Raw genomic sequence first — 61,673 nt, forward strand, 5'->3', positions numbered from 1 at the left:
TCTAATGAACTTATTTTCTGCAGCAGAGGTAACTCTGGGTCTTCCTTTCCTGTGGCGGTCCTCATGAGAGCCAGTTTCATCATATCGCTTGATGGTTTTTGCGACTGCACTTGTAGAAACTTTCAAAGTTCTTGAAATGTTCCGCATTGACTGACCTTCATATCTTGAAGTAATGATGAACTGTCATTTCTCTTTCCTTATTTGAGCTGTTCTTGCCATAATATGGACTTGTTCTTTTACCAAATAGGCCTATCTTCTGTATACCAACCATACCTTGTCACAACATAACTGATTGGCTCGAACGCAATAAGAAGGAAAGAAATTCCACAAATTAACTTTTAACAAGGCACACCTGTTAATTGAAATGCATTCCAGGTGAATACTTCATGAAGCTGGTTGAGAGAATGCCAAGAGTGTGCAAAGCTGTCATCAAGGCAAAGGATGGCTACTTTGAAGAATCTCAAATATAAAATATATTTTGATACGTTTAACACTTTTTTGGTTACTACATGATTCCATATGTGTTATTTCATAGTTTTGATGTCTTCACTATTATTCTACAATGTAGAAAATAGTAAAAATAAAGAAAAAACCTTGAATGAATAGGTGTCCAAACTTTTGACAGGTACTGAATATCACGGCTCTCGCTTTTAGAACCAGTATCACATTTCTCAGTTACAGAACCTGTATCACTGTCCTTACAGAACCTGTATCACTGTCCTTACAGAACCTGCATCACTGTCCTTACAGAACCTGCATCACTGTCCTTACAGAACCTGTATTCGGGTTCTCAGTTATAGAACCTGTATCACTGTCCTTACAGAACCTGCATCACTGTCCTTACAGAACCTGCATCACTGTCCTTACAGAACCTGCATCACTGTCCTTACAGAACCTGTATCACTGTCCTTACAGAACCTGTATTCGGGTTCTCAGTTATAGAACCTGTATCACTGTCCTTACAGAACCTGTATCACTGTCCTTACAGAAACTGCATCACTGTCCTTACAGAACCTGCATCACTGTCCTTACAGAACCTGCATCACTGTCCTTACAGAACCTGCATCACTGTCCTTACAGAACCTGCATCACTGTCCTTACAGAACCTGTATTCGGGTTTTCAGTTATAGAACCTGTAAGGTTCCAGAGTTAGTTTCCACTGTATAGCATGATGTGATGACTTTTCAATTAAGAGAAATCAAATTAGAATTTCTATTTACATCCTGAATTGACTGAAGGATGATGGCAGTGAGCAAATCCGTTATGTAAGAATCAACATCACCCTGGAGTTTCCTTTCCATTCCTAAACCCCCACAATCGCTCTCCATCAAGAGACGCTGCACTGCTGCTGACCCTGTGTGTGTGTGTGTGTGTGTGTGTGTGTGTGTGTGTGTGTGTGTGTGTGTGTTGAGGAAGACAGAAGACGTTTCTATTCTATTCAGCATGTGTCATGCAGTCATTGTTTTATTAAACAGTAGCTATGGACATGTGTGTGACAGAGTGTGAAGTGCTATACCTTCTTCCCCTCCACTGAGGTGATAAATAAATAAAGTGCTTCCTGTCTTACCAGGTGTCGTGACAACCGCTCCCATAGGAAAGCCATTAGCGATGCCCTTTGCCATGGTGACCATGTCTGGTATGACATCATGACCTTGGAACCCCCAGAAGTGACTTCCTGTGCGGCCAAACCCTGTCTGGACCTGATGCAGAGAAGACCAGGTACAAACAGGAAACATGGTTGACATACAGATTTATGTGGGCGTAACCATTTTGACATCCATGTAGCATGATGACTTGCTTATTCATGATTTCTGAAGCGTCTATATAGTTGTTGTTTGTTATATGTAATTAATGATATATAAACAAATAGGAATATTGAAAATATACATACAAGGATGGAATATAGAAAACGTAGCTAACCTCATCTGCAATGCAGACCCCACCTCTCTCCCTCACAAGTTTGTAGGTATCCTTCAGGAAGTTCTTGGGGTACTGGACAGCTCCTCCAACTCCCTGTAGAAATACACAAAGCAATATAAGATAACAATTAAACAATATATGAAACCACAACTATCCTGTGACAATTGTTTATTTTCAGCAGTAAACACTCAAATACATGACAAATCTGTAATGCAACATCTCCACAACGAGTCACGTTTATATTGGACCTAGAAGATAAATAATTACATGTACATTTAATTGTCTGTACTTGTCAGATTATATGGAGCTAGAAATAACCATTTATTTAACTAAGCAAGTCTTTTAACTATTTACAATGACGGCCTAGCCCGGCCAAACCCTAACCCGGATGATGCTGGGCCAATTGTGCGCCGCCCTATGGGACTCCCAATCATGGCCGGTTGTGAAACTGGAATTGAACCAGGGTCTGTAGTGACGCCTCTAGCACTGAGATGCAGTGCCTTAGACCGCTGCACCACTCAGGAGCAACAATGCTAAAGCATGACCACTAGAACCAGTAGTCAATAGCTTATGTAGAGATAAATATACTTCAGCCCGTCTCTCCTATGAAGATAATTAGCCTTTGTTAGCTGAGCTGGAATGATAGCCAATTAAGAGTTGGCTTCTTCAGCTTGTGATTGTTCCCCATAGCAATCTGCTACATTGTTCTTACTTTATGTGTTTTTAGTCACAGCTTCTTGTTTAAAGCCATATAATTTGCCTTATCCCTACTTTTTGTAGCGATGGAGATGTTGCAATGATAACTGAACCATAAGAACTGTACCATAATAGGTTCAGCGAAGAAAGCTGCGATACGACTGGGAACACTGGTGGCAAAGACCTCGTTCAGCTGCCCAATGTATTTGTCATTCGCCGTACATGATCCTGTAATTGAAGAACGACAGTAAATTAAAGGAAAATTCCAACATAAAATTCTCTTTTTGGTATTTGTTTCATTAGTCCATTGTCGATATAGTCCCCCCATAAAAATGTTTTGCGTGTCAGCAATCAAGGGTAATAATGTGTTTCACTACCAACAAACAAACAGCATTAATGCTGTTACACATTATTACCCTTAATTAAACTTCCTCTATCAAGGTGGTGTAAACACTGGATCTGCATCTTGTTTGACAGATTTCCAGGTGCAGTAGTGTTACTAGCTGACAGACAGCTAACGTAAGATAAAGTGAATGGGTTGAAGAATTTTCATGGAAACGGTAAATGTTTGATAAAAATAGGACTTTTGAACTGGACTGTACAAAAAGTATTCTTGGCTTTAGACTGACTTTCAGGTTTGCTTCATAATCCTCACCCTTATTCAACTGAGCGGAATAACATACTACTGGAGTTTTACAACCAGATACAGGTTTTGATTGAATATGACTAAAATTCCCTCTCTGTCTATAGTCTGCGACATACTTTAGCACAGACAAAACAGGATTTAGCACATAACAGCATTAACAGTCGATGTTGGAAAATACATTGACTTTCTATAGATAAAATATCACTGTAGCGTTATGTATTATAATGCACAAAATAGGCAGTGTAATAATAGGCTTGGTCACATGATATAATAAAGCCCGGGCTACAGATGTAGAATGTTAGCCTAATTTGATCACTGTTTTGTTGCTGAGAAATGTTCCTGCACAGCACAAAATGTTAACTTGTGTACTTAAGGTTTAAAAAGGCTTCTAAAAAGTTTATCATTTCCACTTAAAAAAATAATAATGTAATGTCACACTTGATTTGCCCTCACAAAAAATGTATCAACCTCAACAAAAATGTTTAATCCAAATAGTAATTCATATTTCCTGTTGCTGCAGGATTATTTTCCTGCTGTAGCAAACTGGCTCAAATTCTCATCCTAGATCAGTATGACCTATGTAAACACTCCTAATGATATAAATCCCATCTCACCCTGTGCTCAGTGTGTTCAAGGATATATCCGTCTCTAACTAAGCTGCAGTGGGTTGAAGGTTGAACCAACCAGAAGGCAGGATACAGTCTAAGCCTAATGCTGAGTTTCAGTGTTTGGGTGGGTGGGTGGGGTTGTGTCTGTGTTTGCGCACGTGTGTGTAATTTGGAGACTCATAAGACCTCCCTGGTGGTTCATAGATGACTACACTCGGTGTGAGTGTGTGTGTGTGTGTGTGTGTGTGTGTGTGTGTGTGTGTTTTACTGTACCTTGAGGACAGCTACAGTCCCTAATGGTCTGGACTGGGGAGTCTCTACAGTTGCTTCCTCCCCATGGGCCAGCAAATACATCAGGACACATGGTCTGGGAGGAGAAGAGCCAAATTCAGGTTAAACCTGTCTCATACTCACTGTGGCATAGCTTCAAATAAATCTCAGAGGTTTTAAAACCCAGATTGCTGTAATAGATCGGCCATTGTAGTTTAGAATGTAAGAATGTAAGATATAAAGTGTCATGGGTGGAAAATGACTATTCTGTCATTCATCAAACTCAGGTCCTGGGACCTAAAACTTCATTAATACATAGTAACAGACAGGGCTGGTCCTGGCCGTTCTGCTGCCCTAGGCAAGACCACACAATTGCCACCCCTACTGGAATAGTCCCAGTAAGCAAAATTATGTTGAAAAGACGTCTAATATATGTATTTTATATATGTATCTTTCCAGACATTGAAGCATTGAAGTGTCCGTCTCATTACATTGTCATCCATTTTATCTCCAGCCTGTAGGCTACAGAAAAGGCCACATACTCTTTCTACCATATCCTGTATCTGCTACATGATTTATGCCAGATAATGTTTTTGGACAGAACGCTGGTGGAGCGCTGCAGAGATGCATCTCTCCAACAGCACCCTAGAGAGGCATGCTGGGAATGGACAAGATAAATATTTTGCATCCTTGTCTTTGACAAAGTGGGCACTGCTTATCACAGGGCGGCGTCAGCGCTCACCTAAAAAGCCCACATGCCACTGGTTGAGAGAAAGTGTCATTGTTTTGGAGCAGAATTATGTGAGGTTTTATGTGTTGTTGGAGGTGCGTCCTGGTCAGTTTAGCTCAGAAAAAGCTGCCCTCATAGGCGGCAGCCTAATAAGCGGGCCGGCCCTGGTAACAGACAGTAGTGATCGTCATCTCATACTTACATTGTGGCAGCCTAACCCAGAGGCAACAGGATACTTATAGGCTGCATTGGAGGTGAGACCCATAGTATGTGGACTGCCACCATGGTAGGACCCCCTGCAACAGACAGGCGACCAGGCGAGTTAATTCACAGTTTAGTTTATGATCAGACTGTTCTCCCTGTTTTGAGTGAGGAAGCAGGTCAGACTTCTCCTGTGAGGTAACACGAGAGTAGAAGGTACTACCACCATACACTGTTTTCCATCAGTCTGTTAACACACTGCGTAGAAAAGAGACTAAACAACCACTTATTATCACAGTTGAACATTCATTCAGTAAACCAATAAAAACCAAACCGTAGCCAGGGTTACCTCAGTGTGATGACGTCAAAGTTTCCTGTGTGTAGCCTAGCCATGAGCATAGCCATGTCGTTGGCCTCAGAGCCACTGTTTGTCAGGTAGATAACCTAGCAGGAAACACAGGTACAGACAGGATATTCATGTTTGCAATTATGGCGCTTTGTCTCAATAGAAATCCATACAATGGATGCCCATGGGTTTGGTCATTTGGTAATCCGGAACATGTGGAACTGCGGAAACGGACCAACATCGCAGATAAAGTTCTGTGTGTGTGGTGGTGAAACGTCACAGTAATCATACATAGAAATAAACAGAACAAACAAGCGAAGATATGGTACTGTACCTTCAGCGGGTCTGGCAGGGTGGCAGCGAGCTTCTCAGTGTACTCATGCAGAGGGGAATACACGTAGATGTTAGTTGTGTGCCACAGCTTTCGCAGTTGCTTCTCTGCCGCCTCTGTCACCTTTCTACAGAGACACAACATCAGAAACAACTTAGAAATGTTCAGAGGATCTTTGGAACTTCATTTAAATACAGTAGCCTGGTCCCAGATGTGTTTGTGCTCTTTCCAACCCCATTGTTCATTGTCAAGCTAAATACTGTAGACAGGTACTCAGGCTAGGTGGATGGTGATGGGTATATGAAAGGTTTTTACGGGTGGCAGTGCCCCACGCTGACAGTGGCAACGCCAGCGAACAGGTCTAGGTAGCGCCTCCCGTCCACGTCCCACAGCCACTGCATGTGTCCCTGGTGGATGTACACTGGCTTCTTGTAGTAGGTCACTTTCATGGTCATTGGGTTGCAGTACTGTCTCCGAATCTCCATCATACGCTCTTTGGACATGTCCTAGAATAAAGATCCCATGTTCAATATGAATGTCCTGGGTAGATTATATTATAAAAGGCAAGAAATTATACATACTATACTAAGATGAATACACTGTTACTGAAACTTCGCAACAGGGTTGGGGGTCAATTTAGTCAATTCAGGAAGTAAAGTGAAATTCTAAATTTCCGCATTATAATTTTCTGCTCAGGAATTTAGAATTTTAGTTTACTTCCTGAATTGACTGTATTAAAATGGAATTGACTCAAACCCAGCACTGTTCTAAGTTTGACACTCCAACTTTGTTAATGTAAACCCTGCCTTCTTACTGTACCTTGTATACTTCTGGAGTAAAGCTACATGGGGGCATCTCAGGGAGGTCAGGGGCTGTGTGTTTAACTGCAGACTTTTTAAGTAATGCACCTGGAAGAGGAGAGGATTGGAAAGAAGATTAAGGGCTATAGCACTGAATTTCAGCGATACGGATTGAATCCAGCTCTATGTCTGCATCCAAAATTCCACCCTATTCCCTATACAGTGCACTAGTTTCAACCAGAGCCCTGTGAACTCTGGTCAAAAGTATTTCTCCACAAAGGGAATAGGGTGCGATTTCAGACATAGCCTTGGTCAGAAATAGATGTGTTGACGGTTGCCTGCTGCAATGCAGTGAGACGTGCGAGAGATTTCATGAGCATGTTACTATTATTAACACCAAAGCCCTGTGGTGATACCGAGTTCCCTCCAGACCTGTTACTGTAAACCAGCCAGATAGTTACCTCCAGACCTGTTACTGTAAACCAGCCAGATAGTTACCTCCAGACCTGTTACTGTACTGTAAACCAGCCAGATAGTTACCTCCAGACCTGTTACTGTACTGTAAACCAGCCAGGTAGTTACCTCCAGACCTGTTACTGTACTGTAAACCAGCCAGGTAGTTACCTCCAGACCTGTTACTGTACTGTAAACCAGCCAGGTAGTTACCTCCAGACCTGTTACTGTAAACCAGCCAGGTAGTTACCTCCAGACCTGTTACTGTACACCAGCCAGATAGTTACCTCCAGACCTGTTACTGTAAACCAGCCAGATAGTTACCTCCAGACCTGTTACTTTAAACCAGCCAGATAGTTACCTCCAGACCTGTTACTGTAAACCAGCCAGATAGTTACCTCCAGACCTGTTACTGTAAACCAGCCAGATAGTTACCTCCAGACCTGTTACTGTACACCAGCCAGATAGTTACCTCCAGACCTGTTACTGTACTGTACACCAGCCAGATAGTTACCTCCAGACCTGTTACTGTACTGTACACCAGCCAGGTAGTTACCTCCAGACCTGTTACTGTACACCAGCCAGGTAGTTACCTCCAGACCTATTACTGTACTGTACACCAGCCAGATAGTTACCTCCAGACCTGTTACTGTACTGTACACCAGCCAGATAGTTACCTCCAGACCTGTTACTGTAAACCAGCCAGATAGTTACCTCCAGACCTGTTACTGTACTGTACACCAGCCAGATAGTTAACTGTAAACCAGCCAGATAGTTACCTCTAGACCCGTTACTGTACACCAGCCAGGTAGCCACAGGGAAAATACTTATATTGCGTCCGAAATGGCACCCTATTCAGTGCACTACATTTGAACAGGGCTCATGTCAAAAGTAGTGCACAATATAGTGAACAGGTTGCCATTTCAGGCTTAGCCTTAGTATTTAGAGACTGTAAGCAGAGGCAGAATTAGTCCATGACCCTTTGGCCCTTGGTCAAGGTACTGTACTGTGACAGGTACAGTTAAAATGTACTTAGGCCTTCTTACATGTACTTAGGCTTTCCTGCACTGTAATTAAGTTAGCCGAGACAGGCTTTCTGAACCCCCTGGCCCTAGGTCAAAAAGGCAAGGTGTGCTAGTGTGTCCAACTTGAGCAGTCTAGTTGTCCTATTTAAAATGGTACAATCAATTATCCTTAATTTAGAGGGGGGGGGTGACAGTTTGATATGTATATTTGCACTATATAATGTAATGTACAGGTCATCTCAGGATACAATGATTTACAACTATGGATGGGAGACCAGAGACCTTTGTTGTTGTTTTGTTTGTTTGTATTTATTAAGGATCCCATTAGTTCCTGCCAAGGCTGCAGCTACTCTTCCTGGGGTTTATTATAGCTCCCCATTAGTTCCTGCCAAGGCTGCAGCTACTCTTCCTGGGGTTTATTATAGCTCCCCATTAGTTCCTGCCAAGGCTGCAGCTACTCTTCCTGGGGTTTATTATAGCTCCCCATTAGTTCCTGCCAAGGCAGCAGCTACTCTTCCTGGGGTTTATTATAGCTCCCCATTAGTTCCTGCCAAGGCAGCAGCTACTCTTCCTGGGGTTTATTATAGCTCCCCATTAGTTCCTGCCAAGGCTGCAGCTACTCTTCCTGGGGTTTATTATAGCTCCCCATTAGTTCCTGCCAAGGCAGCAGCTACTCTTCCTGGGGTTTATTATAGCTCCCCATTAGTTCCTGTCAAGGCAGCAGCTACTCTTCCTGGGGTTTATTATAGATCCCCATTAGTTCCTGCCAAGGCTGCAGCTACTCTTCCTGGGGTTTATTATAGATCCCCATTAGTTCCTGCCAAGGCAGCAGCTACTCTTCCTGGGGTTTATTATAGATCCCCATTAGTTCCTGCCAAGGCTGCAGCTACTCTTCCTGGGGTTTATTATAGATCCCCATTAGTTCCTGCCAAGGCAGCAGCTACTCTTCCTGGGGTTTATTATAGATCCCCATTAGTTCCTGCCAAGCAGCAGCTACTCTTCCTGGGGTTTATTATAGATCCCCATTAGTTCCTGCCAAGGCTGCAGCTACTCTTCCTGGGGTTTATTATAGATCCCCATTAGTTCCTGCCAAGCAGCAGCTACTCTTCCTGGGGTTTATTATAGCTCCCCATTAGTTCCTGCCAAGGCTGCAGCTACTCTTCCTGGGGTTTATTATAGATCCCCATTAGTTCCTGCCAAGGCTGCAGCTACTCTTCCTGGGGTTTATTATAGCTCCCCATTAGTTCCTGCCAAGGCGCGCTACTCTTCCTGGGGTTTATTATAGATCCCCGTTAGTTCCTGCCAAGCAGCAGCTACTCTTCCTGGGGTTTATTATAGATCCCCATTAGTTCCTGCCAAGGCTGCAGCTACTCTTCCTGGGGTTTATTATAGCTGCCCCATTAGTTCCTGCCAAGGCAGCAGCTACTCTTCCTGGGGTTTATTATAGATCCCCATTAGTTCCTGCCAAGCAGCAGCTACTCTTCCTGCACGGACCCAGTTTATTATAGCTCCCCATTAGTTCCTGCCAAGGCTGCAGCTACTCTTCCTGGGGTTTATTATAGATCCCCATTAGTTCCTGCCAAGGCTGCAGCTACTCTTCCTGGGGTTTATTATAGATCCCAATTAGTTCCTGCCAAGGCTGCAGCTACTCTTCCTGGGGTTTATTATAGATCCCCATTAGTTCCTGCCAAGGCTGCAGCTACTCTTCCTGGGGTTTATTATAGATCCCAATTAGTTCCTGCCAAGGCTGCAGCTACTCTTCCTGGGGTTTATTATAGATCCCCATTAGTTCCTGCCAAGGCTGTTTGGACCTCTTCTTGGGGTCCAAACAAGTTAAGGCAAAAACAAGAACAAAATGGTACATATAACATTATTTCACCACTACATATCTAAAATACAACATGTATACTGCTCAAAAAAATAAAGGGAACACTTAAACAACACAATGTAACTCCAAGTCAATCACACTTCTGTGAAATCAAACTGTCCACTTAGGAAGCAACACTGATTGACAATAAATTTCACATGCTGTTGTTCAAATGGAATAGACAACAGGTGGAAATTATAGGCAGTTAGCAAAACACCCCCAATAAAAGGAGTGGTTCTGCAGGTGGTGACCACAGACCACTTCACAGTTCCTATGCTTCCTGGCTGATGTTTTGGTCACTTTTGAATGCTGGCGGTGCTTTCACTCTAGTGGTAGCATGAGACGGAGTCTACAACCCACACAAGTGGCTCAGGTAGTGCAGCTCATCCAGGATGGCACATCAATGCGAGCTGTGGCAAGAAGGTTTGCTGTGTCTGTTAGCGTAGTGTCCAGAGCATGGAGGCGCTACCAGGAGACAGGCCAGTACATCAGGAGACGTGGAGGAGGCCGTAGGAGGGCAACAACCCAGCAGCAGGACCGCTACCTCAGCCTTTGTGCAAGGAGGAGCAGGAGGAGCACTGCCAGAGCCCTGCAAAATGACCTCCAGCAGGCCACAAATGTGCATGTGTCTGCTCAAACGGTCAGAAACGGACTCCATGAGGGTGGTATGAGGGCCCGACGTCCACAGGTGGGGGTTGTGCTTACAGCCCAACACCGTGCAGGACGTTTGGCATTTGCCAGAGAACACCAAGGTTGGCAAATTCGCCACTGGCGCCCTGTGCTCTTCACAGATGAAAGCAGGTTCACACTGAGCACGTGACAGACGTGACAGAGTCTGGAGACGCCGTGGAGAACGTTCTGCTGCCTGCAACATCCTCCAGCATGACCGGTTTGGCGGTGGGTCAGTCATGGTGTGGGGTGGCATTTCTTTGGGGGGCCGCACATCCCTCCATGTGCTCACCAGAGGTAGCCTGACTGCCATTAGGTACCGAGATGAGATCCTCAGACCCCTTGTGAGACCATATGCTGGTGCAGTTGGCCCTGGGTTCCTCCTAATGCAAGACAATGCTAGACCTCATGTGGCTGGAGTGTGTCAGCAGTTCCTGCAAGAGGAAGGCATTGATGCTATGGACTGGCCCGCCCGTTCCCCAGAACTGAATCCAATTGAGCACATCTGGGATATCATGTCTCGCTCCATCCACCAACGCCACGTTGCACCACAGACTGTCCAGGAGTTGGTGGATGCTTTAGTCCAGGTCTGGGAGGAGATCCCTCAGGAGACCATCCGCCACCTCATCAGGAGCATGCCCAGGCATTGTAGGGAGGTCATACAGGCACGTGGAGGCCACACACACTACTGAGCCTCATTTTCACTTCTTTTAAGGACATTACAGCAAAGTTGGATCAGCCTGTAGTGTGGTTTTCCACTTTAATTTTGAGTGTAACTCCAAATCCAGACCTACATGGGTTGATAAATTGGATTTCCATTGATTATTTTTGTGTGATTTTGTTGTCAGCACATTCAACTATGTAAAGAAAAAAGTATTTAATAAGATTATTTCATTCATTCAGATCTAGGATGTGTTATTTTAGTGTTCTCTTTATTTTTTGGAGCAGTGTATAATAGCACAATACATACATGTGTGTAGAGTGCTCTGCTGGCGTGTGTGCGTATGCATGCGTGCGCTTGTGTATGTGTCTCTTCACCGTCCACATTGTTCCATAAGGTGTAGTTTAATCTGTGTTTTAAATCTGACTTTACTGATTGCATGATGTGGAATAGAGTTCCTGTACATGTAGTCATGGCTGTGCGTTTTCCAGAGTACGTTCTGGACTACGAATAGACCCCTGGTGGCATCAATCAATCAAATGTATTTATAAAGCCCTTCTTACATCAGCTGATGTCACAAAGTGCTGTACAGAAACCCAGCCTAAAACCCCAAACAGCAAGCAATGCAGATGTAGAAGCACAGTGGCTAGGAAAAACTCCCTAGGAAGACCAGAACCTAGGAAGAAACCTAGAGAGGAACCAGGCTATGAGGGGTGGCCAGTCCTCTTCTGGCTGTGCCAGGTGGAGATTATAACAGAACATGGCCAAGATGTTTATAGATGACCAGCAGGGTTAAATAATAATAATGACAGTAGTTGTCGAGGGTGCAACAGGTCAGCACCTCAGGAGTAAATGTCAGTTGGCTTTTCATAGCCAATCATTGAGAATATCTCTACCGCTCCTGCTGTCTCTAGAGAGTTGAAAACAGCAGGTCTGGGACAGGTAGCACGTCCGGTGAACAGGTCAGGGTTCTTGTGGAGTATGCATGGTTGTCATGCACAAAATGATACAAATTGGTTATAATAAAACAATAATATGATCATATCAAATAAGCAATAAACAAATGGGACACCTAATTAATGTGCTCAAACATTTACAATGACTTGGCTTGTATCCAAACAGCATGCTCATTGCTCAGTCCTCTATAATAGACTTAACAAATGTATAGGTTGTTGATTATCAATAAGGCTTTTAGGTGAATAAATAGATCAGTGAACTGAACTTCAACCACAAAATTATCTTTACAAACAAGTTGCACATACTGAAAATAAAGAATAAAGCCCCATGTCATTGTTTCTGTATGCACTGTTTGTGCGTGAAAAACAATCCAAGTAATATAATATTACACTGTCAAAGCTCAAGTTTTACCTAGGCCTAATATAAAGATTACACAAGGTTATTAATGGAATCGTTGCGCTCAACAAGCGTTACTCTACTGCAGGTTGAATCGTTGCGCTCAACAAGCGTTACTCTACTGCAGGTTGAATCGTTGCGCTCAACAAGCGTTACTCTACTGCAGGTTGAATCGTTGCGCTCAACAAGCGTTACTCTACTGCAGGTTGAATCGTTGGGCTCAACAAGCGTTACTCTACTGCAGGTTGAATCGTTGCGCTCAACAAGCGTTACTCTACTGCAGGTTGAATCGTTGCGCTCAACAAGCGTTACTCTACTGCAAGACGAAGTGCAAAGTTCTAATGACCACAACTATATTTAGCCAACTAAAAGGTCCACAAAAGCAATCAAACTAGACCGCAAAACCAAAAAACGCAGACAGACATTCCGATACATATTATCCAAACAAGAAGTTAAGTCTTGTGTGGTCGGTCTCTGTTTAAAAGTCGACATCACCAAGGTAACTTACCACTAGGCCGATGGAATTTTGCCAAGCCAGTAAAGGCATTGTAGGAGTATTTTACCCGATCCAAACATGGGCCATTGAATCGGGAGAAAACCTTATGCATGATGTCTACAGCAGGTAAGATGCCGTCCTGTAGGTCGTTCTCGGGAACTGTTACAGTAATGAAATCGACAAATGCAGAAATTACAGGTTTTTCCCTGAAAAGTTGCTGAAAAGGGTGGAGAGCAAATTCAGCCAATGAGCGGCCGAGCCCCGACTCTTAAGTAGTAATCATGTCTTGGTGGTGCAATCTGTGACAAGCTGGTACTATTATGGGATCAATATCATGCCAAATGTATTGTGAACACACAGCATGCATTTTGTATTCGTGTATTACGATCTGTACAAATAAGTACCAATCCACAAATGTAAATCACCAATCCACCAACAAACACCTTTTGATTTGTAAGTCAATATATTGCATTAGAGTTACAGTTCATATAAGCTAAGGAAATCAGTCAATTGAAAAAAATCCATTAGGCTCTAATCTATAGATTTCACATGACTGGGAATACAGATATGCATCTGTTGGTCAAAGATACAGTACCTTAAAAAAAAAATGGCCGATTAGACATACTGCCAAATTCTCTAAAACGACGTTGGTGACGGCTTATGGTAGAGAAAATAACATAAAAATTCTCGGGCAACTGCACTAGTGGACATTCCTGCTGTCAGCATGCCAATTGCATGCTCCCTCAAAACTTGACATCTGTGGCATTGTGTTGTGTGACAAAACTGCACAGTTTAGAGGGGCCTTTTATTGTCTCTAGCACAAGGTGCACCTGTGTAATGATCATGCTGTTTAATTAGCTTCACCTGTCAGGTAGATTGATTATCTTGGCAAAGGAGAAATTCTCACTAACAGGGATGTAAACAAATTTGAGCACAAGATTTGAGAGAAATAAGCTTTTTGTGCATATGGAACATTTCTGGGATCTTTTATTTCAGCTCATTAAACATGGGTCCAATGCTTTACATGTTGCATTTATATTTTGGTTCACTGTAGTTGACATCAGTAAGTTTTTTCTGTCTTCTTTCCCGGAACAAAGATGTTTAGGGACCGGGGGAGAAAATACAACAACTAGAAAAAAAAACGGGAAAGATTTTCTGTGCAAGATTTCCAAATAAGATCAATTGGACTGGTTGTAAGGAAATAGAATGCTGTGAAAACAACCTAACATGTTTCTGAAAAGATTTCAGTTCGTCTTGGATGCATATTTTATGATGCTGATAAAGAAAGCACCTCTAGAGAAGGTATCTGAGTGTTCACGTTCTCTCAAGACGCTGAAAGAAATCCTATTTCTCCACGCCTGTTCTCCATTCAACATTTTGCCTATATTTGGTTTGGTGTATCATTTTTCTGCAAGAAATCCTTAATTCTGCAGGAGTTAATATTAAGGCTATGTGAGAGGTTATAGACCCATAGTCAGTGTCCAGATTTACATTTATATTTAACCCATCTGAACAGTAGCCTACAGTTCCCTTGAATTTCCCCATTTGAAGTCCCCTTCTTCTTAGAGTCGAATTTGTATAGTGCCTCACAATCATCACAGATATCATAGACGGCACTGCTATCATCAATCCTCTTATACTCCTTCACCAAATCTTTTCCAAACATACATTTTCTGTCCCTACCTTCTCTTTATTTTCAACTCTATTTCGCAGTATTCTCTTATTCAATTAAACTCCGACATTTACCCTTTTTGCCTCCATGGATTGACATGAACTTTTTCTGCCTGTTCCCAAAAGCATTTCGCATTTCACGGCCTACAGATAGGCTCTAAAATTTAGGCTGATCCACTAATGCCAGATAGCCTAAAATAATGAAAGAAAAACCTCAATGTAGCATATAGATATTAATTGCACAAAAATTATACAAGGTATTGTTTTATCTTTATTACACATGCGCGCCACCCACCTGTCCTTCATCCACACAATATTACATTTTATATTTTATTTAATTTCACCTTTATTTAACCAGGGAGGCTAGTTGAGAACAAGTTCTCATTTACAACTACGACCTGGCCAAGATAAAGCAAAGCAGTGCGACACAAACAACAACAGAGTTACACATGGAATAAACAAACATACAGTCAATAACACAGTAGAAAAGGTCTATATACAGTGTGTGCAAATGAGGTAGGATAAGGGAAGTAAGGCAATAAATAGGCCATAGTGGCGAAATAATTACAATATAGCAATTAAACACTGGAGTGATAGATGTGCAGAAGATGAATGTGCAAGTAGAGATACTGGGGTGCAAAGGACCAAGAAAAATAAAATAAATACAGTATGGGGATGAGGTAGTTAGATGGGCTATTTACAGATGGGCTATGTACAGGTGCAGTGATCTGTGAGTTGCTCTGACAGCTGGTGCTTAAAGCTAGTGAGGGAGATATGGGTCTCCAGCTTCAGTGATTTTTGCAGTTCGTTCCAGTCATTGGCAGCAGAGATCTGGAAGGAAAGGCGGCCAAAGGAGGAATTGGCTTTGGGGGTGACCAGAGAGATATACCTGCTGAAGCGCATGCTACTATTGGGTGCTGCTATGGTGACCAGTGAGCTGAGATAAGGCGGGGCTTTACCTAGCAAAGACTTATAGATGATCTGGAGCCAGTGGGTTTGGCGACGAATATGAAGCGAGGGCCAGCCAACGAGAGCATACAGGTCGCAGTGGTGGGTAGTATATGGGTCTTTGGTGACAAAACGGATGGCACTGTGATAGACTGCATCCAATTTGCTGAGTAGAGTGTTGGAGGCTATTTTGTAAATGACATCGCCAAAGTCAAGGATCGGTCAGTTTTACGAGGGTATGTTTGGCAGCATGAGTGAAGGATGCTTTGTTGCGATATAGGAAGCCGATTCTAGATTTAATTTTGGATTGGAGATGCTTAATGTGAGTCTGGAAGGAGAGTTTACAGTCTAACCAGACACCTAGGTATTTGTAGTTGTCCACATATTCAAGTCAGAATTACAAATACCTAAAAAAATGCAAAAACTTCAATTTTTCAAACATATGACTATTTTACACAATTTTCTAGACGTTCCGCTAGCGGAACACCTGCTCCAATATCCAATGATCGGCGTGGCACGAAATACAAATTCCTCTAAAATCCGAAAACTTCCATTTTTCAAACATATGACTATTTTACAGCATTTTAAAGACAAGACTCTCGTTAATCTAACCACACTGTCCGATTTCAAAAAGGCTTTACAGCGAAAGCAAAACATTAGATTATGTCAGCAGAGTACCCAGCCAGAAATAATCAGACACCCATTTTTCAAGCTAGCATATATGTCACAAAAACCAAAACCACAGCTAAATGCAGCACTAACCTTTGATGATCTTCATCAGATGACACTCCTAGGACATTATGTTATACAATACATGCATGTTTTGTTCAATCAAGTTCATATTTATATCAAAAAACAGCTTTTTACATTAGCATGTTTTGTTCAGAACTAGCATACCCACCGAAAACTTACGGTGAATTTACTAAATTACTCACGATAAACGTTGACAAAAAACATAACAATTATTTTAAAATTATAGATACAGAACTCCTTTATGCAATCGCGGTGTCTGATTTTAAAATAGCTTTTCAGTTAAAGCACATTTTGCAATATTCTGAGTAGATAGCCCGGCAATCATGGCTAGCTATTTTGACACCCACCAAGTTTGGCACTCACCAAACTCAGATTTACTATAAGAAAAATTGGATTACCTTTGCTGTTCTTCGTCAGAATGCACTCCCAGGACTTCTACTTCAACACCCAATGTTGTTTTGGTTCCAAATAATCCATAGTTATATCCATATAGCTCCGTTTTGTTTGTGCGTTCAAGACACTATCCGAAGGGTGACGCGCAGGTGCATTTCGTGACAAAAAAATTCAAAATATTCCATTACCGTACTTCGAAGCATGTGAAATGCTGTTTAAAATCAATTTTTATGTGATTTTTCTCGTAAAATAGCGATAATATTCCAACCGGGAGATGTTGTATCCGTTCAAACACTGAAAGAAGAAAATGGTGTTGTCACATGCACGCGCGCACCAGTGCCATTGTTCTCAGAAGTACCACTCTCCAAAACCCCTACTGTTTTTCGCCCAGAGACTGCCGTTATCATTCCACGTTCTGGCGCCTTCTGAGAGCCAATGAAAGCCTTAGAAAATGTCACATTACAGCAGAGATCCTGTATTTTCGATAAAGAGGCTACAGAAGGCCAAGAAATGGTCAGACAGGGCACTTCCCATATAGAATCTTCTCAGGTTTTGGCCTGCCATATGAGTTCTGTTATACTCACAGACACCATTCAAACAGTGTTAGAAACTTTAGGGTGTTTTCTATCCAAATCTACTAATTATATGCATATTCTAGTTTCTGGGCAGGAGTAATAACCAGATTAAATCGGTACGTTTTTTATCCGGCCGTGAAAATACTGCCCCCTATCCCAAGCAGGTTAACATAGCGTCCAAAGAAGGGCCAGAAATATACAGAATGGTGTCGTCTGCGTAGAGGTGGATCAGAGAATCACCAGCAGCAAGAACGACATCATTGATGTATACAGAGAAAAGAGTCGGCCCAAGGATTGAACCTTGTGGCACCCCATAGAGGCCATAGAGGACCATAATGACCCTAACTAAACCTGTCCTCAACTGTGGGTTATGAGTTAACCCTTGCATCACTAGTTCACGCGCATCAGGTCTTGAACGTATCTCACCCCGTATAATATACAGTCCCAGTCAAAAGTTTGGACACACCTACTAATTGCAGGTTTTTTCTTTATTTGTACAATTTTCTACATTGTAGAATAATAGTGAAGACATGGAATCATGTAGTAACCAGAAAAGTGTTAAACAAATCCAAATATATATTATTTTTGAGATTCTTCAAAGTAGCCACCCTTTGCCTTGATGACAGCTTTGCACACTGTTAGCATTCTCTCAACCAGCTTCATGAGGTAGTCACCTGGAATGCAGTCTTATGGCTTGGGGGTAGAAGCTGTTAAGGAGTCTTTTGGTCCTAGACTTGGCGCTCCGGTACTGCTTGCCGTGTGGTAGCAGAGAAAGTCTATGGGTGACTGGAGTTACTGACAATTTTATGGGCTTTCCTCTGACACCGCCTATTATATAGGTCCTGGATGGCAGGAAGCTTGGCCCCACTGATGTACTGGAACGAATTGCAAAAATCGCTGAAGTTGGTGACTTTTATTTCCCTCACCAACTTTAAACATCAGCTACCTGAGCTGCTAACCGATCGCTGCAGCTGTACATAGTCCATCTGTAAATTGCCCACCCAATCTACCTACCTCATCCCCATACTGTTTTTATTTTATTTACTTTTCTGCTCTTTTGCACACCAGTATTTCTACTTGCACATCATCATATGCTCATTTATCACTCCAGTGTTAATCTGCTAAAGTTTAATTATTCACTCCTATGGCCTATTTATTGCCTACCTCCTCATGCCTTTTGCACACTGTATATAGACTTTATTTTTTCTACTGTGTCATTGACTTGTTTATTGTGTTATTGGCTTGTTTATTGTTTACTCCATGTGTAACTCTGTGTTGTTGTCTGTGTCACACTGCTTTGCGTTTATCTTGGCCAGGTCGCAGTTGTAAATGAGAACTTGTTCTCAACTAGCCTACCTGGTTAAATAAAGGTGAAATTATAAAAATAAAAATAAAATACTGGGCCGTACGCATTACCCTCTGTAGTGCCTTATGGTCAGATGCCGAACCGTTACCATACCAGGCGGTGATGCAACCGGTCAGGATACTCTCGATGGTGCAGCTGTAGAACCTTTTGAGGATCTGAGGACCAATGCCAAATCATTTCAGTCTCCTGAGGGGGAAAAGGTTTTGTTGTGCCCTCTTCACGACTGTCTTGGTGTGTTTGGACCATGATAGTCTGAAACTCGAAACTCTCGACCCACTCCACTACAGCCCCGTCGATGTTAATGGGGGCCTGTTTGGCCTGCCTTTTCCTGTAGTCCACGATCAGCTCCTTTGTCTTGCTCACATTGAGGGAGAGGTTGTTGTCCTGGCACCACACTGCCAGTTCTCTGACCTCCTCTCATCATTGTCGGTGATCAGGCCTAGCACTGTTGTGTCGTCAGCAAACTTAATGATGGTGTTGGAGTCGTGTTTGGCCACGCAGTCGTGGGTGAACAGGGAGTTCAGGAGGGGACTAAGTACACACCCCTGAGGGGCCCCAGTGTTGAGGATCAGCCTGGCAGACGTGTTGTTGCCTACCCTTACTACCTGGGGTCGGCCCGTCAGGAAGTCCAGGATCCAGTTGTAGAGGGAGGTGTTTAGTCCCAGGGTCCTTAGCTTAGTGATGAGCTTCGTGGGCACTATGGCGTTGAACGCTGAGCTGTAGTCAATGAACAGCATTCTCACATAGGTGTTGCTTTTGTCCAGGTGGGAAAGGGCAGTGTGGAGTGCGATTGAGATTGCGTCATCTGTGGATCTGTTGGGGCGGTATGCGAATTAGAGTGGGTCTAGGGTATCTGGGAGGATGCTGTTGATGTGAGTGATGACCAGCCTTTCAAAGCATTTCCTGGCTACCAACGTGAGTGCTACAGGCGGTAATCTTGTAGGCAGGTTACCTTCACTTCCTTGGGCACAGGGACTATTGTGGTCTGCTTGAAGCATGTAGATATTACAGACTCGGTCAGGGAGAAGTTGAAAATGTCAGTGAAGACACTTGCCAGTTGGTTCGCGCCTGCTATTTAGTACACATCCTGGTAATCCGTCTGGCCCCGCGGCTTTGTGAATGTTGACCTGTTTAAAGGCATTGCTCACATCGGCTACCGAGAGCATTATCACACAGTCATCCAGAACAGCTGGTGCTCTAGTGTTGCTTGCCTCGAAATGAGCATAAAAGGCATTTAGCTCGTCTGGAAGGCTTGCGTCACTGGGCAGCTCGCGTCTGGGTTTCCCTTTGTAGTCCGTACTAGTTTTCAAGCCCTGCCACATCTGACGAGCGTCAGAGTCGGTGTAGTAGGGTTCAATCTTAATCCTTGTATTGACGCTTTGCTTGTTTGATGGTTCATCTGAGGGCATAGCGGGATTTCTTAGAAGCGTTAGTGTCCCGCTCCTTGAAACCGTCAGCTCTAGCCTTTAGCTCGATGCGGATATTGCCTGTAATCCATGGCTTCTAGTTGGGATATGTACATACGGTCACTGTGGGGATGACGTTGTCGATGCACTTATTGATGAAGCAAATGACTGAGGTGGTGTTCTCCTCAATGCCATTGGATGAATCCCGGAACATATTCCAGTCTGTGCTAACAAAACAGTCCTGTAGCGTAGCATCCGCGTCATCTGACCACTTCTGTATTGGGTGAGTCACTGGTACTTCCTGTTTTAGTTTTTACTTGTAAGCAGGAATCAGGAGGATAGAATTATGGTCCGATTTGCCAAATGGAGAGCTTTGTATGCATCTCTGTGTGTGGAGTAAAGGTGGTCTAGAGTTTTTTTCCTCTAGTTGCACACGTGACATGCTGGTAAAAATGAGGTAAAACTGATTTAAGTTTGCCTGCATTAATGTCCCCGGCCACTAGGAGCGCCACTTCTGGATGAGCATTTTGTTGTTTGTTAATGGCCTTATACAGCTCGTTGAGTGCGGTCTTAGTGCCAGTACCGGTCTGTGGTGGTAAATAGACGGCTATGAATAATATAGATGAGAACTCTCTTGATAGATGGTGTGGTCTACAGCTTATCATAAGGTACTCTACCTCAGGCGAGCAATACCTCGAGACTTCTTTAATATTAGACATCGCGCACCAGCTGTTATTGACAGACACACCCCCCGCCCCTCGTCTTACCAGACGTTGCATCTTCTCTATTCTGCCTGTGCATGGAAAATCCCGCCAGCTCTATATTATCCGTGTCGTCGTTCAGCCACGACTCGGTGAAACATAAGATATTACAGTTTTTAATGTCCCGTTGGTAGGATAATCTTAATTGTAGATCATCAATTATATTTTCCAATGATTGCACGGTAGCTAGTAGAACGAATGGCTGTGGGAGTTTACTCACACGGATCCTCAGAAGGCAGCCCGACCTGCGCCCCCTTTTCTTTCGTCTTTTCTTCACGCAAATGAAGGGAATTTGGGCTTGTTCCCGGGAAGGCTGTATATCCTTCTCTCCAGATTCGTTCAAGGAAAAAGCTTCTTCCAGTTTGAGGTGAGTAATCGCTGTTCTGATGTCCAGAATATATTTATTTTCGGTCATAAGAGATGGTAGCAGTAACATTTTGTACAAAATAAGTTACAAAAATAAGTTACAAACAACGCAACAAAAAAATGAACAAAATAGCACAGTTGGTTAGGAGCATGTAAAACGTCACCTATCCTCTTCGGCGCCATTTTACCATATTAGGGTGTGGCCCAAATTATTCAGACGCTACAGACAGAAGATTGGATGTACCAACATCATACAAGTCCCGTGACACATGTGGGGGTCGTAGAGCAAAACAGTAAAACACCACTGTGTTCGTGAGAGTCTCATCAGTCCATACAGGGGTTTGTAGGACAAACCGTTTGGACGCTACAGGCGTTTTCGTGAGAAGACCGATTTTCAGGATGTCTCATGGTCTGACAAACACCACTCTAGCTATCTCCTTTCACTGCGGATGAGGAAGGATGCAGTGGATTGAGACGCAGCCCATGCAAAATAACGAATATCTCTATTTTAAATTGACGGAGTATGATGGGGATTTTATTATTTTGATAATAAGATTTCCTCGGGCTGCGTACGTCAACTCTAAGGGTTAATATAACCTCCCTGTCTATAAAGCCACCAAGCATTGAAGGAAGGCAGCTAGCTAACTAACGTTACTTGATATTAATTACTTAAAACTAACCTGGCAAAAGCTAGCTAGCTGGAGCAATGGTCAGGAATTCGACCCAATTTCCTGTCCCCTCCCCGTCTACTCTATCATTATGGGAGATGTGAGCTCTTTGAGGTCTAAATGCGATTTCACATTGTAGCTTGTTTGTAATAGTGTTTTGGTACCGGAGTTGTTGTATTTTAATACTGTCAACAGTGAAAAGCACCTAGCAATATGTTAGAGATGTGAGACAGGATATGTGTTTAACCTTTCTTCATGCTCCTCTATAGAACATGTCAGATGGTGCATTGAAGACTGATGTGTGTCTTTTTATACTGTCATTGCAGGTTTGGTTCTATTGTCTAATAATTACTTCCGAGGCTAATTTAGAAGTCAATTCATGGGAATAATCTAGAAGAAGTAATAAATAGTACTTTGTCTATATTACATCTTTAATGAGCAGCATTTTAATTCACAGATAGAACAAATCATCAATATACTTGATTGAACAAATAATCAATATAGTAATGAATCTGTATGTACTTTCACCAAAATAAACTCTGTATGGAAAAATATCCCTGTATTTCTTTCTGTAGTGCTTTTTACCTTTGTACTTTATTATTTTCTTTAATACAAAATTGTACTTACAGCTATAGAAAACGTTTTCTATAACTATAGTTTTCTAAACCAGAAACTGAATCATCACGTGGTACAGTATCTCTCTGAGACTAGACACATTTATAAAAGTCAGAATAATACATTTGGATTCATTTAGAGGTTTCCCCAGTTGTGGTTCTACAAGAATCATTTCACATACACCCGCATAATATCTGTCTACAGAAAAGTATACTTTGCAAGTCGGTTGAGGATACAGTCTGCAGTAGTACCTTTTGGAAATCAGTTTCAATTTGCATTACATTGAGAGACAACAGAGCTGAAATAAGTAATAATTAGCATACAATTGAATTTACACCATTATGATCAAATACATTCAATATCATGAATAATCATGTACATAAAAAATATATATATATATAGATATTCATTCTGTGGATTCTGAAGCATAAAACTGTTTTCCATCGGTTCTTGCATGAAGTACACACATATATATATATATATATAGTTGGTTCTTTAACAGTTTGTGAGTGAGCTAAAGGGTTTTGGTTCCGCCTCTGACAGAAACTCTCCTCACTATCTCAAAGTGTTTGTAAGTTTTTGGGATGTTAGCTTAGCCTTAGAGAGAACAGTTTTTATCCTCCAGAGAACTATCCATCCAGGCATCCTTAATGTACAAAACTCCTATTCTGAGCTGGAGATTGACAGAAGGGAGAGTCACAATAGCTAACTGTCTGACGTCACAACCCAGCTCGTGACTACAGGAGGAGCAGGGAGTTTAGCACACAGACCGTCTTTCAGACCCTCATGCAGGGTAGATTAGTCTAGAAGGTGGGCATCGTGGGGGCAGTGTCCACATAGCCGCTGGTGGTCAGGCACGTGCTGTCCTGGAGCTGGGTAGCTACAGGTCCGTCTTTGGCCATCTTGCCCTGCTGCTGTGTGGGATATCTCTCAGCCGAACCCCCCTCCTTCTCCTGGTAGTCACAGTATCGCCCAGCCTCAGCCATCTGCCTCTGCCTCTGCAGCAAGAGCACGTTGTCATTGTTCACCCCGTTGACTTTACTGTAGTCCACCCCGGCCCCGCCGAACTGCACCTGGAAGGGGCCCCGGCCGTGGCTGGAGAGGGGCTTCAGGACCAGCTGGTTCTCCGGGTTCACTTTCTGGACCTCCACGTACTCCATGGACCGGGAGGGGGGCAGCCCAAGCCCCGTGGCTTCTTTCTGGCGCTCCAGATTGCGGATGTTGAAGTTGCTGTGGGCCTGGGGGTGGTGCTGGGCCTCCCAGTGGTAAGCAACTCCAGCGGATGGGGATCTGCTGAGATGGTACTCGCTGTACTCTCCCAGGCTGTCTCTGTACTCTGGGTGGTGGGGAAAGGAGGATCCATGGATCGACGGGGAGAAGACTGATGGCCAGGTCTTAACCCTCCCATCTGATGAATCTGGGGTGTCCACCTCCTGGCTGTCTCCCCTCTCCAGCCTCTCCCAAGACCCCGCCTGGCCTTGCAGTAGCTCGGGTCCCTCGTAGCTCGACTCCTCCTTGGACTCCACACCTCCACACTTCTCCATCAGCAAGGTGTGGCTATCACAGCTGCCCCGGCCCGAGTCGTTGTCCGACTGGCTCTTGGACTTGAGGCAGCCAACATCTTGGAGGTCTTTTCCCTCCAGCATCAGTTCCTGTTTCTCGTTGACGTACACTTCCAGGTATTCCACCAGCAGATCCTCGTAGTCAGTAGACCTCGGAGGGAAACTTTGGACTACCAAGGCGTTGAATACCTCTTCTGGCTTGCCCTTCTGTAGACAGAGCAAAGAGGTTTAGTGGAAAGGACAATTAGACGGTGGAATCAATGGAATCACTTAACCCTGAGAAACATTGAGACATTGAGTGAACTAATGAAGTCACTTTACCTTGAGAAGCTGTTGATCAAATCCTTTTATTTTAGGTCCAGGAACGGGAGGTAGTAGACAGTGCTTCACACTAGAGGGAGAGAGAGAGTGACTGAGTGAGTGAGCTGTTCATGAATGGAGAATACTGTTGCTATGCAATCAGCTTCTTCATTGATTCATCTAATCTCATGATCGTGACTTCAGAAGGTTTCTTTGTACCTGCTTCTGTTCATGGTGGTAATCCATATGAGAATCAAGAAGATGAAGGCAGAGAAGACGGCGATCAGGATCCACATGGATTGTTCCCGGGGGATGTCTGTCAACACAACAACAAAATAACATTACAATACAACTTCTTTTGAAAGAGAAATTTTTCTTTTTTTACTGCCTGACAGACATCACATACACTCCTCCAAGAGGCTGGAAGCAGCACAGCACATTAGTGACTGCGGTGCTGTCTAGACATTATTTAAAACTATGACAAGTATAGAGGCGTGGTTGGCAGACTTACAGTCTGGAACTTTGACATAGCTGGCGGTGCTCCACTCGCTCCAGAAGCCGTGGTCTGGCTTGCAGCGGACCTGCACCATGTAGACGCCACCAGAGTGCAGGCTGAAGATGTTGAACATTTTCTGCTGACCTGCGCGGTGCACCTGTTAGGGAAAAGACACACAAGATAATATTAGAGATTGTGAATAACCACAAGGGTATTGATGTGATGCTTTCTATGAGTACTTTTATAAACCTATACTTTCATCCAAAGCAGTGCAATGCATACATTTCTAGTGTGTGTATGTTACCCCTGTGGGAATTAAACCCTCGACCTTAGCCACACAGGACAGGGGATTGATTTTACTTCCTGCATTAACTTTCTAAGAAACAGACCGGACCCTTTTCTGAGTAATGATATATGGGTTACATAGTTAATGATAACTTTGATCGTCTGGAAAAGTTTCCAGGAACTTTCTCTGAACGATCCTTGATGGTTTTGTGTTTTGGTCTAACTGGTTGATTATTCATATAGTTCAGCAATAATGACCAATCTTTAACTAGGGAAGTATATTTCATCATTATTTAACAGGTCCTGTGATAAAGACATTGGCCAGTCTAGCATTGTAGCTGTAGGGCAGATGACTGGGTTGTGCCTAGAAAGGCTAACTGCTACCTCAGTGTAGATCAAGGGCTCCCAACCTTTTTCTCCCCCCTTTTACAACAAAAATGTCCTGCAATTATACATAGTTTAACAAGACTCTTGACATCTATCAGGTAGGCTATTTACTGATAATAATAATAAAAATAATAATAACAACAATAATAATCATGAATATGGAAAATAAATTCCCTCATGCGTGTCAGTGTTGTGTCTTCCTCTGGCATTTTACTGCTTGTTTCTAGCCCAAAGCATCATGGGATGTATGCGTCATTTTAGATCGGTATAAACAATCGCAATTTGTAAAAATAAACAAAGTTAGGAAAGCCTGGTGTAGCTAATACTTGATGTAGCTTAGAAAACGGTGATCCTAGAGACCTGCAGTATACTCCAGCTCTTTATCCCAGCTGAGCTTTAATGCCTTCGTCACACTAGCCTCAACTGATCTTCAACAACTTGATTAGCGAGTCAAGTGTTTCACTGCTGAGCACATGCTGGTACAGCAGTTCTTTAAGAGCAGGATTTGAGGATCACTGGCCTAGAGGTTACAAACTGTCCGCTCCCAATAAATCATTTCTAATCACATCACTTCCTCTTCTTCAGTGTAGCTGCAAAGGCATCACTTCATGATTGTGGTTGCCATTGTGAACGTTTTGAACGTTCTAGCTTGTGGTTTCTGTGGCCAAAATTGTAGTTGTGTTTAAGTACCTCCCACTCCTCTGCCTCCTCCAGTTTGACCCTGAGCTCGTAGATGAGGGTGATCCAGCCGGAACGCGTGTCGGCCTTACGGGGCGGTTCCCATGACACCCTGAGGAAGGGACCATCTTCGTCCTCCAACACCCCTACCGTCACGTTCTCTGGTGTATGTGGCTGGACTGAAGAGGAGGGACAGACAGATGCTAATGTCAATGACCATAGAAGAACAGACACAAGGGCCATATTTTGGGAGTATTTGTCTGCTTAGTGATAACCTGAAGAATAAACATTCATATTAAGGCATGCCATACTTTTTATGACCTTTTTTACTACAGTCCAATGACAATTTTTTTCTCTATTCTCAAGCTATTTTGGAACTCTTCCAATGGAAGTGTGTAGCACATTTTCTATACTCTCTCTGTATATCCTCTATACTCTCTCTGTATATCCTCTATACTCTCTCTGTATATCCTCTATACTCTCTCTGTATATCCTCTATACTCTCTCTGTATATCCTCTATACACTCTCTCTGTATATCCTCTATACACTCTCTCTGTATATCCTCTATACCCTCTCTCTGTATATCCTCTATACTCTCTCTGTATATCCTCTATACTCTCTCTGTATATCCTCTATACCCTCTCTCTGTATATCCTCTATCTCTGTCACGGTTGTCGTCGGTAGAAATGGACCAAAACGCAGCAGGCATGCGGTTGTTCATTTTGAACATTTATTCCATCCAAAATGAACACAAAAATAACAACAGAGAACGAACGACAAAATGACAGCCTTGAAGGCAACACAGCAAATCCAAAGACAATCTCCCACAATTAGACAAACAAACACACCCAACTAATATAGGACTTCCAATCAAAGGCAACACCACACAGCTGCCTTCAATTGGAAGTCCACCCCAATTAACCAAACATAGACATACAACTAACTAGATAACACATAGAAATACATACACACAGACCATAAACCAAAAACCCGGAAACACTAAATCAAACACCCTATTTTCCAAAACACCACCCCGAACCACATAAAACAAATACCCTCTGCCACGTCCTGGCCAAACTACAATACCAATTAACCTTATACTGGCCAGGACAATCTCTGTATATCCTCTATACTCTCTCTGTATATCCTCTATACCCTCTCTCTGTATATCCTCTATACTCTATCTCTGTATATCCTCTATACTCTCTCTCTGTATATCCTCTATACTCTCTCTCTGTATATCCTCTATACTCTCTCTCTGTATATCCTCTATACTCTCTCTCTCTGTATATCCTCTATCTCTCTCTCTGTATATACTCTATACTCTCTCTGTATATACTCTATACTCTCTCTGTATATCCTCTATCCTCTCTCTGTATATCCTCTATCCTCTCTCTGTATATCCTCTATCCTCTCTCTGTATATCCTCTATCCTCTCTCTGTATATCCTCTATACTCTCTCTGTATATCCTCTATACTCTCTCTGTATATCCTCTATACTGTCTCTCTGTATATTCTATATACTGTCTCTCTGTATATTATATATACTGTCTCTCTGTATATTCTATATACTGTCTCTCTGTATATTCTATATACTGTCTCTCTGTATATCCTCTATAATCTCTCTGTATATCCTCTATAATCTCTCTGTATATCCTCTATCCTCTCTCTGTATATCCTCTATCCTCTCTCTGTATATCCTCTATACTCTCTCTGTATATCCTCTATACTCTCTCTGTATATCCTCTATACTGTCTCTCTGTATATTCTATATACTGTCTCTCTGTATATTATATATACTGTCTCTCTGTATATTATATATACTGTCTCTCTGTATATTCTATATACTGTCTCTCTGTATATCCTCTATACTCTCTTTGTATATTCTGTATAGTCTCTCTGTATATCCTCTAGACCACGCCCATGGGGTCAAGTTTCTTACCTATATAGACCACGCCCATGGGGGTCAAGTTTCTTACCTATATAGACCACGCCCATGGGGTCAAGTTTCTTACCTATATAGACCACGCCCATGGGGTCAAGTTTCTTACCTATATAGACCACGCCCATGGGGTCAAGTTTCTTACCTATATAGACCACGCCCATGGGGTCAAGTTTCTTACCTATATAGACCACGCCCATGGGGTCAAGTTTCTTACCTATATAGACCACGTCTACATCCACAGGGTCAGAGAAGTTGTTGCCAAGTGCGTTGGTGGCCACTACAGTGATGTTGTAGTTGACCCAGATGGATGTTTCATTCTTGTTGAAGAAACAGGAGTTGGCCCCCGCTGTACGGTAGTCTGGACACTCATAGACTGTTTCAGAGCTGGAGAGACAGGGACAGAGAGAGACAGTTAGTTCCAGTTAGAGACAGAGAGACAGTTAGTGAGGTAGTCTGGACACTCATAGACTGTTTCAGAGCTGGAGAGACAGGGACAGAGAGAGACAGTTAGTTCCAGTTAGAGACAGAGAGACAGTTAGTGAGGTAGTCTGGACACTCATAGACTGTTTCAGAGCTGGAGAGACAGGGACAGAGAGAGACAGTTAGTTCCAGTTAGAGACAGAGAGACAGTTAGTGAGGTAGTCTGGACACTCATAGACAGTGTCAGAGCTGGAGAGAACGGGACAGAGAGAGAGACAAGAGACAGGGACAGAGAGAAAGAGAGACAGGGACACAGAGAGAGAGACAAGAGACAGGGACAGAGAGACAGAGAGACAGGGACACAGAGAGAGAGACAAGAGACAGGGACAGAGAGATAGAGAGACAGGGACACAGAGAGAGAGACAGAGACAGACAGATAGGAAAGTAGTCTGGACACTCATAGACCGTGTCAGAGCTGGAGAGAACGGGACAGAGAGAGAGACAAGAGACAGGGACAGAGAGAAAGAGAGACAGGGACACAGAGAGAGAGACAGAGACAGACAGATAGCGTTGACACAGAGATGACAATGTGATATTAGTGAGGAACAACATGTCCGGACAGGAGTCAGAATAACAAGTGTTCGTGTGGAGGCATTGTTATGATTTTTCAGTCTTGCTATTTACATGACGGGGAAAAAAACAAGTCAACATCCTTTGCCTTTGTGTGTACATAAACAATTCCTGAAAAAACACCAGTGTGTTTGTACCTAAGCCTGTGTGTGAAGGTGTGTCCAAGACAAGTGACCAATGTGTTTTAGGAGGGAGCATGTGATAGGGGGTAATGCAGGCATGGGGGGGGGGTGTTGCTTCGTGGGTGTCCACCTCCTTGCCAGTGGGCATGTGGTATGTCTGCATAACCACTCACTTCTCTTTGTGGTAGAAGAGGGAGTAGGTGGTGGGTCGTCCCCCATCAGAGCCTGGTTCCCACCAGCAGGTGAAGGTCTCCTTATCTGGGGACCTACAACTGGTCAGCTTGGGCTTTCCTGGGGGAGTGTGGCCTGAAGGATAGACAACCGGAAGAGCAGGTCAGACAACCGATAAACCAGGTCAGACAACCGATAAACCAGGTCAGACAACCGATAAACCAGGTCAGACAACCGATAAACCAGGTCAGACAACCGATAAACCAGGTCAGACAACCGATAAACCAGGTCAGACAACCGGTAGACCAGGTCAGACAACCGGTAAACCAGGTCAGACAACCGATAAACCAGGTCAGACAACCGATAAACCAGGTCAGACAACCGGTAGACCAGGTCAGACAACCGATAAACCAGGTCAGACAACCGATAAACCAGGTCAGACAACCGGTAAACCAGGTCAGACAACCGATAAACCAGGTCAGACAACCGATAAACCAGGTCAGACAACCGATAAACCAGGTCAGACAACCGATAAACCAGGTCAGACAACCGATAAACCAGGTCAGACAACCGATAAACCAGGTCAGACAACCGATAAACCAGGTCAGACAACAGGCACAGAAGGCAGCACAACACCTGTGAGACAACACGCAACACCTGTGAGACAACACGCAACACCTGTGAGACAACACACAACACCTGTGAGACAACACACAACACCTGTGAGACAACACACAACACCTGTGAGACAACACGCAACACCTGTGAGACAACACACAACACCTGTGAGACAACACGCAACACCTGTGAGACAACACACAACACCTGTGAGACAACACACAACACCTGTGAGACAACACGCAACACCTGTGAGACAACACACAACACCTGTGAGACAACACACAACACCTGTGAGACAACACCACAACACCTGTGAGACAACACGCAACACCTGTGAGACAACACGCAACACCTGTGAGACAACACGCAACACCTGTGAGACAACACGCAACACCTGTGAGACAACACGCAACACCTGTGAGACAACACGCAACACCTGTGAGACAACACGCAACACCTGTGAGACAACACGCAACACCTGTGAGACAACACGCAACACCTGTGAGACAACACGCAACACCTGTGAGACAACACGCAACACCTGTGAGACAACACGCAACACCTGTGAGACAACACGCAACACCTGTGAGACAACACGCAACACCTGTGAGACAACACACAACACCTGTGAGACAACACACAACACCTGTGAGACAACACGCAACACCTGTGAGACAACACGCAACACCTGTGAGACAACACGCAACACCTGTGAGACAACACGCAACACCTGTGAGACAACACACAACACCTGTGAGACAACACGCAACACCTGTGAGACAACACGCAACACCTGTGAGACAACACACAACACCTGTGAGACAACACGCAACACCTGTGAGACAACACGCAACACCTGTGAGACAACACACAACACCTGTGAGACAACACGCAACACCTGTGAGACAACACGCAACACCTGTGAGACAACACGCAACACCTTTCACAGTTAGACCAGCTATTTCCTTATTCATTTTATTTGACCTTTATTAGTTTTCCCATTGAGGTCAAAATATATCTATCTAGAATATATCAATATCTAAAGTGTCCATTTTACTTGTGGCTGTTTAGGGCCCATTAAAAATGCACAAGTTATCTAGATATGGTAGTAGTGTATTTCCAGTGTCTACTGGGAGGGGCATAGTACTGAAACTACAGTCAATTTTTTACATAATTTTATTTAACCTTTATTTAACTAGGCAAGTCAGTTAAGAACAAACTCTTATTTACAATGACGTCCTACCCTGGCAAAACCCGGACGACACCGGGCCAATTGTGCGCCGCCCTATGGGACTCCCAATCACAGCCGGATGTGATACAGCCTTCAGCCGACACTGTTGATATGCTCCATGCATAGTCTTAATCATTCTGGACACGCTGTCTCCCTTTAATTCAGCCAGTTATATATGGACATTGTAATCCAAATCCAATCAGAGGTTACATGGCCTGGTCTTTGGTTTATATGTTCCGAGTGACCACATGCAGATTAGTGGCAATATCATACACACGCGCACACACACACACACACACACACACACACACACACACACACACACACACACACACACACACACACACACACACACACACACACACACACACACACACACACACACACACACACACACACACACACGCACGCACACACACTTTGTGGTCTGTGACTTACGTGCTCCCTGAGCAACCACAGGCAGGATTAGTGACAGTATCAGTGTTACTCCCACGTCTCTCCACATCATGCCTCCTCACTGCCTCGCAAGTCAGGTTGAATTCTGGGAAAACAGAGATAGAAATAGACCAAGCATGAAGCATGACCAAATTAATTCATGCTTTTGTTACTTCTAAGTTAGACTACTGCAATGCTCTACTTTCCGGCTACCCAGATAAAGCACTAAATAATATTCAGTTAGTGCTAAATACAGCTGCTAGAATCCTGACTAGAACCCCAAAATGTGATCATATTACTCCAGTGCTAGCCTCCCTACACTGGCTTCCTGTTAAGGCAAGGGCTGATTTCAAGGTTTTACTGCTAACCTACAAAGCATTACATGGGCTTGCTCCTACCCATCTTTCCGATTTGGTCCTTCCGTACATTCCTATGATTGAGTGTAGTCTGGCCCAGGAGTGTGAAGGTGAACAGAAAGGCTCTGGAGCAACGAACCGCCCTTGCTGTCTCTGCCTGGCCGGTTCCCCTCTCTCCACTGGGATTCTCTGCCTCTAACCCTATTACAGGGGCTGAGTCACTGGCTTACTGGTGCTCTTCCATGCTGTCCCTAGTAGGGGTGCGACACTTGAGTGGGTTGAGTCGCTGGGTTGGCACCCCCCCTTGGGTTGTGCCGTGGCGGAGATCTTTGTGGGCTATACTCGGCCTTGTCTCAGGATGGTAAGTTGGTGGTTGAAGGCATCCCTCTAGTGGTGTGGGGGCTGTGCTTTGGCAAAGTGGGTGGGGTTATATCCTGCCTGTTTGGCTCTGTCCGGGGGTATCGTCGGACAGGGCCACAGTGTCTCCTGACCCCTCCTGTCTCAGCCTCCAGTATTTATGCTGCAGTAGTTTATGTGTCGGGGGGCTAGGGTCAGTCTGTTATATCTGGAGTATTTCTCCTGTCTTATCCGGTGTCCTGTGTGAACTTTAAGTATGCTCTCTCTAATTCTCTCTTTCTTTCTCTCTCTCAGAGGACCTGAGCCCTAGGACCATGCCTCAGGACTACCTGGCATGATGACTCCTTGCTGTCCCCAGTACACCTGGCCGTGCTGCTGCTCCAGTTTCTACTGTTCTGCCTGCGGCTATGGAACCCTGACCTGTTCACCGGACGTGCTACCTGTCCCAGACCTGCTGTTTTCAACTCTCTAGAGGCAGCAGGAGCGGTAGAGATACTCTCAATGATCGGCTATGAAAAGCCAACTGACATTTACTCCTGAGGTGCTGACTTGTTGCACCCTCGACAACTACTGTGATTATTATTATTTGACCATGCTGGTCATTTATGAACATTTGAACATCTTGGCCATGTTCTGTTATAATCTCCACCCAGCACAGCCAGAAGAGGACTGGCCACCCCTCATAGCCTGGTTCCTCTCTAGGTTTCTTCCTAGGTTTTGGCCTTTCATGGGAGTTTTTCCTAGCCACCGTGCTTCTACACCTGCATTGCTTGCTGTTTGAGGGTTTAGGCTGGGTTTCTGTACAGCACTTTGATATGTCAGCTGATGTAAGAAGGGTTATATAAATACATTTGATCAACCTATCAGGTGTCTCTGAACACTATAACACAAGACAGGCGACATCATGTAATTGAACCCCTGGTTGTCTGTGATCAGTAGAAACAAGACTTGATGCTAGGGGAAACAACATGGTTACTACCAGTATATGCTGGCCAAAGTCAGACTGAAGACCACGATGGAAATACGTTTTTTTGTGTAATCCTACTTGATGATTTTAAATGCAGTTTATCAACTTGTGTTATTAGTGGATTTTTTTTTTTTTTAATTAACCGAACAAATTCTTGCCATCTGACCAGTTACATAATGAAAAAGGTGATGTCTCAATGGTTTCTAACTCATTTACTTATTATATCTTTATTGTTACATAAAAGGGTCTGTACCTCCATCCTCAGGAAATAATGCAAACTGTAAGTATGCGTATTAGTAGCCTCAACTAGACCAGATTTGGAAAGACAGCCATTCTAGACTGGCGTGTTAGTGAAGGTCAGTGTCAACCTGGTTCAACTGGTCCATCCTAGCCTTGTCCAGGTGGTTGAGTTCACCTTCTAACCGCAACTTGTGTAGTTTTAAAATGACATTTTCTAATCCATCCATGGCCCCATTGAATTTCCACAGTCATGGAAATTCCCTCAGAGTGTGGTGTCAGGAAAATAACCTCTCACTCAACGTCAACAAAACAAAGGAGATGATCGTGGACTTCAGGAAACAGCTGAGGGACCACCCCCCTGTCCACATCGACGGGACAGTAATGGAGAAGGTGGAAAGTTTTAAGTTCCTCGATGTGCACATCACGGACAAACTGAAATGGTCCACCCACACAGACAGCGTGGTGAACAAGGCGCAACTGCGCCTCTTCAACCTCAGGAGACTGAAGAAATTTGGCTTGTCACCTAAAAGCCTCAGAAACTTTTACAGATGCACAATCAAGAGCATCCTGTCAGGCTGTATCACCGCCTGGTACGGCAACTGCACCGCCCTCAACCGCAAGACTCCCCAGAGGGTAGTGAGGTCAGCACAACTCATAACCGGGTATAAACTACCTGCCCTTCAGGACATCTACAGCACCTGATGTCACAGGAAGGCCAAAAAGTTCATCAAAGACAACAACAAGCCGAGCTACTGCCTGTTCACCTCGCTATCATCCAGGAGGCCAGGTCAGTACAGGTGTATCAAAGCTGGGACCGAGAGACTGAAAAACAGCTTCTATCTCAAGGTCATCAGACTGTTAAAACAGCCATCACTAACATAGAGAGGCTGCTGCCAACATACATTTTTTACATTTACATTTTAGTCATTTAGCAGACGCTCTTATCCAGAGCGACTTACATTTCATTTCATACATTTTTTTTCTTCCATACTGGCCCCCCGTGGGAATCGAACCCACAACCCTGGCGTTGCAAACACCATGCGTTGCAAACACCACGCGTTGCAAACACCACGCGTTGCAAACACCATGCTCGACCAACCGAGCTACAGGGAAGGCCATACAGACTCAAATCTCTTGCCACTTTTAATAAATGGATTTAATAAAGGTATCACCAGTCACTTTAAATAATGGCACTTTAATAATGTTTACATATCCTACATTACTCATCTCATATGTATATACTGTATTTTATTGCATCTATTGCATCTCGCCTATGCCGCACGGCCATCGCGCATCCATATATTTATATGTACATATTCTGATTCCATCCCCTTACATTGTCGTTGTGAATTTGTTATATTACTTGTTAGATATTACTGCACTGTTGGAACTAGAAGCACAAGCATTTCGCTACACTCGCATTAACATCTGCTAACCATGTATATGTGATCAATAAAACAAATGATTTGATTTGATGCTTGTAAAATATTTATTCATGTTGTCTTGATGTTTACCACCATTCAGGTGAAAATCAATAGAAGATCAGAATATAATACTAAGCTGAGGAAAATAGCTGTGATATTTTGATAGAAAATAATAACAGAAACAAATAGCTGGAGAATTCAGCTTTTCAGGCAGAGTATTAAACATGTTTTATTTGATCATACACCTGAAACTGCTGAGGGAAAAATATTCCCTCAGCAACAGAGTTTCCTCCCTGTATTCTCTGTAGAGTGGATCCTCTGCATGCTGACATCCTGTCTAATTGGGTAACTGGGTAACTAACGAGGTCAATTAGGCTCTGTTCATGGGGACCAACAAGGTTCTCTACACTGTGATGTAATCTGTGTGCAAGGCGAGCCAGAAAGATGTGTGAATCTCTCTGACAGCTGGAGTGTGCTGTGCATAAGGTCTTATTACTGAGCAATTCATGGGTTCATCCCAGGTCAGCATTTTATCTTAACACCCTGAGAAAGAGCTGGAATCACATAGCCTTGCTACTTTGAAGTAGTCATGAGTCAATTGAATTTTTGAAGTACCGTATATAGAATGATATAAAAATATATTTCAGGCCTGCAGAGAAGAGTAAACATGACAGAAAAGCTGGAGAAAAAGGATATTGTTTTCCCCCATGTGTGCAAAGATGAACAAAGCTCCTCCTCTTTCCAGCTGGCATGTACAGCACATCTGATTGTGTAACACTGAGGGCTTATGTGTCATCATAACCAAGGAGAAACAAATCCAAATCCAAATCAAATCTAATTTTATTTGTCACATACACATGGTTAGCAAATGTTAATGCGAGTGTAGCGAAATTCTTGTGCTTCTAGTTCCGACCATGCAGTAATATCTAACAAGTAATCTAACCTAACAATTTCACAACAACTACCTTAAAGAAACAGCAGTAGCAGTGTTGATCAGACTGCAGTGCAACCCCCATTTGCAGGACTGTGGATCGCGAAAATAAAAAAAATCAACTGAAGGGACTAACTAATAGCAGCCAGGCAGAGATCATCTGTTCTGCATGCCTAACTGCTACTTCCACTAAGCCGATGAAGTAACACTGATTTAACTATATTACTCCATCTAGCTACCTTGTTACCTCCACGACTTCTGACCCCCAGAGTGACGTTGGTATTTACTCCATGGTGCCTTGATTTCTACGTCACCCTAATCTGATAATTGTCAGATTAGAGTTGAAGTGGTTGAAAGGAGGGGAGGATTGTCCTCCGGCTGTATATAGCTCTGTCTTACATAACCATAGCATCACTAAGCTGCAGCCCGCTAAGCTGGCAAAGTGAGTGAAGGCAAACAAACAGGGACGCTCATAAACATAAATTGATTCAACGTCTGTATAGTGACCCTAAATGTCTTCGTTCTCACGGTTCTCACCTTTTGCTCACTCAGGTCCCCCTTTTTTTATCCCTTGCTGGTTTATCCCTCTAGATACTTTATCGTGATTGAAAGGTTAAATTAAATCTCAACTATAGGCCATATCTAAGTCAGTAGGCTAGATAACAATGGGTTAGCTTAATATCTTGTACTTTATTTATTGGTCATTAGTAGTTAAACTAGATTTCTTTGGAATAAAAGCTTGAAATAAATCAACTTTCTTTGGAATAACTATAGAACCCTGGGTCTAGGATAACCCTGGGTCTAGGATAACCCTGGGTCTAGGATAACCCTGGGTCTAGGATAACCCTAGGTCTAGGATAGCATCCTAGGTGTTAAGAGGCTACAGACTGCAATTTCAGGTGTGAGGTATCAGATTGCGCCCTGTGCGGTAAGGAGATCCTAGGGCTTCTTCTGATAGGCCTGTATCCTGACGCTCCCTGGGTGAATAACGATTAGGGATATTTCATTATTAAGGGGCTCAGGTATGACTCCTCTAGGCTAGTAGGGTTTTGAATGGCTCGGGTGGGTGCTGCCTTCAGACTGGAATAGCAGGTAATTAGAACCTGACCTGGGCCTGGTCGTCAAACATCAGTACACCAACTGGAGAGTGCTACAAAAGCCACAATCTTCGAAAAAAGGAATCCAAAACATATCTTTAGCTGTCCCCATAGGAGAACCCTTTTTTGTTCCAGGTAGAACTCTTTTGGGTTCCATGTAGAACCCTCTGTAAAGGGTTCTACATGGAACTCAAAAGGGTTCTGCCTGGAACCAAAAAGGGTTCTTCAAAGGGTTCTCCTATGGGGACAGTCGAAGAACCCTTTTAGGTTCTAGATTGCACCTTTTTTTCTAAGAGTGTACAGTAGGTACGATGGCTCAACAAAGTAGTCTTTAGACACTGTGTGTAGTTGTTTAGATATCTTTCTATATGAATCACAGTACGCACACACACACTAACCTTGACACACTCTGAGGCCTTGTCAGAAGAACCTTGACCGTCATGTGACCTAAACAGTAAAGTGTAAACCGGCCTGACCAGCCTCCTCATGATTCTGTTGATACAGGATGGGGACTGGGCTGTTGTGCACTGAGAGGTATCCTGGGGCATGGGATCACACACACACACACACACACACACACACACACACACACACACACACACACACACACACACACACACACACACACACACACACGACAATAACCTAAAACACAAGGCCAAATATTCACCGGAGTTGCTTACCAAGACGACATTGAATGTTCCTGAGTGGACTAGTTACAGTTTTGACTTAAAATCGTCTTGAAAATCTACAGCAAGACTTGAAGAATTTTTTAAATAGTAATATGAAAATATTGTACAGTCCAGGTGTGCAAAGCTCTTAGAGACTTACTCAGACAGACTGTTGTAAAAATCACTGCCAAAGGTGATTCTAACATGTATTGACTCAGGGGTGTGAATACTTATGTAAATTTCATTTTCAATATATTTGCATTTTAATTTTTTAACTTTTGTCATTATGGGATATTGTGTGTAGATGGGTGAGAGAGGGAAAAAAAATCGATTTAATCAATGTTTAATTGAGATGTGGAATAAGACAAGGGGTATGAAGACTTTATGAAGGCGCTGTATCTACACGATGGACATCGTTATTGCAGAGCTCCCTGGTGAAAAAGACATTGGTCTCATTACACTCCCTTCTTATTGTTCATCTTCTGAATGGCACATAGAGGTTGCTGAGCGTCTTCAAACTGTCCCTTGTGTCTGATGAATGGTATCTCTCATGACCAGGACTACGTCCCAAATGGCAACCTATTCCCTACATAGTACACTACTTTTAAGCCCTGTGGCTCTGGTCAGAAGTAGTGCACTAGGGTAGGGATGGGCAACTCCAGTCCTCAGGGGGCCTGATAGGTGTCACACTTCTAACCCAGCCCCAGCTAACACGCCTGACTCCAACAATCAACTGATTATTATCTTCAGTTCAGAATTCAGTTAGTTTAATCAGCTGTGGGATGTGGACAACGTGTGACACCACTCCAGCCCCGGAGGACTGGAGCTGCCCATCCCCGATGTAGGGAATAGGGTGTCATTTAGGAGGCAACCTAGGTCAAATGATGTATAAAAACTGAACCAGAGCATCATGGAACCTTTTGTAGGATGACGTTCATTGTAATGGAAACATCCAGAAGCTTGTCACTGTCGTACTGGAAAGATACTGTACATAATATAATCTAGTGGATGGACATGGTAAGCAGGCCTACTGGCATGGTTTTCGCACCACACAGACGCATATGCACAGACAAACACATGGTACAACATATTGTGACGGGTCTGTCTCACAGTAAATACCACTAGTGTTTCCTTCACATTCACCATGTCTTATGCCTCAGTGTTTTCACTGTACACAGAGTCATGAAAACATTCTCTTCTTCCACCTCCAAGAGCTGCTACACCCTCTACTTCTGAGTAGCCTAGTAGCCTAGCCTAGGTAGCTCAGTAGCAAAGCATCCCTGAGACAAGGTTATTTAGTGGGAAAATAAACTCTGTGTTTTACTACTGTACTTTTGGCACTATGGTATGCTGAATCATTGGTCCAGTTTAGCCAAACCTCAGGTTGAGGAGCTAACACGTGTATGAGGATGATACCGCTGTGCATTCTGTTGACAGCGCTCTAACAGAACTACAATCGGCTTTTTGGGGCGGCAGGTAGCCTAGTGGGCCAGTAACCGAAAGGTTGCTGGATTGAATCCACGAGCTGACAAGGTAAAAATCTGTCGTTCTGCCACTGAGCAAGGCACTGTTCCCCGCTAGGCCGTCATTGTAAATAAGAATTTGTTCTTAAGTGACTTGCCTAGTTAAATAAAGGTGAAATAAATAACAAATCATAATAAATGATGCTTTGCAGAAAGCCTTTGTTGAACTGAAATTGGAACTTAATGCAGGCAAAACTAATTATGTGTTATTTTCCAAATCACGTAAAAATGTATCTGATGATTTACACATTGATCGTGTCCACGCTTATTAATATCTGGGTATCTGGATTGACGAGAAGCTATTTTTCAGAAAGCATATTGATTAGTTACTTAAGACGTTAAGAATTAAAATTAACTTCCTTTATAAGAATAGGGCATGCCTTTCATTAAATAGCAGATAACAAATCATTCAGTTAACATTCATACTGGTTATAGACTATGGGGAAAATCGATTATATGAATGCAGCTGCCACTGTATTGAAGACAGTGAACACAGTTTATCATAACACACTCTGTATCAGAAAGTAGGCTGACCCTCCTTGAAGTCTCGTCGATCGATGCATTGAACTCTTTTTGTTTATAAAGCCCTCTTGCATAAGCTTCCACCGTACCTTACTACATTATTAACCTACAGACGAATACGAGCTACCAGACCGGTCTCGGGGATGGCTAACTCTGTAGATCTCTTCATTATTAACCTACAGACGAATACGAGCTACCAGACCGGTCTCGGGGATGGCTAACTCTGTAGATCTCTTCATTATTAACCTACAGACGAATACGAGCTACCAGACCGGTCTCGGGGATGGCTAACTCTGTAGATCTCTTCATTATTAACCTACAGACGAATACGAGCTACCAGACCGGTCTCGGGGATGGCTAACTCTGTAGATCTCTTCATTATTAACCTACAGACGAATACGAGCTACCAGACCGGTCTCGGGGATGGCTAACTCTGTAGATCTCTTCATTATTAACCTACAGACGAATACGAGCTACCAGACCGGTCTCGGGGATGGCTAACTCTGTAGATCTCTTCATTATTAACCTACAGACGAATACGAGCTACCAGACCGGTCTCGGGGATGGCTAACTCTGTAGATCTCTTCATTATTAACCTACAGACGAATACGAGCTACCAGACCGGTCTCGGGGATGGCTAACTCTGTAGATCTCTTCATTATTAACCTACAGACGAATACGAGCTACCAGACCGGTCTCGGGGATGGCTAACTCTGTAGATCTCTTCATTATTAACCTACAGACGAATACGAGCTACCAGACCGGTCTCGGGGATGGCTAACTCTGTAGATCTCTTCATTATTAACCTACAGACGAATACGAGCTACCAGACCGGTCTCGGGGATGGCTAACTCTGTAGATCTCTTCATTATTAACCTACAGACGAATACGAGCTACCAGACCGGTCTCGGGGATGGCTAACTCTGTAGATCTCTTCATTATTAACCTACAGACGAATACGAGCTACCAGACCGGTCTCAGGGATGGCTAACTCTGTAGATCTCTTCATTATTAACCTACAGACGAATACGAGCTACCAGACCGGCCTCAGGGATGGCTAACTCTGTAGATCTCTTCATTATTAACCTACAGACGAATACGAGCTACCAGACCGGTCTCAGGGATGGCTAACTCTGTAGATCTCTTCATTATTAACCTACAGACGAATACGAGCTACCAGACCGGTCTCGGGGATGGCTAACTCTGTAGATCTCTTCATTATTAACCTACAGACGAATACGAGCTACCAGGCCGGTCTCAGGGATGGCTAACTCTGTAGATCTCTTCATTATTAACCTACAGACGAATACGAGCTACCAGACCGGTCTCAGGGATGGCTAACTCTGTAGATCTCTTCATTATTAACCTACAGACGAATACGAGCTACCAAACCGGCCTCAGGGATGGCTAACTCTGTAGATCTCTTCATTATTAACCTACAGACGAATACGAGCTACCAGGCTGGTCTCAGGGATGGCTAACTCTGTAGATCTCTTCATTATTAACCTACAGACGAATACGAGCTACCAGACCGGTCTCGGGGATGGCTAACTCTGTAGATCTCTTCATTATTAACCTACAGACGAATACGAGCTACCAGACCGGTCTCGGGGATGGCTAACTCTGTAGATCTCTTCATTATTAACCTACAGACAAATACGAGCTACCAGACCGGTCTCGGGGATGGCTAACTCTGTAGATCTCTTCATTATTAACCTACAGACGAATACGAGCTACCAGACCGGTCTCAGGGATGGCTAACTCTGTAGATCTCTTCATTATTAACCTACAGACGAATACGAGCTACCAGACCGGTCTCAGGGATGGCTAACTCTGTAGATCTCTTCATTATTAACCTACAGACGAATACGAGCTACCAGGCTGGTCTCAGGGATGGCTAACTCTGTAGATGGCAATATTTTGAAGTTGCCGCAATTAGACCTACATTACAAAACGTTAATTGATATTGATCACCAATATTTACATTTCCCAACAGACATAATCATGGAGATAGATGGATATAAATTGATTTCTACGTCACCCTAATCTGATAATTGTCAGATTAGAGTTGAAGTGGTTGAAAGGAGGGGAGGATTGTCCTCCGGCTGTATATAGCTCTGTCTTACATAACCATAGCATCACTAAGCTGCAGCCCGCTAAGCTGGCAAAGTGAGTGAAGGCAAACAAACAGGGACGCTCATAAACATAAATTGATTCAACGTCTGTATAGTGACCCTAAATGTCTTCGTTCTCACAGTTCTCACCTTTTGCTCACTCAGGTCCCCCTTTTTCTATCCCTTGCTGGTTTATCCCTCTAGATACTTTATCGTGATTGAAAGGTTAAATTAAATCTCAACTATAGGCCATATCTAAGTCAGTAGGCTAGATAACAATGGGTTAGCTTAATATCTTGTACTTTATTTATTGGTCATTAGTAGTTAAACTAGATTTCTTTGGAATAAAAGCATGAAATAAATCAACTTTCTTTGGAATAACTATAGAACCCTGGGTCTAGGATAACCCTGGGTCTAGGATAACCCTGGGTCTAGGATAACCCTGGGTCATGGATAACCCTGGGTCTAGGATAACCCTGGGTCTAGGATAACCCTGGGTCTAGGATAACCCTGGGTCATGGATAACCCTGGGTCATGGATAACCCTGGGTCTAGGATAACCCTGGGTCTAGGATAACCCTGGGTCTAGGATAACCCTGGGTCTAGGTCATTAGTAGTTAAACTAAAAACAAATAAATAAATGGCTTTATGGGAAATCTACACCCTGATACCAGTAAACCTGCTAAAATAAGTAGTAATGAATTATTTTACTACACTGTACTTGGACCTGTACTTCCTTTGGATTAAAACCATAAAATAAATACACTTTCTTTGGAATAAAATCATAAAATAAATACACTTTCTTTGGAATAAAACTATGAAATGAATCAACGTTCTTTGGACTAAAAGCAATTCTAGAACCTTGAGTCTAAAGATGAGATGGCATCCTAGAAGAGAGGTGGTGTCCATGGCAACCCCATGGGGTGATACTTTATGTGAGGGAATGATTACAATTATTCCTAGATAATGGTATTTTTCTCTTTACCTCCCTTTCACCGATACAATGACTGATTATGATCAAACAACCATTTGTTACTCACAAGGAGTTTAGAACAGTCAGAGCACTGTCAAGGCCAATGAGGTAGCCTACGCTGAATTCTACAGCATCTTCCTTTTTCTCTCTCTGATTCCTCCTGACAGTGGGATAGGGGTGTATTACAATTACAAGATCAAACAATGCTCCTCCTCAAACAATAGGGTTATGTTTGATCTTTCAGCCTGGACCAAAGGGGAACAGCAGAGCACGTTAATGTAGCCTAGTGTGTTGTTGATTCCCAACACCCAATGCTTGTTCAGAGAACAGAATAGGTTACAGACTCATTTCAGAAGGTGTGAGGTATCAAATCCCCGAGTTAACACACTGTACGGTAAGGAGATCTTAGGGCTTCTTCTGATAGGCCTGTATCCTGACGCTCCCTGGGTGAATAACGATTAGGGATATTTAATTATTAAGGGGCTCAGGTATGACTCCTCTAGGCTAGTAGGGTTTTGAATGGCTCGGGTGGGTGCTGCCTTCAGACTGGAATAGCAGGTAATTAGTGTGTAAGTGTGTAGTTGTTTAGATATCCTTCTTCATTGGCCGTCACTGTAAATAAGAATTTGTTCTTAAACTGACTTGCCTAGTTAAATAAAGGAAAAAAGAAAAGAAAAGTGAAACATACACACACACTAACCTTGACACACTCTGAGGCCTTGTCAGAAGAACCTTGACCGTCATGTGACCTAAACAGTAAAGTGTAAACCGGCCTGACCAGCCTCCTCATGATTCTGTTGATACAGGATGGGGACTGGGCTGTTGTGCACTGAGAGGTATCCTGGGGCATGGGATAACACACACACACACACACACACACACACACACACGCACACGCACACGCACACAACCAATTCAAGAGGATGGCTCTTGAAAAATGTATTTGGGTTAATAAACATCCTGGTTTGTGATTGGACTAGTTACTGTGTTTCCAAATGGCTGCCATTTCTAGTTATTCTAAGTTCTTTGATTGTGCTGACATTTTCCTCCAGGGCTGCAACACACCAAGGTACACCTACTGTAGGTACGCAGAGCACACAGAACACACCAAGGTACACCTACTGTAGGTACACAGAGCACACAGAACACACCAAGGTACACCTACTGTAGGTACACAGAGCACACAGATCACACCAAGGTACACCTACTGTAGGTACACAGAGCACACAGAACACACCAAGGTACACCTACTGTAGGTACACAGAGCACACAGAACACACCAAGGTACACCTACTGTAGGTACACAGAGCACACAGAACACACCAAGGTACACCTACTGTAGGTACACAGAGCACACAGAACACACCAAGGTACACCTACTGTAGGTACACAGAGCACACAGAACACACCAAGGTACACCTACTGTAGGTACACAGAGCACACAGAACACACCAAGGTACACCTACTGTAGGTACACAGAGCACACAGAACACACCAAGGTACACCTACTGTAGGTACACAGAGCACACAGAACACACCAAGGTACACCTACTGTAGGTACACAGAGCACACAGAACACACCAAGGTACACCTACTGTAGGTACACAGAGCACACAGAACACACCAAGGTACACCTACTGTAGGTACACAGAGCACACAGAACACACCAAGGTACACCTACCGTAGGTACGCAGAGCACACAGAACACACCAAGGTACACCTACCGTAGGTACACAGAGCACACAGAACACACCAAGGTACACCTACCGTAGGTACACAGAGACACACCAAGGTACACCTACTGTAGGTACACAGAGCACACATGGAGGGACACTGAATACCATTAAAACCCTTTTTTTTCTAAGAGTTTAGGTCAAATTATTTACACAGTGTAAAAACTGAACCAGAGCATCATGGACCATTTGTAGGATGAGATTCATTGTATTCGAAACATCCAGAAGGTTGTCACTGTTGTACTGGAAAGATATATAACTGTAGTGAATGGACATGTTGAGCAGGGCCCCTGGCATGGTGTTCTCACCAATGGTTCACCAACATTTAACGCAGAGAGACATCTCATACTGTCAGGGATTTCTTCGTCGTCAGACGATATAGCGAAATCATCGTCGGAAAAAGAGGACCAATATGCAGCAGAGTTGAGATAGTTCATTTTGAACATTTAATAAACTCAAAAACGAACATACAAAAATAACAAAACAAACTCACGATTACTAGACAGTCCTGTTAGGCTCACACACGCTAAACAAGAAACAGTGCCCAAAAACCCCGGAATACTTAAATCAAATGCCCTTTTTAGAAAAAACACCACCCCGAACCACATAAACCAAATACCCTCTGCCACGTCCTGACCAAACTACAATAACAATTAACCCTTATACTGGCCAGGACGTGACAGTACCCCCCCCTAAAGGTGCTAACCCCGGAAGCACCTCAAAAATAACAACCCCCCCCCAAAAAAATGCCCCTAACTAAAGGGAGGGAAGGGAGGGTGGCTGCCGTCAACGACGGCACTGTGCTACACCCCCCCTCCCCAACCCACCTATATCTGGAGGTGGCTCTGGTTCTGGCAGTTCCGGGCAGACGACCCACCCCTGCAGCTCCGGGTAGACGGGCCACTCTGGCAGACCCGGAAGACAGTCGGGCAACTCTGACATGCCCCGGAAGACAGTCTGGCCACTCTGGCATCGCCGGGCACTCTGGCATCGCCGGGCACTCTGGCATCGCCGGGCACTCTGGCATCGCCGGGCAGTCTGGCCACTCTGGCATCTCCGGGCAGTCTGGCCACTCTGGCATCTCCGGGCAGTCTGGCCACTCTGGCATCTCCGGGCAGTCTGGCCACTCTGGCAGCTCCTGACTAGTGGGTGGCTCTGGCGACTCCTCACTGACGGGCGGCTCTGGCGATTCCTCACTGACGGGCGGCTCTGGCGACTCTTGACTGACGGGCAGTTCTGGCGACTCTTGACTGACGGGCAGTTCTGGCGACTCTTGACTGACGGGCAGTTCTGGCGACTCTTGACTGACGGGCAGTTCTGGCGACTCTTGACTGACGGGCAGTTCTGGCGACTCTTGACTGACGGGCAGTTCTGGCGACTCTTGACTGACGGGCAGCTCTAGCGACGTCGGACTGGGATGACTCACTTGAAGCCTGGTGCGTGGTGCTGGTACTGGACGTACCAGACTGGGAACACGAACCTCCAGGCTAGTGCGGGGAGCGGGAACAGGACGAGTCGGACTGGGCTGACGCACTTCCGGGTCCGCACGAGAGACAGGAGCTGGAAACCCAGGGCTATGGAGGCGCACAGGCAGTCTTGATCTTACCTCCTGCACAACCCGTCCTGGCTGGATGGAACTAGTAGCCCTGTACGAGCGGGGTGCTTGTACAGGGCAGACTGGGCTGTGCAGGGGCCTGATGGTAGCCGTGCGTAGAGCGGGAGTTGGGTAGCCTGGTCCTCGGAGGTGTACCGGCGACCAGATGCGCTGCGCAGGCATCCTCCTACCAGGCTGGATGCCCGCTCTAGCACGGCACCTGCGAGGGGCTGGAATAACGCGCACCGGACTGTGTGTGCGTATGGATGAGATAGTGCGCTCCTCAGCGAAACATGGCGCTCTCCACCTCATACGCTCCTCCATATAACCACGGGTAGCTGGCTTCTGGCTCTTCCTTGGCTTAGCCAAACTACCCGTGTGGCCCCGCCCAAAAAAATTATTGGGGGTGCCTCTCGTGCTTCAACGCCAGTCGCATTCCTCGGTAACGTTCCCGGTCCTTACCCGCCTTTCTCCATGGGCCCTCTCCGGCCATAGCTTGCTCCCATGTCCATTTCTCTCTTTTGCTCAACTCAAATTCCCTCTGCTCCTTCTTCTGCTGCTTGGTCCTGGTTTGGTGGGAGATTCCGTCAGGGATTTCTTCGTCGTCAGACGATATAGCGAAATCATCGTCGGAAAAAGAGGACCAATATGCAGCAGAGTTGAGATAGTTCATTTTGAACATTTAATAAACTCAAAAACGAACATACAAAAATAACAAAACAAACTCACGATTACTAGACAGTCCTGTTAGGCTCACACACGCTAAACAAGAAACAGTGCCCAAAAACCCCGGAATACTTAAATCAAATGCCCTTTTTAGAAAAAACACCACCCCGAACCACATAAACCAAATACCCTCTGCCACGTCCTGACCAAACTACAATAACAATTAACCCTTATACTGGCCAGGACGTGACACATACAGACATATGCACGGACAAACACATGGCACAACATATTGTGCCATATGTTGCTTACAGTAAATATCGTAAGTGTTTACACCTCTGTCCTGTCTCACATACTTCCTTCACCCTCACCATGTCTTATGACTCAGTGTTTTCACTGTACACAGAGTCATGAAAACATTCTCTTCTTCCACCTCCAAGAGCTGCTACACCCTCTACTTCTGAGTAGCCTAGTAGCCTAGCCTAGGTAGCTCAGTAGCAAAGCAGCCCTGAGACGAGGTTATTTAGTAGCCAGAGAACCCCTGGGCTGCCCATATTTCCAGAATAACCTCTGGACTGCCCCCGTTTCCAGAGTAACCCCTGGGCTGCCCCCGTTTCCAGAGTAACCCCTGGGCTGCCCACGTTTCCAGAGTAACCCCTGGGCTGCCCCCGTTTCCAGAGTAACCCCTGGGCTGCCCCCGTTTCCAGAGTAACCCCTGGGCTGCCCACATTTCCAAGCAGATCAAAGGGCCTTGCCAGGTTAAATATGGTAGGTAAAAAAAGGTTCATTGCTATAGAAATAACTATGAGTAACTACTGCACTTTTACATTGAAGGGACATGCCATGGAAACTATGGAATACTGAATCATTGGTCGAGAGAGAGAGAGAGAGAGAGAGAGAGATGGAGAGACAGAGAAAAGTGAAAGCGTGTAGATGAGCAGCTTAGCCTTGTACACAACTATACAAATAGATTTAGTTTGAATCGGAACATATCTACACATACATACTACCTCAATCAGCCTGACTAACCGGTGTCTGTATGTAGCCTCGCTACTTTTATAGCCTCGCTACTGTATATAGCCTGTCTTTTTACTGTTGTTTTATTTCTTTACTTACCTATTGTTCACCTAATACCTTTTTAGCACTATTGGTTAGAGCCTGTAAGTAAGCATTTCACTGTAAGGTCTACACCTGTTGTATTTGGCGCACGAGACAAATAAACTTTGATTTGATTTGAGTTAATTGCCATTACCTCACCACAGCTACTGTGAGACAGCTTAGAGATAAATCAATCTCACACAACCTTTATCTGCACACAACCTCCACAGGGGCTTGACCTTAAGTGTTAATTCCTAATTGTATGGATGCTGACACAGACACAAGCACAGCAATACCCACTTCTACCACCACCACCTCTAATGACAACCTTGTTGAAGGTTCTGCACACCAAACCTTGCTGCTTGGCACAACACGTGCCAACCACACTCACACAAACAAACTTGTCCCTTTTCCAAGATGAATGTAGCCTAGATTTCATTTTAGGACTGTGGTTGATGTGATAAATCCTGGGAGTGTTAATCATTGTTAATAACCATGTTTTTTTATTACCAATGTTATCATTAGATTAGTTTGGCTAAACTAAAAATGGCAGTTGACTTGACACCTACAGAGCTAATTAGATATAATCAAGGGCATGATACAAACATGATACAAATGCACATCTCAGTGCTAAAAGAGAGAGCAGTGTGCTGCTTCTCTCTCTCAGCTGACAGCTAGTCTCCTCAATTCAAAACAAGCACACAGCAGGATTTCTCATTGACTCACAGGGAAAATCTCATTATACAATTCACAAATCAGCACTTTCCACCGATTCATTTACTACTAGCTAGCCTCGACTACAGTGGGTTTTATAAGTTTTCATCCCTGGATTTCATTCACATTTTATTGTTTTACAAAGTGGGATTAAAATGGATTTAATTGTAATTTGTCGTCAACGATCTACACTAAATACTCTGTGAAAAGTGGAAGAAAAAAATACTTAAAAAAAAGATTAATAAAAAATAAAACATGAATACATCTTGATTAGATAAGTATTCACCCCCCTGAGTCAATACATGTTAGAATCACCTTTGGCAGTGATTACAGCTGTGAGTCTTCTTGGGTAAGTCTCTAAGAGCTCGGTACACCTGGAGTGTGCAATATTTGCCCATTATTCTTTTCATAATTCTTCAAGCTCTATCAAGGTGTTGGGGATCATGGCTAGACAGTAAGCCAAAGCCACGTAGTCTTGGTAAGTCACTCCAGTGTAGATTTGGTCTTGTGTTTTTGGTTATTGTCCTGCTGAAAAGGTGAATTCCTCTCCCAGTGTCTGATGTAAAGCAGACTGAACCAGGCTTTCCTCTAGGATCCCGTTGGTTTTTATCCTGAAAACTCCCCAGTATTTGCCGATGTCAAGCATACCCATACCATGATGCAGCCACCACCATCCTTGAAAATAAGGAGGCAGTTACTCAGTGATGTCTAGTGTTGGATTTGGCTCAAACATTAGGCTTTGCATTTAAGCCAAAAAGTGTTTTCCTTTGCTGTGTTTTTCTATTTGGGGTATTACTTTAGTGCCTTGTTGCAGGATGCATGTTTTTTTTTAATATTTGTATTCTTCTTTTCACTCTGTCATTTAGATCATTATTGTTGCTGATCCATCCTCAGTTTTCTCCCATCACAGCCATTGAACTCTGTAGCTGTTTCACTAATCATAGCTTCATCCCTGAGCAGTTTCATTCCTGTTCTCCTGCTCAGTTCAGAAGGATGACTGTATCTTTGATGTGTCTCTGTAGTTTAATACATCACCCACAGCACAATTATTAACTTGATCGTGCTTAAAGTGATATTGAATGTCTAATTTGTTATTGTTACCCATCTACCAATCACTGCCCTTCTTTGAGGCTTTTGAAAATCTCCCTGGTCTTTGTACTTGAATCTGTGCTAAATTCAATATTTGACTTTGGGACCTTACTGATGTTGTATGTATGGGGGACAGAGGCGGGGACAACCTGTTGAAGGTTCTACCCATGAAACCTCGCTGATCTTCAGCCACACTCAAACAAAATTGTCATTCAAAAATCATGTCAACCCCTATTATTTCACACATGGTGAGTCCATGTAACTTAATGTGTGATTTGTTAAGCCACATTTTACTCCTAAACTAATTTAAGCCTGCCTAAACAAAAGAGGTGAATACTTTTACATTTTAGTTAATTCATTATTATAAATGAGTACAAATGTATAAAACTTTTTTTTTCAGTTTGACATTGTCAAGTTTTTTGTGTAGACCCATGACAAAAAAACCACACAATTAAATCAATTTGAATCCCATTTTATAAAGCAACAAAATGTGAAAAAACTCAAGGGGGGTGAATACGTATGATACCGACTGTGTAGACTATACAGCCTATGTTCCTAACCTTTTACCTTTAGGAAAAAGCTAAATGGAGGCGTATATCTGTGTCACGTCTCTGACAGCGGCTGCTGAGAAATTGGCACAGCACAGCAGCGTGCTTTGAACAGAATAGAGGAAAGTGACAGTCAAAGTATGGAATGTGAAATGTCAGGACAACAAGCAGGAACAGTCAAATATTTAATATGCTATCTAAAAAGTTAGCCCCAACTTTAGCCAGACATTCACCAATATAAGATCGATTGCTATGTTAGAGGAATTATGTGTGTCCGGTGCTTATATTTATCATGTTACACACTTTACACCCATGTGTTATGGAAATGTGTTTACCCTGAGACAACCGCAAGGAGAATCGTCACGGAAACGATCGCCATTGTCCAGCACCCCTGGAACAATTGGGGTTAAGTGCCTTGCTCAAGAGCACAGCGACAGATTTTTCACGTTATCGGCTCTGGTGTTCAAACCAGCAACCTTTCGGTTACTGGCCCAATGGTTAAACCTCAAAGCTACCCGCTGCCTCACATGTAGGATAGGGTGTCCCAGGGCCGACGTTATGGGAGGACCTTAGGGGGCCTGGCCCGCCCTACCGCACCTCCTTGCCCATCCAAATAAAATATAATATAATAATACAAAAAAAACAACTGAAAGATACATCTCAGATAAAGCATCCAAGAGGGTGAAACAGCACCTCTCTGTCTCAGCATGTGTAGACCATGTATCTGATGCTGTCTGGTCAGTGAAACAGCTCCCCTCTGTCTCAGTACGTAGAGACTGTATCTGATGCTGTCTGGTCAGTGAAACAGCTCCCCTCTGTCTCAGTACGTAGAGACTGTATCTGATGCTGTCTGGTCAGTGAAACAGCTCCCCTCTGTCTCAGTACGTAGAGACTGTATCTGATGCTGTCTGGACAGTGAAACAGCTCCCCTCTGTCTCAGTACGTAGAGACTATGTATCTGATGCTGTCTGGACAGTGAAACAGCTCCCCTCTGTCTCAGTACGTAGAGTCTACGTATCTGATGCTGTCTGTTCAAAAAGAGTATGACAGCATCAGATACATGGGCAACACATGGCTTGGATGCTTTCTCTTGTGAGGTCATTTCAGCTATGTGAATTGAAGGGAAGTTGGCGGTTACAGTGTACTCTGTGGTGTACTGTTCGGATGCTGGAATAGGCCTTTCTCTCGTTTACAAGTTGGGACTTCCGGTTTTTGGAAATCCTGGGAAATCCTATATCTGATCTAAGACATATCCAATCTAAGGCGTATCCGATCTAAGGCGTATGGTCTTTTCTCATGGCTCAAACCAAGAGCAAGTCTTGTTGTAGCTTACCTCTGTTTGAATTGGAGAAAAATCTAAAGCCTCACACTTTGAAGTCAACCCGAGTTGGGCTGGTCTTGGAGGGCAAGCTCAATTTGCGTTTGCACTGCCTCTAGAATAGAAACGATGTCATGTTGCTAGCGAGCCAATATGACTGTGCACAGAGAGGAAGAGGAAGAGAGAACCACAACTCTGCGAAAAAGTCTCCCTCCAGTAGGTGGCGTTTTTCTTTGTTTCGCCCACCAAGCAAGGAGTTTTTGTATGGACGTCAATGAGAGTGTCGAATTTGGCAAACAACAAAAAATGTATGGCTTATTTGCTACTTGAGGTTTATTTGATTGAATAGAAGTTTCATAATACTTACGTTGTTACGGGTGGACTGATATCAGTAGGCAACGTAACATGCAGGTAACTTTGCAAAAAACACTTTATGTCGGAACATTGCTGCGGGGACTTGCTTCCATTCAGCCATAAGAGAATTAGTGAGGTAGGGCACTGATGTTGGACGATTAGGCCTGGCTCGTAGTCGGCGTTCCAATTCATCCCAACAGTGTTCGAATGGGGTTGAGGTCAGAGCTCTGTGCAGGCCAGTCAAGTTCTTCCACAACATTTTTGTAAGGACCTCTATGCCCGGGGGCATTGTTAGGCATTCCCCAAACTGTTGCCACAAAGTGGGAAGCACAGAATTGTCTAGAATGTCATTGTATGCTCTAACGTTAAGATTTCCTTTCCCTGGAACTAAAGGGCCTAGCCTGAACCATGAAAAACAGCCCCAGACCATTATTCCTCCTCCACCAAACTTTACAGCTGGCACTTTGCATTGGGCCAGGTAGTGTTCTCCTGGCATCCGCTAAACCCAGATTCGTTCGTCGGACTACCAGATGGTGAAGCGTGATTCATCACTCCAGAGAACGCGTTTATACTGCTCCAGAGTCCAATTGCGGCGAGCTTTACACCACTTCAGAAAGACGCTTGGCATTGCTCAAGGTGATCTTAGGCTTGTGTGCGGCTGCTCGGCCATGGAAACCCCTTTTTAACCTTCCGACGAACAGTTATTGTGCTAACGTTGCTTCCAGAGGCAGTTTGGAACTCAGTAGTGAGTGTTGCAACCGAGGACAGATGATTTGGACGCACTAGGCGCTTCAGCGGTCCCATTCTGTGAGCTTGTGTGGCCTACCACTTTGCGGCTGAGCCGTTGTTGCTCCTAGACGTTTCCACCTCACAATAACAGCACTTACAGTAGACCAGGGCAGCTCTAGCAGGGCAGAAATTTGATGAACTGACTTGGTGCAAAGGTGGCATCCAATGACGGTGCCACGTTGAAAGTCACTGAGCTCTTCAGTAAGCACAGGAGGTTGGTGGCACCTTAATTGGGGAGTTCTTGAAAAAGAAAAGGCGCTAATTCTAGGAGCTCAGATGCAATAATAACCTAATAACCAACATTTCAACAGAAAAGCTGTCTTCATCAGGGTATATGAATTGGGGAGAACAGGCTTGTGGTAATGACTGGAGCGGAATCAGTGGAATGGTATAAAATACATCAAACACATGGTTTCCAGGTGTTTGATGCCATTCCATTTGCTCCGTTCTGGCCATTATTATGAGTCGTTCTCCCCTCAGCAGCCCCCACTGTCAGTAAGGTAATTCTACTGTCAATGTTTGTCTATGAATGGCTGTGTGCTCGATTCTATACACCTGTCAGCAACGGGTTTGGCTGAAATAGCCGAATCCACTAATTTGAAGGGTTGTCCACATACTTTTGTATATATAGTGTATTTCGTTGATTGTACCGTATGTTATATACATAGTCTTAGCAAGCTCTTTGGCAGATAGCTAAGCTTTTCTAGCTATAATATTTAGCTAGCTAGCTCGCGTTGCAAACATTAGCCTAGCTAGATAGCATAAAAAAATGGCCGTAAAAAAGGCTCTAGCTTAGTTTAGAAGAAAGACCGATTTAAAAATGGGGTCGCGAGAGGAAATTTACTCTTGGTTGATAGAACGGGGATTATGTCAGTAACAGTGGGGGTCAGTGCCATGTAAGATTAGGGAGGACAATACATTTTTTTATGAGCATGGCCTTATTTCTATTACAGCATATTGGATGACTGTCAGTCCATTCACTCCATTCACCAAGCTCAATGTAACATTGACAGGTTTAGGATCCTACATGATTCTCGAATTTGCCCCCTACCCATCATGACGTTGCTACAACCTAGCCTACAAATGAAAGTTTCTAACATAAGGTGCACAGGTCGAGAGATATTTTTTAGTAACCAAGGTGACAGACAGTGACACATTCAATACCGCCTTGCAGACTCTTGCCTGAATCTAGCTGATCTAGGGTGTAACCATTAGTCCAAACAGTTTTAGTTGCAAAATGTTACAAGAGTTTATTGGACACATTCAGGTAGGTTCATACCTGTTTCGTTCCGTTTTTTTCCATTGAAAAAACATTTTGCAACAGAATTGGCAGAATGAATACACCTCTGATCACCCGCACACACAGTTCACTTTCATAGCAGCCACATACAAACAGCATCATCACATCTACCTGCTCTCATCCTCTCACATTTTCCCTTCACTTGTAGACTTCAGTGCACAACACAACAGCTTTCTGTGACCAGGTGGAAAAAAACCTCTCCATGCCAAACCTTAGTCATAGTCAACATACAGTAGCTGCAAGAACTAAGGCGCTAGTAAAACCACACAATCCAATCCATGTGTACTATCACACAGTAGTGTACAGCAAGTAGTTTAGCAGTTACACCGGCGGGCCCTGGTGGCAATAAATTAATAAAACCGAAAGCTTTCCTTGAATTGGAAGAGTTGGAGTGATGGATAGCATTAACCTGCTAGCTAAAATAAATATCTTTCCTCTCTCAGTCACATTGTAGAGTAGGCTAAATTAGCTGCAGTAGCTAGCTTAAGTGAAACTGGAGAAAAATAATATTAAATATCTCTCTCTGCTGATTCTCCTTGTCTTTCTCTCTGTTTGAGTCAACTACTCACCACATGTTATGCACTGCAGTGCTAGCTAGCTGTAGCTGATGTTTTCAGTACTAGATTCATTCATGATTCACTCTTTAAAATTCACTCTTAAAAAAAATGTTTAATTCACCGAGTAGGAGGGTCCTCCCCTTCCTCCTCTGAGGAGCCTCCACTGGTCAGTAACCTCCAGGAGCTGGTCAGTAACCTCCAGGAGCTGGTCAGTAACCTCCAGGAGCTGCTAGATGCGGTTGTAATGAACAGAAAGGTTTCTGTTTTCTATCTAAAATGTGGCTCTATCTTTTGACTGGTTGAAGCTATAAAATAGTATGACCCCATCACTGAAAGATAAGACTCTCATGAACACTTACAAACCTACTGTTTCCCTGTAAAAAGCCCACGAGTCGTTAGAACCGAGTGGACAAGACCAGGCACTCACTAAATCAGACTGGACAAGACCAGCCACTAAATCAGACTGGACAAGACCAGCCACTAAATCAGACTGGACAAGACCAGCCACTAAATCAGACTGGACAAGACCAGCCACTAAATCAGACTGGACAAGACCAGCCACTAAATCAGACTGGACAAGACCAGCCACTAAATCAGACTGGACAAGACCAGCCACTAAATCAGACTGGACAAGACCAACCACTAAATCAGACTGGACAAGACCAGCCACTAAATCAGACTGGACAAGACCAACCACTAAATCAGACTGGACAAGACCAGCCACTAAATCAGACTGGACAAGACCAGCCACTAAATCAGACTGGACAAGACCAGCCACTAAATCAGACTGGACAAGACCAGCCACTAAATCAGACTGGACAAGACCAGCCACTAAATCAGACTGGACAAGACCAGCCACTAAATCAGACTGGACAAGACCAGCCACTAAATCAGACTGGACAAGACTAGGTGCTAAATCAGACTGGAAGATCATACAACAATAGTGGTACTGATGACAGAATTATTGCCTGATGATCTTCTGAGTTTCCCAACACCTTTCTGATGCATTCCAGTCCCTAAAAAACACACTGTCTTCAGATTTAAATACTGTCAAAAATACTGTCCGACTGATTTGTAGACCAAATAAATTTTAAAAAGTCAACATTGGCCAATGATTACATAACTTGTTTTTTTACATGGTGGGGTCATGAATTGGCCGAGCTGATTATTGAGTTGCAGCTGCCAGTGAAAAGCATCTAAAATATTTGTGGAGATAATAATTTGAGAATAATTTCAAATGTTGAGCCTACCTGGTTAAATAAAGGTGAAATAAATAAATAAAATATATTTGCAGAGTTCACAACCTGCTACACTTGTAAGAAACAAGTTTTGATTTATTTCATAACCATCTATGAGTTTTGTCAATATTGTGTATTATATTTTGTTTGGAGTGTTCCATGTGAGCAGTGAGCACGTGTCTGGTTTGGTCTGTTAATGTTAAGGGAGCACACGCACCTGAGCATGCATATTAGTCGGTCTACCTGGCCTGCTGCGCACAAATGTAGGAAAGTGCCCATTTGGGGATGTTCTGATTGTCTTAACTCACCATTTCCACCACTAATAAACTGAGTTTCTCAGTAATTTTGTCTTCACCTCACACAGTAAGGCAACGAAGTAAAAAAAAGACAAAAAAAACACGTTTTACATTCTTTGCACGTTTTACATCCTTTGCCTAACCAAGTTGATTGACATGATACAATGTTGCACTTCACTAGCTATAGTTCAAGTCAAGACAGATAGAAATTGAGGCAGACAGGTGGAAGTAGAGAGATTCATGCGATTGAAAGTAGCTGGATTTTCATCCTGATATTTTCTACTGTTTTATTTTGTAGGATTTATGTATTATGTTTAGTTTACAATGCGGCTGGTGCTCTTGCCTTAGTTTAATTTTTACTTTGAGATTTTTTTTCTCATTTTAATTAAGAATTTTATGATTAACCAAGTCACAATGATTTTGAGAAACGAAAACGTTATTATTGAAATTGTACTACTGTTCCATGAAAATGCGCATATGATAATCCAAACTGGCACGCAGCTTCGTGGAAATGGTAGGAAAATTGTAAGGTTCTCCAAACTCATGCACAGCCTACGATGTGATTTATTTGACAATCAGATGACTGGCTGTGTTCATGCTACATTAAAAGGCAATACATTTTTACAGTTAAATTATATGTCTTTAATATGAAAAAACTTGACCCCTATGGAAATCAAATGCCCCTCCAACTGATCCGTTCTGGCACCGGCCCTGCTGTGTCCTACATATAATAGAGTTACATATTAGCATATGGTGCAGAGAATATAGTGATTCATTTAAATGATCATTCTTTTCTATGATATTTCTTAACCTACTGTAAATTATGAAGTGTTGTGCTAAAGTTTGTATTTTTAAAGTATTAAAACGTATTTCTTATTGTAGTCTATTTATGCTTTGGAAGTTAGCTGATGAAACTAACTAGATCGCCCACCCACCTAGCTTCCATCCCTGGAAACCAGTGTCAATGTTACCAAGTGGGCTATCCTGGCTAAGTAAATCAAATCAGGCTATGTAATGTAGCCTACTCACCTCACTTGCATTCGGCGAAGTCCAGCCAATTCCTTTAATTCCTTATGCTTTCCAGAGGAGCTTGACTCCCATGCGACGGCGCTCCAACGGAAACTTTGTTGATATCTGTTGTTGTGTAATGGGATACTTGGCTATAACACAGAACGAGGACACACACAGCCATGCACCTCAAGACTAAACCCAACACTAAAGAGCTTTCAGCATCTCCGGTCCTGAGGGCGAGAGAGGAGTTGACGGTGTTGACCCGCTCCCTCCCACAAGATCTAGAAACTCCGCCCAGCTCCAACGCATTTAGATACAGTACACTCTATACTCCTGGAAGTCGCTCTGCTAAATGCAATAAATGTATGCACTTTGAGTTCAATACAAGCAACATATTTCAATGTTCATTCATTTCATCTCCCCAGTTGATCTATGTGTTTATAATGTGATGTCACTCCCTTCAGACTATCGGTTTTGATGGCCCATCATCTATCCATCTATAGGAGATCCAACAGTTAAATTGCATTTAGCGCAGCAGTTATGTCAGGTTGGTCTCATAGACTAGACATAACATGGTCAACAAAAATCCGGGACACTCAAACTAATATGTTATGTTATGTTTGCCATAAAACAGAAGGTTACTGTGGTCCTGTATGGCTCAGTTGGTTGAGTATGGCACTTGCACTGCCAGGGTTGTGGGTTAGATTTCCAGGGCAGTCCATGCTTAAAATATATGCATGCATGACTATAGATCGCTTTGGATTAAAGCGTCTGCTAAATGGTATATATTATATTACTTAAGAAGGAGTTCCAATTTCATCACAGACAACTTTTGCTAATTAGCTACTTTGCAACTACTTTCTACTTTTTAGCTACTTTGCAACTACTTTCTTCTTTTTAGCTACTTTGCAACTACTTAGCATGTTAGCTAACCATTCCCCTAACCTAACTCATAACTCTAACCCCTAGCCTAGCTAACGTTAGCCACCTAGCAACCTAGCTAACTTTAGCATCAACAAATTGGAATTCGTAACATATCATACATATTGCAAATTCGTAACATTGTATGAATTATAATTCGGAACATATCATACGAAATGGATGATGGACATCCACAACTTAATGCATACCATACCAAACGTTTGAATGCCCCGGATTTTTGTTTACTACGTTATGTCTAACCCTGAGTCCTGGGCTCAGTTTCCCAAAAGCATCTTAAGGCTAAATTCATCGTTAGAACCTTCGTAGGAGCATCTTTAAATCTCTGAACTGTTAAACATAACCATTGTAAGTAAAGTTGCACTTGAAAACGCTCGTTATTTACCGACAGCCTCAGACCACTTGTAGAACGGCTAAGTACTTTTTTGCCTTTCCTCATCACTTTATACACAGAATAGCTCCTCTAAACATATAATCAAGCTGTGTATCTGTCTCTCTGTGATGGCCAGTTGAGTTCTATTTGTAGGCTACACTGTCTGTAATTTTTGCCTCAATATATTTCTTGATGTGTAACATGTGCACAATGAAACATATTGTAAGCTTTACAAGGAATTTTTCTAAGCATGGTCAGAGAGAGAGAGAGAGAGAGACAAAGAAACCATGGCTTGTACCATGGCCCATAGCTCATGAGAAAGAGGTTGGTGAGGTCAACACAGAGAAGGCTGAATTCCTAAGACAACACAGGAAATTCTTGAGTACAGTTTATAAGAAGAGTCACTTCGGGGGCTGGCCTGCCCTACATTAGCAGAAAAAGTATTTTAATTAACTAAAGGTAAACAAATACGTTTGGTTTACACATTTAGCCATGCAGTGGGGAGACATTTTTACAGTTTTAAAAGCTAATTTCCTGCAATTCTACACATTTTTGCATTTACTAATGCCATGTTAATATGATATCTGAGTGAGAGTGACTAACAAAATCAATGGGTGCCCTGCGTGCCCGGTCGTTAATTCGGCCAGGTTTCTACAAATAAAACATTTTAACTGACATGGGCTAATTGGAGTGACTGTCAGTGAGCGACATATAACAAGAGGAAAACATCTGATACACAACCAAGTTTAGAAATGACACCTTGTGTATTCTACTATTCTAACTCTCAACAGTAAGTTGAGACACCGACTGAGTTACTCTTTTTTATTAGATCGTCCTCATCTGTAGCGACAGCCATGAGACTACTAGTCTACATTTTTCAGGTTATATTTTTGATTTTATGAAAATATATTTACCATAACGCCATGCATTACAAAAATGAACATAGCGTGGGAAGGGTTTTGCAGCCACTGCACAGTTGGACGTTTTTTAGCAAATGGATTTTAACCCTGAAGAACTGTGCATAGCAGACATTGTTGAGATGGGAGATATGGTGTTGTTGTCAAAGTCTTTCTTCAGCCTTATCATACTTCTATAGCCCGGCCTAGCCTACAGATGAAGTCTGAACTGGACATAGCTAAGGATGGTCTGAGCATGTTAGCCACACCACATTATAGTTGATTATCTGATTTGAGGTCAGACGCAACATTTTCTTTTGATTGCTGCTACCTCCTCACTGGCCCTGGACATTATAAAGGATATATAGAAAACATGCATGAAAACCATCAGATCAGATTCACACGGTTAGCCTACATTACCTTCATCAACATCCAGTAAGACCTATAGTTGAAGTCGGAAGTTTACATACACTTAGGTTGGAGTCATTAAAACTAGTTTTTCAACCACTCCACAAATTTCTTGTTAACAAACTATAGTTTTGGCAAATTGGTTAGGCAAATTACTTGTGCATGACACAAGTAATTTTTCCAACAATTGTTTTCAGACAGATTATTTCACTTATAATTCACTGCATCACAATTCCAGTGGGTCAGAAATGTACATACACTAAGTTGACTGCGCCTTTAAAAAGCTTGGAAAATTCCATAAAATGATGTCATGGCTTTAGAAGCTTCTGATAGGCTAATTGACATAATTTGAGTCAATTGGAGGTGTACCTGTGGATGTATTTCAAGGCCTACCTTCAAACTCAGTGCCTCTTTGCTTGACATCATGGGAAAATCTAAAGAAATCAGCCAAGACCTCAGAAAAGAAATTGTAGACATCCGCAAGTCTGGTTCATCCTTGGGAGCAATTTCTAAACGCCTGAAAGTACCACGTTCATCTGTACAAACAATAGTACGCAAGTATAAACACCATGGGACCACGCAGCCGACATATCGCTGAGGAAGGAGACGCGTTCTGTCTCCTTCCAAGCAAAGGACCTTGTGAAGATGCTAGAGGAGACAGGTACAAAAGTATCTATATCCACAGTCAAACGAGTCCTATATCGACATAACCTGAAAGGCCACTCAGCAAGGAAGAAGCCACTGCTCCAAAACCGCCATCAAAAATCCAGACTACGGTTTGCAACTGCACATGGGGACAAAGATTGTACTTTTTGGAGAAATGTCCTCTGGTCTGATGAAACAAAAATAGAACTGTTTGGCCATAATGTCCATCGTTATGTTTGGAGGAAAAAGGACGAGGCTTGCAAGTCGAAGAACACCATCCCAACCGTGAAGCACGGGGGTGGCAGCATCATGTTGTAGGGGTACTTTTCTGCAGGAGGGACTGGTGCACATCACAAAATAGATGGCATCATGAGGCAGGAAAATTATGTGGATATATTGAAGCAACATCTCAAGACATCAGTCAGGAAGTTAAAGCTTGGTCTCAAATGGGTCTTCCATATGGACAATGAGCCCAAGCATATTTCCAAAGTTGTGGCAAAATGGCTTAAGGACAACAAAGTCAAGGTATTGGAGTTGCCATCACAACTCACAACTGACCTCAATCCTATAGAAAACTTGTGGGCAGAACTGAAAAAGCGTGTGCGAGCATGGAGGCCTACAAACCTGACTCAGTTCTGTCAGGAGGAATGGGCCAAAATTCACCCAACTTATTGTGGGAAGCTTGTGGAAGGCTACCCGAAACGTTTGACCCAAGTTAAACAATTTAAAGGAAATGCTACCAAATACTAATTGAGTGTATGTAAACTTCTGACCCACTGGGAATGTGATGAAAGAAATAAAAACTGAAATAAATCATTTTCTCTACTCTTATTCTGATATTTCACATTCTAAAAATAAATTGGTGATCCTAACTGACCTAAGACAGGGAATTTTTACTATGATTAAATGTCAGGAATTGTGAAAAACTGAGTTTAAATGTATTTGGCTAAGTTGTATGTAAACTTCCGACTTCAACTCTATATGTCCGCTGTGTATTAGTAATAAGCCATTTTATCCAGGTATAGTATTTAGTATTTATTAGGATTCCCATTAGC

The 61,673-nt window shown here is 43.3% G+C and overlaps 2 protein-coding genes across 3 annotated transcripts in view; both read right to left on the reverse strand.

Annotated features, from left to right (window-relative positions):
- agxt2 (alanine--glyoxylate aminotransferase 2) overlaps nt 1-13,354 on the reverse strand; it is a 22,432-nt gene extending 9,078 nt beyond the window's left edge. Inside the window, exons 1-10 of the mRNA XM_014138871.2 lie at nt 13,085-13,354; nt 6,568-6,656; nt 6,064-6,254; nt 5,752-5,875; nt 5,421-5,515; nt 5,073-5,166; nt 4,144-4,237; nt 2,744-2,844; nt 1,921-2,013; nt 1,568-1,700 (exon numbers count right to left, since the gene is read on the reverse strand). Coding sequence (XP_013994346.1) covers nt 1,568-1,700; nt 1,921-2,013; nt 2,744-2,844; nt 4,144-4,237; nt 5,073-5,166; nt 5,421-5,515; nt 5,752-5,875; nt 6,064-6,254; nt 6,568-6,656; nt 13,085-13,184 — 1,114 coding nt within the window. The 5' untranslated portion in view covers nt 13,185-13,354. The remainder of the gene's footprint in view (nt 1-1,567; nt 1,701-1,920; nt 2,014-2,743; nt 2,845-4,143; nt 4,238-5,072; nt 5,167-5,420; nt 5,516-5,751; nt 5,876-6,063; nt 6,255-6,567; nt 6,657-13,084) is intronic.
- A 9,038-nt stretch (nt 13,355-22,392) lies between these two features.
- prlra (prolactin receptor a) lies at nt 22,393-57,600 on the reverse strand. Of its 2 annotated transcripts, none has more exons than XM_014138867.2 (9): nt 57,376-57,600; nt 31,882-31,984; nt 29,594-29,726; nt 28,463-28,632; nt 26,315-26,481; nt 24,968-25,109; nt 24,676-24,772; nt 24,478-24,547; nt 22,393-24,363 (listed from the first exon to the last, which is right to left on the reverse strand). In XM_014138867.2, the coding sequence occupies exons 2-9, from the start codon at nt 31,949-31,951 to the stop codon at nt 23,398-23,400; spliced, it is 1,815 nt and encodes a 604-aa protein (XP_013994342.2). In that variant the 5' UTR covers nt 31,952-31,984; nt 57,376-57,600; the 3' UTR covers nt 22,393-23,397. The 2 variants fall into 2 exon arrangements, with proteins under 2 accessions (XP_013994342.2, XP_045548541.1); XM_045692585.1 differs by lacking the exon at nt 57,376-57,600 and adding an exon at nt 37,649-37,670.
- Between the last annotated feature and the right edge of the window lie 4,073 nt (nt 57,601-61,673).

Source organism: Salmo salar, chromosome ssa13 (genome assembly GCF_905237065.1).
Source record: "Salmo salar chromosome ssa13, Ssal_v3.1, whole genome shotgun sequence".
In the NCBI taxonomy this organism is placed as follows: domain Eukaryota; kingdom Metazoa; phylum Chordata; class Actinopteri; order Salmoniformes; family Salmonidae; genus Salmo; species Salmo salar.

Bases quoted from the DNA above. Each gene is read 5' to 3' on its own strand.
- prlra (XM_014138867.2), bottom strand. From the start codon at position 31,951: ATGATGTGGAGAGACGTGGGAGTAACACTGATACTGTCACTAATCCTG. The intron at 29,727-31,881 runs GTAAGTCACAGA...TCTATCCTTCAG, and splicing joins TGTGGTTGCTCAGGGAGCAC to GCCACACTCCCCCAGGAAAG. The intron at 24,364-24,477 runs GTAAAGTGACTT...CTCTGTCTACAG, and splicing joins TTGATCAACAGCTTCTCAAG to AAGGGCAAGCCAGAAGAGGT.